Source organism: Gekko japonicus, unplaced genomic scaffold (assembly GCF_001447785.1).
Source record: "Gekko japonicus isolate JY-2015 unplaced genomic scaffold, Gekko_japonicus_V1.1 scaffold2543, whole genome shotgun sequence".
In the NCBI taxonomy this organism is placed as follows: domain Eukaryota; kingdom Metazoa; phylum Chordata; class Lepidosauria; order Squamata; family Gekkonidae; genus Gekko; species Gekko japonicus.
In genome coordinates this window covers 5,619-59,922 of record NW_015171578.1, presented here as the reverse complement: position 1 = coordinate 59,922, position 54,304 = coordinate 5,619, and the positions used below count along the sequence as shown (strand labels likewise).

Sequence of the window (54,304 nt, the reverse complement as noted above, 5' to 3'; positions counted from 1 at the left end):
TCATTAGACACTATAAGACCAATCGCCTCGACTCTGCTGATACGGCCTTTGGGCACAGAGTCCTTCGACATGTTTTGACAGATGCAGACGATGACCCACCCAAATACTGAGGACACTGCTATAGGAGGTCCTATCAAGATGTCCTCCTCTCAGAGGGAGAAAGGGCCATTGGTAATTACCGTGAAGGGTCCTTCTCCTCTGAGATAATGAGGACATCTTGGCCCTCCCATGTCATCGTCATCTTTTTCTGCCAGTTCTATATCTTCTTTATCTGTTTGGTCCTTCCTGTCCCTGTCTCACTCCTTGTCTATTAATAGTTTCAGTTTTTTGCAGTTCAGCCGAAGTTGGCTCAGTTATTAAGATGTTGTTCGATGCATTACTGCTGCTGGGAGTTACCAAACTGAATTGAGGGCGTGTCCTACCAAGAGGACAGGAAGTGAAGTTTTGGTTCCTGCCTCCCTAAGGTTAGGGTGGGAAACACCCATCAAGATGTCCTCCTTATCTCAGAGGAGAAGGACCCTTCATGGTAATTACCAATGGCCCTTTTTGACAAGAACTATTAGGAAAGATCCCCTTATTAAAGGGACATCAGTAAGAGGAAAGAAATATAAACTACAGGCCTTTGCTGATGATTTGGTATTTATTTTAGAAGACCTAATGGAGTCTGTACAACAACTGATTAATTTGATTAATGAATATGGAAAAATGGCAGGAATGAAAATAAACTATCAGAAGGCGAAAGTCAAGAGTCAAATTGAAAGCCTTGCAAGATGCGAAAGATTATGCTAGATTTGGAGTACAAGACTGGAAGAATTATTATAGAGGAGAAAGTTTGGTTTGGCTTAGAGAATGGATTCTACTTGAAGATCATAGGCTACTGGGATGGCACTCCTTTCTATGGTATGGGAAAGCTTCTGGACATAAATATTTTGAGAACCATATGATAAGAAGATCATTATTGACAACATGGGAAAAGATTCGTCTGCTGATACATACCAAAATTCCAAGATGGGTGTCTCCAGTGGAAGCCTTTTCTCAACCAACTTTGATTTCAAAACAAGCAGTTATTAGATACGCAGAATTATTAGACGATGAAAACAACTTAAAATCTCAGGAAGAAATAAAGAAAAATGAAATAAACTTAGACTGGTGGACTAGAATGCAAGTGGAATCTAGATATAGTAAACAGATGGATTCTATCAGAACAATGTACATTTGAAAAATTATTATGTACTTCAAGAAAGAAACTTATTAAGAAAATGTATGGTATGTTGATGCAATTGAAAATACAGGATGAAATAAATAATGTATGGTTAGATGGATGCAAAATGTGGGTCATAACATAGATCTGTTACAGTGGAGTAAAATATGGAAAGTAAATATTAGGTTGACTAAATCTGTTGCATTCAAAGAACTTATATAAAATGTTTTATAGATGGCATCTAACCCCAGATAGGTTAGCTAAAATGTATAAAAAATTGAGTAATATGTGTCGGAAATGTAATAACCATATTGGGTTGTATTATCGTATGTGGTGGACATGTAAAAAGGTACATAAATTCTGGATTGAAGTGCATACCTGTTTACAATCAATCTTGAATATCACAATACTTTTTAAGGTAGAAATATTTTTGTTTAATTTTCTACCAGATGAGTTAAATAAGAATCATAGATATTTATTTTACATGTTATAACAGCTTGCTAGAATCCTATTTGCGGTGACATGGAGGACACTGAAGATACCAACACTTCATGAGTAGATATTAAAGATTATGGAATGCGCTGAAATGGACAAGTTGACAAACATATTAAAAGGGAAAATGGAAGAAGAATTTATGACCCTGAAGGGCATTTTATGACTGGTTAAAATTCAAATTTTGAGAAAAAAAGATTAAGTGAAGTGTGAAATTGTAACAATAAGATATGCATGCAGAATACCACATTGGAATTTTGTATACTTTTATACTTCTCTCTCCCCCTCTTTTCCCCTTCCCCCTCTTCTTTATATAAACTAATAAAATCCTTAAAAAAATAATAAAGCACTGCACACTTGAGTCTGTCTTGTGGGATTTATGTTGCTTCAAGAACTCCTGTAGAAGCAGAGAGAGGGGGAAATGTTGGATTAAATGGGCTGGAGAATAATTTGCAGAGCGTGTTTAAGGGAGTACAATCAGCGAAATGTCTGTTCAGTCCCAATCTCCTTTTTAGTAACGATTGATAAGTCTTGTGGCAGTTTCCTAAGGTCAAGAATGCCACTACTTACTTCATGATGGTGTCCTTTGTTACCAAGGGTAAGAGGAAAGACCGTTTCCCACCCCGGGCCCTACAGTTGGCAGGGGAGACCTAGCAGCAAAGCAAAGCTTCCAATATGGTGCCATTTGAGTTGGTATTCATACAAGTGTTACATGGCTTTTCTTCTTGGATTTTCCCCCCCACTGTGGAAAATCGCCTGGAACTTCTGGCCACCTGCTGCCTCGTTTTAGAGGTGTTTGTCAAGAAGTATCAGCCTGCTGCCTACTTAGCATTACAGCCCTCTCACAAGCAGGCATTTTTTTTAAAAAAAAACAGTTGCTGATACTATACCTTATTTCAGGTTTAATGGCTTTTAAAACACATAATTGTAGGCTGACCACAGTGTTCTGGGGTGGGGGGGAAGCACAGTACTATTCAATGAATCATTCGAAGCCTTACATAGTGTTGCTAAAAGTTGTTATAATTCACTACATTTAAAAAAAAACCTTCAATTTTTTTCACAAGAAGAGCCTGCTATTTCTGCACCAGTTCCAGCTGCTGCCAGGATGAAATGTGGGTGTGGATGCACCCTGAATTTGAGGCTACATTGCGGGCAAGTATGAAGTGCACAGTGGCAGAGGTGGGAGTTGAGATGCCAATGTCCTGGTGAGACTTGGGGGTCCCTTGGACTTACAGTTCATCTCCAGGCTACAGAGATCAGTTCCCCTGGAGAAAATGGCTGCTTTGTAAGGTGGACTCAACAGAACTGTACCCCACTGAGGTCCCTTGTCCTCCCCAGACTTCACCCCCAAATCTTCTGGTGTTTCCCAGCCTGGAGCTGCCAACCCTGCCCACCCCCCACCAGTGGCCAGGGAGGACCTGGCAACCGTAGGTGGGGGGATGAGCCATCCAGTCGTAGAAGTATATGTCTTTCATCTTATCATCTTCCTTCCTTGCGTTCTACCACCCCAGTGTTTTGCAAAATGTGTTTAGATTCTGCAGGGCATCCCAGTTTTGCATATTAGCCTGATTTGTGCCACAGTGGCCTAGACTTGGATGATGCCTAGTTTTGTCCCAATCTTGCATGTTTTACAATATCTCCCCCCCCCCCAACAGATGCCATCTTTAAGTTCACTCATTACCTCACACACTGTCTTTTTGGAGAGCAAGTTTGTTGTAGTGGCTAAGAGCGCAGACTCTAATCTGGGAGAACTGGGTTTGATTCCCCACTCCTCCACATGCAGCTGCTGGTGTGACTTTGGATCAGTTATAAGTTATTTCAGAGCTGTTCTCTCAAGGGCTCTCTCAGCCCCACCTACCTCACAGGGTGTCTGTTGTGGGGAGGGAAAGGGAAGGAGATTGTAAGCCACTCTGAGACTCCTTCAGGTAGTGAAGGATGGGGTATAAATCCAATCTCCTCCTCCTGCTGCTGAAGGGGTGAGAAGGTGGGTGCAGTGAATGACAAAATGATCCATACTTTATGGTGAACGACAAAATAATCCACACTTTACACAGTAAGGAAACTGGAGGGAAGCTAGTGAATTCCAGAGAGGTATCTGTGTTAGTTTACTGGTGTAAAAATAAAAACGAGTCTTGTGGCGCCTTAGAGACTAAATGATTTATTGTGGCAGAGGCTGTTGTAGATCCCTTCATACTTCCGCAAGCGTTGCTGCTCACAATTTGGTAGCAAGCTACTTCCACAGAATGCCAGGTCAAGAGGATGGAGAAGATCTGTGGTATTATAAGCTCTTCACATCAAAAATACTACCAGCTGTTTGGAACTCCTGCTTTTCTCTTCTCTGGCTCATAACTGGAACAGGCTGAGGGAAGCACCATTCTGTTTTCTGTTATTAGGGTTGGCTGGGAAATGACAGCAGATGCTTTTGCCTGAAACATAAAATGGGAGTGGCACCTTAAAGATGAACAAAACTTATCCCATTGAATTGCATTGAAGTATACATCTTTTGGGTCTCTGTTTTTATGTTTGTAACAGAAAGGCAGTGGCGGGGTGAACAAGGTTATGGAGAGGCCGGTTTTAAAAAAAATCTGAGTTTTTAAAAAAACCATCTTGTACCAAATATGATGGACCCCTGCTTCTTCTTTACTGTGAGGCAGATTTTCTCACCAAAATGCTGTTCCCCCACTCTGACTGAGCAGCCCCTTAGCAGTGTATTTAGTAATAGAATTACAACTTTCTTCGTGTCACACCGTGTGAGAGAGAGGTCTTTTGGCTTTTGCCCAGGCCAGGGATTTATTATAGTTAAGCAGAAGCCCTTTTAAAAAATCACATTATTCAGTTAATTCAGAGTTGATGAGAAGCAGGCAAATCAGGTTTAATTAGAATTTAATGCAAGATAAGCCATTACAGTAGGAAGTCACAGTAGACTATCCAAGATATGAGCACCTGTACTGAGTAAGCAACCCATTATCCCTCTGAAGACCTGGTGGGTAAATAGTCTTTAATGTGCTCATTAATCCTTCTTCAAAAGGGAGAATCCAGCACAAGGTAGCTGAAAGTTTTTATTGTTAGAGTAGCTTTTACATCAACACAGAGGGTCCTGGACAATGAAAAATGTTCACTCACTAGTTTCTGAAAATTGTGGGATTTGGGTTTCTTTTGCTTAAGGGCTGACCTGTTTGCCCAGCCTATATAGCACAAAGGCATTGTTGACACTTGATGGCCTATATTACATCAGAAGATAAGTGAGTGGACAAGCCCCAGATGGCATACCTGATATTAGGAGGTACTGCAGTGATCTTGCTCAAGTATGTACAAGAACAAAATTGGCATCTAGGTTTGTTGCGGGGGCCTGGTTCCTGAATTTGTGCCTCCATTGTGTGGTTTGCCGCTGTAGATGAGAAATGTTGTGTCAGGTGGCTGCCTGTGAGCAAGAAGGTTCTTCCACCCAGGGCCAGGAAGACAAACACCACTGTCCAGGATGGCCTGCTGGCCATTAATGCTTTGGGCTGGCTTGAGGGGCAAGCTGTAGGTGAGGCCAGGTGGCAATCTGTTGTTATGTCCTTTGGGTCTGTCCTTTAGACTCTTTCTGGGTACTGTTATGGCTTCCTTGATCTGTTTCTTTGCTCCATTGGGTGTTTATTGTAATCCCAAGAGTGTTTGTTGTAAATCATCCAGGTGAAGGGTCCCTGACAGAGGGTTTGGAATAAAGGCACTAGTAATGTGGTACTTGATAGATTGTCGCTTTGCCTAGAAGCTGGAACCATGCAGCTGTGTCTTGTGGTCAGTAGGTTTCCAGTATAAGACAGTGCTTGTGCACCCATCATGTAGTAGTACAGTAGTGTCCAGAATATATACCTTTTACATGGATTTGATGGTGGGGAGAGAGTCTCTTTCATGAGAGCTTACTTCCCTGTGCCCAGATGACACAAATGTAATTAAAAAAACTGCAAGTACAGGAGAGGTGGTGGAGTTGAGGAAGTGTTGCTCTGAGTTATCCGTAAATATGTTTGTGTACTGCAGTGCCGTGTTGGATACCCACGGTACAAGATGCCACAGGATCTGAAGTGCATATAGGTGAGGGCAAAGTGTCAAATCTTGGTAGCAAGACCTGCTGTGTAGGAGTGGGCATGAACTGGGAAAATGGAAGTTCATTGGGGGTTTCGGGTTTTCACAAACCCCAAACCGCAAACTTCCAATGAACTCCTCCATTGTGCAAACCGGTTTGTGGTTTGTGGAGTTCATCCCACTCGGAAGTGAGCTCTGAAGGTATTTAAATGCCTTTGGAGCCCACTTCTGGATGGGCTGCCGGACCTGGAAGTAAGCCTAAGAATGTGTCTCCCACGAACCTCACAAACCTCTATGAAAAACATGGAGGTTCATGGGGGGATCTTGGGAGATATGTTCTCCTGAACCCCTGGTTCGTGCTCCAACCAGGGTTCATTTGTGGGTTCGTGCCCATCCCTACTGCTGTGGTAATTACTAGAGAGACTGTTCCTCGTGGCTTGTAGACTATTTTTGTGGGGGGATGTTGGTATATGGACATGCCTCCATAATACCCTGAATGGCGTTTCCTAGGAAACTGTCAGTGGATTGGGAGGGGCCTGTGGCTCAGTAGCAGAGCATCTTTTCAGTATGCAGAAGGTCTCAGGTTCGCTCCCTGGCATCTCCAGTTAAAGGGACTGGGGAGTACGTGATGTGAAAGACCTCTGCTGACGACCTTGGAAAGCTGCTGCTGGTTTGAGTAGTCACAACTTATCCTAATGACCAAAGTTTTGATTCAGTATAAGGAAGTCAGTAGTACTGCACAAGTAACTGGGCATGGTGATGGCATAGGACTTGAGTACAGAGTGTCTATAACCAGATATCCCTACAGTGATTATGCCTGAGACAGTGGGGTATCCTGGGTTGCAAGGTTTATGTATCTTGCGTAGCAGAAAGGAAGTTCTTGACCGAGATTCCTGGGGAGTGGCTGCAGTGAGGAAGGGGGTGAAATTGTCTGTTTTCCCTCTTTCATCAGCAAAATTGCACTTCCAGAAAGGGGTGGAGTGGGTGTTCTTGCCCTCACTGTAGCTTGCCCCTGACAATCACAGCTGATAGTTCCTGCTTATAAAAGAGACAGATCTGTTTAATGGTTAGATAGCCAGACTAGGATCTGTGAGACCTAATTTCAAATCCCTGCTCTGCTGTGGAAACTTGCCAGGTGGCTTTGGGCCAGTCCCTCCTTCTCAACCAAGCGTCCCTCTTCAGGAGTGCTGTGTGGATGAAGTGGAGGCAGGGAGGACGAGTGAATGGCCCCCGGAGCTCCTTGGAGGCAGGACAGGAGAAAAACATACTAAATAAATCACCACCATCATAATAAAACATTAAAATGCTTTCTCTTCTCTTCCCCTGTTTCAGAGCTCGGTTGCACCAGCAGCAGCATCTCTTAGTGAGCAAGTGGAGAAGGGAAGGTTGCCAAGAGATTATTTAAAAGCCTGAGCCGAGGAAGAGGGGGAGGACACAGCTCCATGCCTCGCTGGATGCCGAGTGGACAAAGCTACTGAAGGGTCGAGTGGGAGCTGCATACACGACTGTGTGGCCCCTGTACACGGCAGGGAGTGAGAGAGCACGTGGGCCACCCAAGCTGCAGCTGCTCCCGGGCCTTGCTGCAGAGGTGCAGCCATCTCCTTGGCAACAGCAAGGAGACCTTCTTAGAGACGAGCCCCAGGATGGGAAGCAGCACCTTTCCGGATGCTGGCAAGGTAGTGAGGGCGTGTAGCTTCTTGCCTCCAAGGATGGCCTCGCTCTGATACAGGATCCTTTCACCTCCTCCTGACATAAAGCAGCCGAAGTTCACACCAAGGAGTAAAGGAGGGCATGATGTTCATGTTTTGCATCCCTTTCCTCTCCCCTCTTCCCCACCCTCTCTGAAGGGAAGCTACTACGGTGGAGATGACAGCCTAATTTCCTGTGGAAAAAGAAATTTGTGGGAACATCTGTCCTAACCTTAAACAGGGAGGGAGTCTCTACTCATAACAGCCATGGACTGCTTTTGTTCTACAGCCAAAGCTTTGGAGTTCCAAAAAAGCTGGGGTTTGGGGTTGTGGATGCAGGAAAAGCCTAAAGGAACTGGAAGTCCAATGCGGTACCACTATCTGTAATTGTTGAATTACCACAACAAAGCGAGTCTCTGCAATTTCCAGAGAACTCTTGACAGTGCCCTGTGGAAGCTTTGAGGAGCTGAACCTCTTGCCATCTGCGACCTCTTCACTTAGAGTGTGCTCTATGCTCTCTTTCTGCTGTTACAGAGACTGTGGACAGTGTACTGTCAGTACCAACCAGGCAGGTGGGCAGCCTCTCAAGGTGCAGCCGCCTTTGCCCCGGTGACCCTTCCCACCTCCCCTTTCCTCTCATGCCCACCATGAAGTTTTCCTTGCGCTTCTGGTTCCTGTCCACCGCTTTTCTGCTGGTTTTCATCATGTCCCTCCTCTTCACATACTCCCACCACAGCATCGCCTACCTGGACTCCAACGGGTTCAATGACATCCATCGGGTGAAGTTGGTGCCGGGCTATGCCGGCATGCAGCGCCTCAGCAAGGAGGGGCTCTTTATGAGGGGCTGCTCCTGCCACAGGTGCGTGGTAGAGCCAGCCAATTCAGAGTGGTTTGACAGCCGCTATGACAAGCGCATATCTCCGGTGTGGACCAAGGAGAACATGGACTTACCGCTGGATGTTCAGCAGTGGTGGATGGTGAGTCCTTAGATTTCTTCCGCTGACATTCTGACCAAGTTAAGGGGTGTTGAGTAGCAAGGAACCCAACAAGAGGCTGTGCTAGGCTAAATTAGCCAGTCTTTTGAACTTTCACGCTCCTCCAGGTAAGTGCTGTCAAGTTGCAGCCAACTTCTGGCAGCCTCTCATGTGGTTTTCAAGGCAAGAGATGAGCAGAGGTGGTTTGCCGTTGCCTTCCTCTGCATAGCAGCCCTGGACTTCCATAGTGGGCTCCCGTCCAAGTACTAACCATGGCCGACCCTGCTTAGCGTCCAAACTCTGCCAAGATTGGGCTAGGCTCAGTTATTCAGGCTACTGTGAGATACCTAATATTCGTTCCTGTAGGTACCAGCTTGCAAAGGTGTATATCCACAGTCATAAGAGTTTTTATTGTTTTGAAAGAAAAAACTAACCACCCTGTAATTCTGACAAATCTGACCTTGCTTACTCACATTCTTGATTGACGATTGAAGGCAAACATTTGAAACACAGCATTCTTTCTGACAGAAAGTCTTGGGTAGTATTTCACAATATACCCTTGCAAAAAATTCCGCTGGTGTGAGTTGAAGAGTGTATCTCACTGGAGATTGTAGATAGCCTGTTTCTGCTGTGGTTTATTCAACTTGTAAGGGCCAAACCAGACATCACTTTTTGAACTCGCTTTCCCCACAGTCATGCTGCAGCTGCATGAGAAGCCCAGTTGGGACTGCGGAAAGAGGTGCAGTGGGGGAAGGCAGGACCAACATGTCAAAAAACCCAAAATGTACAGTTTGGCCCTAAACTGACTATCCGCACAGACTTCCTTTTGGGACCCCTCAGCTGTTGTCTGTGCCAGGTTCCCCCTTCTTCAAGAAAACTGTCCCCCCTGCACCGTTAGTTTAGTTGTATATTTTGAAGTGATTGCCATTAAAAAAAACCCTTTAGCTGGAATGTTATGTATTCTGTTGGTTTATTCCTTTCCAGCTCCCCCAAGGAAACAGTCCTTCAAATTCTGCTCATAAAATGCGATCCAACTCTTGTCTGTCACATTTTGTGGTACCATCTGACAGTTCGAATAACAGTTCTGTTGCATTTGTGGTTGATGCCTCTCAAAAAGGATGTTCTGTTGTTGGAAAAGTTACACTGCAAGGGCAGCCAGAGCAATCAGGAGGTGGAGGTGTTCCTCCCCAAGGAAAGTGTGGGACATTTTAGGGCTTTTTGAGGGTGGGAGGCAAGGTAGAGAGGTCTGTAAGGAATGGTGTGGAGAAAGAAGGTAACACTAGGACATTTTTTTTTAACGTAGGATGTTGTGAACTAGAGTCCACTTCATCAGATGCATGTAGTGTGCATCCTTCAAATCTCCCTAGTTGTGTGAAGCCAGTATGGCATAGCAATTACAATGTTCGACTGGGACCTGGAGTCCCAGGTTCCAGTCCCCCACTCTTCATGAAAGTCAGGGCATAACTAGATGACGCACATTCCCTGGTACAAACTGGGGGTGGCTGCAGTTTTTTACCAGAGGAATTCTCTTGCCTTAAAATTCTCCTGCTGATCCTGCTCGTGATTGTGGTGTGTGTGAGTAAGTTCCTGTCTCTGCCCCATGCTCTTTTTCCAAAATGGTGCCGGGGGGAGGGACTTATTTGCTGACACATGGATTACAGTTCTGTTTCAGGTCAGAAAAATGGCATGTGGGAGAAGGCAGGTGCCCCCTTCTCCTCATACCACTGTGGTTACTACCAGAATCAGGTTCCCATGGCACTGTGCTCCCCAAAAGAATCCAGCACTCTTAAATGGCATTCCATGACTCTATACAATGGACGTGCATTCCCAGGGTGAACCTAGGGATGATGTCTTGTCTAGTTTGGTCTTTGTCTGCCTAACTTATGTCACAGGATGGTTGTGAGGATAAAACGGAGGAGGGGAGAGAATAATGTATGCTGCATTTCCTGAGGAAAGGCTGGGGTGGGAGGAAATGTATTAAATAAATAAAACAAGCAAATTAATATCTGTAATGGCTGAGGAGCTTTGGGTCCTTGTTAAGTCATTGGAAGAGATAGTATCACATTTCTTGATGAATTCTAAAGTAGTTTTGTGCTGGAGTCTCCCTTTGAAGCTCTTTTTGCTGGTCAGTGGTAACTTTTAAGTCAGCACGAGTGCATCCTGGTAGACCGAAATGTTCTCCCACTGGTTTCTGTGTATTGTCATTATTAATGTCAGATATGCAGGGCTATTTTTGGGCAGGAACGCACAGGAACGGACTCCGGCCACGCCCGGCAGGAACTCATTAGCATAATAGGCCACACCCAACAGCAAAACTCATTAGGATTGACTACAATAGGGGTGTGTGGCCTAACATGCAAAGGAGTTCCTGCTACAAAAAAAGCCCTGGGTTTTGACAACAGACAAGGTAAACAGAATAAGAAGCTGAAGGTGGGTGTGGCTGGATGACCAGACCTGATAACATGGGGGTGCGGCCTAATAGGCGAATGAGTTTCTGCTGTTGGGTGTGGTCTATTATGCTAATGAGTTCCTGCTGGGCTTTTTCTACAAAAAGAGCCCTGTGAGATATGTGTCCATTTATTCTTTTTTGTAATACCACTGACCGATTTGACCTGTGTGGCCAGAAGAGCATTTTTGATGCATGATGGCATAGGTTACACTGGAGGATGAGCACATGAATGTGCTATTACCCTGTAGGTATAGCTCAGGTTGCTAGGTCCTGTAGTCATAGCACTTTCTGAGTGGATATGGAGAGAAAAACGGCATATGGGTTTGTTGCAGGGTCTGGACCCTAGGGGTCAGGAGCCATCCGTAAGAAAGGAAAGGCCCAGTCAGGGGGTTTCCAGTGCACAGTGGTACTTATTTGTCTGTCATGTACCTTGAACTCTTAACAGTGTGGAGAATTTGTGTGGTGCAGCGGTTAGAGTGTTGGATTAGGACCTGGGACAACCAGGTTCATCTCCCCTCTTTGCCCTGGAAGAGTGCTCCATGACCTTTGGCCAGTCACAGTCCTCAGCCTAGCAACCACAGAAGATGAGATGGAAGAGGAAAGAACAGTGTAAGCTACTTTGGGTCCCCTTGGGGGGAAGGGCAGGGTATAAAATAAGTAAATAAGCAGAGTTAACCACTTTCTAAACCCATTCCCTTCTATGGACATGCATTGTCTTGGATTCTGCGTAGGATTGAATTTATAGTTGCCCAATTAAAAGGATTCATGGTAAGGCTGGGACAGTTGACAAGGAAGTGCTTCATAAAAAACGCCTTTGATAACTTATCGGATTTAATGCTCTGTGATATGGTAATAATGTAAGCTTGGGCAGTTTTTAAAAGGATTTGACAAAGTGATAAAAAGTAACACGTCTGTCAATGGGTTTTAGCCACAACAGCACAACAGAAACCCGGGCAGTAGAGGCAGTGTATTCCCATGAATCAGTTGCTCTGTATGCAGTAGAAGATTCTGTTACCTTCATGGGTTCTTTTGACATTTTCGGAGGCATCTGCTGGCTGCTTCCTTTTGGAAATAGGAGGTTGGGCAAGGGGGGGGGCAGTGTTCCCTCTAAGCTGAGTTAGTGTGAGTTAGCTCACAGTTTTTTAGCCCCCAGCTCACAATGTTTTGTCTTCGCTCACGAAGGATGGCTCCAGAGCAAATTTATGCAGTAGCCAAATCGCACGCTCACAACTTTAATGCCAGTAGCTGACAAAGTAGAATCTTTGCTCACAAGACTCCACAGCTTAGAGGGAGCATTGGGGGGACAAACCCTCTTTCTAATCCAGCAGGGCTTCTCTTGTATTCAGGGGTGTCCACATACCACACTAGGGTTACCAGATGTCCTTTTTTTTTTTAGAGGACACGTCCTCTTTATTTGATGTCCATCCTCTTTTGGGCTCTTTTTTTTAAGAGATGGAAATGTCCTCTTTTTGGGTTGGAAGGTTAGGAATATTCCTAGTTATTAGCAATTATTATGGCTTAAATAGTAGGGGTATTTAAATGAGATTTGTCATAGCGATCACTTGTTTGAAGTAGGCAGTCAGGAAATGTGTCCTCTTTTTTGCTTTTTGTCCCGCTGTGGGTTCCTCCGCGGCCTTACAGGCCGCTGCGGCAGGACTGGCACGGTCCGCGCCGGGCTCTTTCATGATGCCGGGAGGTGGACAGGCCGGGGAAGCGCATGTCCCCAACCCGCTCCTGCAGCGACAGCCCAGACGCAGGGAGCACCCAGGAGAGAGGGAGCGGTCCGGCGCAAACATCGCTCCTCGTACCAAAGAGGGGCGAGCCCAGGTGAAAGAAAGAGGAGGGCGGAGGGTCCTTGCCTTACCTCACACTCCTAGAATGGGAGAAGTCCAGGCACCGGCTACGACATACAGAGCGGAAGCGGGCACTCCCCCTTCCTGTACAACACCACGGGGATTTAAAAGGGGGTGGGATCAAAAGGGGGAAACCCTCAGGGATTGGGAAAACACGGGGACCACAGGGAGTGATAGCTGAAATAGCCTATGGGCTCTGAGGGGTGTGTATGGAAAGGTGGGGAGGAGGATAAAAGAGAGGAAACGGAAAGCACCGGGGAGTTCAGATAATCGCATAGCTAAGCCAGAGAGAAAGCGAAGAGGCGATTAATTTGAGAACGGGGTCTGGCGTGTGGAGCAACACCCAGCCCGTTCATATCTGAGGTGTTTGTTTCCTTGAAGATCCTCCTCCCAACACGGCGACAGGCTTTACAGGGCCAGGAGGCAACCCGGACCACGACACTTTTCAAAATACGCTAACCCATATCTTACAAACCAGTTTTATTCAAATATAATTACAGAAGTCAAAGTTTGATACTTCCTTAAGAATCTTATGCACAGAACCGCCACCACCCCGAACTTCTCAAGACAACGCATGTTCCAAAGCAGCTTCAATTTATGCTTCTGTAACTTCAGTGGACCCTGGTCTGTTGGGCCTCCCTATTTTTTGCTGGTGGAGGGCATGTATAGAAAGCGAGGGTACCACACCTCCTGCTTCTTTTGCCATGTGCTGAGATGAGCAGCAGGCCAGCAGTGTGAAATTGCTTGTGGATTCAGAGGATTCTTTTCTAACACAGACCTATTCAGAGGTTCTCCCCATTCCCCAGCAAAAAACTCTCCCATGTGTTCTTGCTCAAACCCCCACCGCTGCCAGTGCTGTGTGTGTGTGTGTGGGGGGGTCATAATCCTCCTGAGTCACATGAAGGTGATACCCCATGACTTCCTGTCCTGTACTTGCATATCATTCTATTGCCTGGATCCTAGATCTGGGAAAGTTGAATTCTTTTCTGAAACAAATGATGTACTGAAATTCCATAGAAACTTTGAGATGTTTGGGAATGCATTTGTGTCTTGAGATGGATGTTGAGATTGTCTGCTCATAATTTTTTTTTAGGACTGTATTGTGCTTGGTACAAAAATAAACTTTTTGTATGTAGTAATTTATGGGCAACAAGGTAATGTAGACTTTTTGTTCCTCTGTGCTGACGGCTTGTTATGATAAGCATAATGCCTCTCCAGTGGCATTTGAACCTTCACACTCAAAAGAGACAACAACATTGCTGTGTGCAGATTTAAATGCTAATTACACCTGGTGGTAAAAGTTCAAGTTCTTTTGTGTAAACTCTGGCAGAACTAGGGAGGCTGCCAATTACCACTGCAGTGAATTAACTCTTTCTTGATCTCATTTGAATTTTGCATAGTTACCTGTTCTTGCAGTTCATGATACCTTAAAACCACTGCCTGTTTTTTTTATACCCTTATACATAAAATGTCTGCCTAGTGAGCAAGGGCATAGACTTTCCAATTTCGGATGGGGGGGGGCTGGTGCTGGTGCTGGGCCAGAGACATTGCTAGGTCCTTAAAAGAACTGAGGCCAAGTGACATCATAGGGAGGAGCCAGTGACATCACAGGCCATTGTCACTATCTGTGGAGGCGGAGCCCTATGGGATTTAGGAAGGGGCTCCCCAGAAATTGGGGGGGGGGCTGGAAACCCTTGGGAACCCTCCTAGCCATGCCCCTGGGCTGGGCTAAACTCAGGAAAAGGTGAGAGTTGGCCAGTGGTTATAGTGGTATCTCAGTAGTCTCCTGCTGTGTCCTTTATTTAAATTCACTTTTAGAATCTAATTTAAGATCTGCAAATATACATACCATGTGCATAAGACAAACAAATGGTCACAAATTTGAAAGTAAGGAGGGCAACACAGAAAAGCCTGCAGGGGAACATTTTTAAAGTTTTCCTGGACATTCATTTACAGGAGTCTTATTTCTGCCTTATTCATAAGGGTGACTTTGTACTTAAATTTACTAAATTATGGCGTCACAGATGCCTTCGTTTGATAAATGCATGGCTGAAGTCTCTGAACCAGAATACCAAACAGTCGCTATGCATTCAATTTCTGAGCAATGTACAGAGTTCAGAGTAACAGCAATCTTCTTCTCACTTCAAACTCATATCCTACAAGTGAGTACAAGTACAAGTCCCAGAGCAGTGAGCCTATTCCCAGGGGCTGTCCTGACATTCCACTCTGTGACCTGTCATTCCAGTCCCACAGCACAGATTCTATTGCTAGGGACTGTTTTTCCTTTCTGTGGGATGTCATTCCAGTCCCCGGGTAGCCTATCTGGGCCCAAAAACCTTAGTGGAAAAACCATTCTGCATTTTCTTTGCAACTTTTTTTTTGGGCTGCAATGTATTTCAGCAGAACTCATGGCACATTCTCTTCCACTACTCTGAATGCAAAACACACACATGTGAAAACCCCTTCTCCCCGCCCCCAGCTAAGTTGAAGCAGAAACCACACTCTGGACATGCTGCAAGCCTATTCTGAAGTGATTATTTGCAACTGGTCTGCTTTATAAAGGATTAGTGCCTGAGAGAAACCCAGTTAACTGCAGAGTTTAACTGTTATTTATGCTCTGAAATCTCATCTTGTCTCCTGCCTCACCCCTCTTTGTGTGTATTCAACAAGCATGATGAAAAGTCCTGGGGAAACTTCCCTATTTTGCAGTATATTTTGGCTGATCATTAATTTTGGCTGATCATTAAAAAAGGATCCCAATCTCTGCCTGGTGAAAGAAAAGCTGTGCGAGCTGGCTGGGGGTGGGTGGAGAGAGAAATCAGTACACTATGGCAGGCTGGGGAGAACTGCAGGTAAAAGTTTGGGTCCCTCCACTTCTCTCCCTCCCTATCTCTGGCACTGGTTGCCGGGGGAGGCTGTCCCCCCTGGAAACATCTGGGTGCGGACTCAGGCCCCCGAGGGCCCCCCATAGATTATGTCTATGCTAGTGAGGTCCTGCTGCGTGCATCTGATGACATGGGCTCCAATCCACAAAAACTTCTTCATTAAATCTAGTTAGCCTTTCGGATGCTGCAAGACTCTTGTTTTCTTGTTTTGGATGAGTAATACTTCTACCCTTCTGGAATTCTTGCAGCCTCATTATCTTATGTTTCCACAGGAGGGTTAGACGTACTCTTTACTAATGGGATCACCCTAGTGGTCCCTGGGCTGAACTACCCTACCGACTGGAAGGAAGCTGAGCACCATTGGTCCTGAAAAGGGCCTCAAACAGGACACAGGCAGCATGGAAGGAGGGGGGTGAAAGTTGACACAAGGGCACCAGGGGTGGGGAGAGAGGCAAACTCCTGAAAAGGGCCTCAAACAGGACACAAGCGGCATGGAAGGAGGGGGGTGAAAGTTCACAAGGGCACCAGGGAGGGTGTAGAGCGGCAAAATCCTGAAAAGGGCCTCAAACAGGACAACAGCAGGATGGAAAGGGGTGTGTGTGTGAAAGTTGACACAAGGGCACCAGGGAGGGTGGAGGCCCTTACCATTGGTGGTAATACTTCTGCAGGGTCTTGTGTGTAAGGCCAAGAAAGGGACATTTAGATTGAGATAATGTGCTCCTGTGTGCCAAAGTGGGTAGTTGGGGAAGGGTGTCTAGTTTATTATCCATCCAGCAGCCATCTAGCCCTGCCTGCCCCGACTTGCTTTGATGTTTGCCTGTCTCAAAGGTTAGATTTTGTTCTGAGCCTTCCATTTCACAGCTTGTGATTTTTTTTAAAGACCAAAGATATCCCTGAATGGGTTATGTAATGTATGATGTTATATACCCATGTCCCCATCCATGCACAATTTTTTAACTTGTTTAAGACGTTTTACAGCCTGCCCTAGTGTAAGTTCGTAGGATGGGGGTTGTACGTGTATGGAAATTTAAACGTTTCCTGCTTCCTCTCTCCTAGCTTGTTATCAGTTAAGCCAAGGGCAAAACAGAGAGGAGGACAACACCACAAAGTCAAAAGATGACCTTTCGTTCCTGGCAACCCCACTTCCCTTCTTCCTCTGCTGTTCTGTCCCTTTCCCCCATTTGACAGACACACCTGCCAGAAGCCTTAGATTTCTCAGTCTTGCACAAATCAAGATCTCTTGGTGGGGGGTAAGGGGAATATTTTGGCATCCACCTTGTAATCCTGACGCTCTGAACTGCGGTAGTCCTCTGGATTGCAGAGAGAATGTACAGTTGTTTCTTCTTGGAACAGGGTTCAGCACTTTGATGGCGCTTCCACTAGATAAGTAGCTGATGCCTAACGACTAGCCCGGGGACAATTCACGATCAGAACAAGGGTCCTTTATTCCACTTCTTTTGTTTCCAGCAGTAGCCACAAGATACCGTTAGAATCTTGCCCTCCAGGCAAGAAGATGTCAGCTCGCCCCTGTTGTCTGTACCCAACCCTGGTATTCAGAGGCATACTGCCTCTGCTCATGGAGGTTCTACAGTCACATTTGGTCGAGAGATCCTCCAAGATTTTTTATTCCAATAGTTGCCCATGTTGCAGGTTGTTCACAAGAAACGGCATACTAAACAAGGAGAACAGAATTTCCCGTATCCTTCTCCTGATCCTTTTCAATGAGTATCTAACCTAGTGGCCATTACAATGTATTGTGGGAATAAAAGATTTGAGTCCCATAGAACCTTAGGGACCAGACAGATCTCTTGCTACTGGGCTCAAATCTTGCTTTTCTGCTACAAACCAACACGGTTACGCACCTGACGCTATCTTATGGAAATGATATGTATTATGTGTGCTGTTAACATTGATCGCTGTGGAAATTGCAGACTATCGGCAGTGGAACGTTTTATTGGCCACCACTGCTTCTAGAATAGATTACTATAACCCTCTGTGTGGAGCAGCCCTTGAAGAGTGTTCAGAAGCTCTGGCTGAAGGTCCAGAGACACAGCATCTGCAGACCGTTCTTGATGTGTTGGGCTGACTCTGGTCTTTCAGGCTCTCTTTAAGGCGCTGATTATTCTGTGAGGGCCAGGCATGTAAAGCTGGCTGTACATGTAATATAGTTGGAATCTGTGACCTCTTGGAGCAGAATTTTCCACAGCTGTGCAACAAATGTAGGTTTTAAAACTTTGGGAAGGCTTGCTGAGGCACAATTCCAAAGCTGTTTTGGTTTGCATTTTTCGCCATTGGAGGAATTCTTTGCTGAATCCAAAGGGAACAGAAGCAAGGAAGTCTGCCGACAATTCCAGTCCTTGCCTTCTGCTGCTAGATCTTTGTGGTTTTCCTGCATGGGGGCTCTTACCTCTGCCTAGGGTTGCCGACCTCGGGGTGGGACCAGGCAATTTCCCGGACTTACGACTGACCCCCAGGCTACAGAGGTCAGTTCCCCAGGAGAAAATGGCTGCTTTAGAGGGCAGACTCTATGGCAGAGGGGTCAAACATAAGGCCCGGGGGCCAGAACCAGCCCGTCCAGGTCTCTTATGCGGCCTGGGAGTAACTGATGCAAGGGAGGAAGTGCTGGGAGGGCGTGGGTGGAGCCACTCCATCGTGGCTTCTGCACAGCAGAACAGCCTCGTCTGCAGCAGTCAAGCATCATGGGAGCGTCTGCCCAGCACTGCACTGCTGCCTCTCCAGTACGCCTGTGTGGGTTTTCTTCTGCACCCCCCTCCCAACCCACGGGGCCTTGCAGTGAAGATACACCAACTCTGAGCTTACTAGCTGCTGTACTTTATACAGTTTCTATCTCCGGTACCTGGCATTGTGTTTTATGGTACACATGGGCCACTCCACGAAGTGACATTCATGTCAGATCTGGCCCTTGTAACAAATGAGTTTGACACCTCTGCTCTAGGGCATTTATACCCCACTGAGGTCTCTTCCTTCCCTAAACCCCACCCTCCCCATGCTCCACTCCCCAAATCTCCAGGAATTCCCCAAACCACAGATGGCAACCCTACCTCCGCCCATCTGCACGCAGGCTGATTGTGGCCTATTAAGCGCTGGGTTTCCAGATGTGCCCAGCTCGGACTGCGCTGCCTGAGAAACCGCTGCTAATTCCTACCAAAGACAGAAAAGGCTCTCTTTCCAGAAGCACCATCTGTTGCATAAAAGCTGCAGAGCTTTTCTGCAGAGCCAAAATGAGGTTGGATTTGCTGCAGGGCCTGAACTTATAACCTCTCTCGCAAGGCCCAGATTGGTGCTGCTATTAATGTGGCTGCTGACTCACCCCCACCCTGTCCACCACTGCCTTTGTGCCCAGGATACAAATGAAGGAGCAGCTTTCCATTTTTGCCCTATTTCTTCTCTTCCCGTCCCAGGAGTGTTGCTCAGGGCCGTGGACATATCACTGCACTGCTGTTGCACTTTCTGGGGAGTGGCTGAAGGCTAGGGGGATGTAATGCGCGATAACCAGGGCTTTTTTTGTAGAAAAAGCCCAGCAGGAACTCATTAGCATAATAGGCCACACCCAACATCAAGCACTCATTAGCATATTAGGCCACACCCTTGACAGCACAGCACATTAGCATACTAGGCCACACCCCATGTTACCAGAAGTGTGGTCATCCAGCCACACTCACCTTTTGCTTCTTATTCTGTTTACCTTGTCAAAACCGAGCGTTTTTTTTGTAGCAGGAACTCCTTTGCATGTTAGGCCACACACCCCTAATGTAGCCAATTCTAATGAGTTTCTGCTGTTGGGTGTGGCCTGTTATGCTAATGAGTTCCTCCTGGGTGTGGCCAACTCAGGAGCCAGCCGGAACTCCGTTCCTGTTCATTCCTGCCCAAAAATAGCCCTGGCGATATCCATGGGGTTTGCTTTGTGTGAGAGCATCTTGGAACGGGGGTCCACTGCTTGTGCAGCAGAGGGTCTCTGGATGATCCAGTCCTGGCTTGAGAGTTAGTGGATGGCTGAGGGCCTCATTACACATTACAGGTCTCTCATGCCTGCCTAATCCATCTTAACGGTGTAACTGCTCCTGGGCCTGCATACGGCTTCCATAAGAACTGGATATGCAGTGACCAAATATAGCCAACCTGTGTGTCTCTGCTACAGCAACTGAATGTTAACTGCAAAGGGGTATCGGTGTTAGCCTGCTTTACTAAAATACAACAGGAGTCCCGTAGTACCTTTAAAGACTGTTGTTGGAATAAATGTTGTTAGTCTTTAAAGTACCAATGCTCCCTCTAGGCTGTGGGGTCTCATGAGCAAAAATTCTACTTTGTGAGCTACTGGCATTAAAATTGTGAGCAAGCGATTTGGCTACTGCATAAATTAGTTTGCTCTGGAGCCATCCTTCCTGAGCAAAGACAAAAAATGTGTGAGCCGGAGACTAAAAAGCTGGGAGCTAGCTCACCTTAGAGGGAACGCTGCACTGGACTTGTGTTTTATTTACCTCAATGTCAGCCAGGTGGTGGTGCCATCATTTTAACTGCCTCTAAGCAGCCTGATAACCCAGCCTAGTAGGGTTGCCAGCTCCAGGTTGGGAAATGCCTGGAGATTTTAGGGGTGGAGCCTGAGGAGGGCAGTGTTTGTGGAGGGGAGGGACTTCAGCAGGGGTCATTTCATAGAAAAAGAGGTGCAGGAGCTCATTAGCATAACTTATTTGCATATGCCACACCCCCGACATCACCGGAAGTGTGTCAGAAGGCAACACCCACTGCTCAGGTTCCACTGGACTGTTTTGGATTGCTAGCTATTGGGGGAGGGGGGGGACGTGCAGATCTGTCCTCACAGAGGGAGAGCTTGTACCTGAATAAAACTTGGTCTTAAAGGTGTCACTGGACTGTTTTGGGCCGAGGGGGCTCTGCAACTTACCTGGCTGCTTCTTGCTGTCACTGAGGGCTGCTGGGAGCGGGGGGTGGGGCTTGTTGCATGTGCCCGCCCCCTGGGCTCTTTACTGCTGGAGCTCTGCTCCTGTGTGCTCCTGCAGGAAATGACCCCTGGACTTCAGTGGGGTAGAATGCCATAGAGTCCACCTTCCAAAGCGGCCATTTTCTTCCAGTGAACTGATCTCTGTTGCCTGGAGATCAGCTGTAGGAGTGGGAGAGCTCCAGCCACCACGTGGAGGCTGGCAATCCTGCAGCCTAGTCTGACTGCATCAGAGCTTGGAAGCAAAGCAGGGCCAGCAGGGCTCCCAAGTACTTACCTTAATTCAGCGGGGGATGTATAGTTCTTCGCGGAACCATTCCTGCGGGGAAAACACAGGTGCTGCACTATTCCGTCACCCAGACGTGACGTTGGCACGTAGCTGGGCGATGCTCTAGCAATGGGGCTGGAAACTTGATGGTACCATCGAGTTTCCAGTCCCATTACCAGAGCGTCGCCCAGCTACGTGCCTACGTCACGTCTGGGCAACGGAATAGTGCAGCGCCTGTGTTCCAAGCAAGAATCTTCCGGCGGGGAAGCATGTGTCCACCGCCGGATCGTAGGTAAGTACTTGGAAACCCTAAGGGCCAGCCATGGTTAGTATTTGGATGGAAGACCATGAAGGAAACCCAGGGTCGCTGTGCAAAGGAAGGCACTGGCAAGCCCTTGCTCCTTATCACTTGCCTTGAAAACCCCCTCGTCCTGGGGTCCTCATGAGTCAGTTGCTGACTTGAAAGCACAGAAGTATTATTAATTACTAGTGGTTTATATGGTAATTAAAGACATTCAGGGGACTGGTTGCTATGGAGTTTAATTGCCTGGACTTTGTTTGCCTCCCAGTGGTCTTACTTGTGGGGTTCAAAACATCATCTTCCATTAAAGAAGAAGAAGAAGAATGGCCTTTTAAAAATACGTTGACATGATTATTAAAAACCTAAAACAAATGCATTTCTCTTTTATAAGTTACTCTTCTGAAGCCAGTTTGGCAAGCAGTTTGCTTATCAGTTGGAGTAAACAATAGGGACAATCCCTGTTGTTATCGAACTCAGTGTGATTCTTCTCCACCTATCTCTTCCTAAAAGAGACACAAGTCAACAGAAACCACAGTCACATGGATTGTGGTCAGCGGGGGCGGAGGTCAGAAGAGCCTCCTTCCTTCTGCTTTGCAAGAATATGCAAACACTTGCAAGAGGCCATACATCTGATTGTCTGCATGCTAGACATTTACTGTGAAAGCGAATCATAGTATGAGGATTGTGTGTGAAAGAATGAGGAATTTCAGACAGACGATATAATCCAGAAGAGGACCAGTTCCCAAACCGTTTCTGGTCTGTCATTTCAGACAGAACCGTTTTAGAACCGGTTCCCTACCGGAATATATTTGGAATTTCAGACACAAACGCTTCTGTTCCATTTAGGAAACGGGGCTGAAGCGTTTTACCTGTCAACCGCTTCCAAGTAGTCTTCAGTTTCCTCTCCTGGTTCCGATGCCCTTTTTCCCACCGTTTTTCGCCCGCACGGGCAATCTCCAGCTTTTTTTTTTAACGTTCGCTTTATAGCGCCATAGCACTATAACGGAACAGCAGTATATCAACGCCATTGGAATGCATAGAGTGTTTTGTTATAGTGCTATAAAGTGAACATTCCAAAAAATAAAAAAGCCAGAGATCGCCCACGCGGGCGAAAAACGGCGGGGAAAAAGCGATGCAGTCTGAAATGGCAAACCACTTCAGATCCAGCTCTTTACCGGAAGGTGAAAGCCATGTGTGAAATGGCAGCCCTATACCGGTTTACTCTATGATGGATCAAAAATGGCTTCAAAACGGGTTAAAAAGGGTAATGTGAAATTCCTCCATGAATCAGAAAACCTTTGAACAACAGTGCTGGACTATATGCTGGACTATATGCACCACTGGTTTGATCTGAACAGTTTCAGGGAATTTAAGCTCTGGGGGGGAAAGTGAAGTATATGCAACAGTTACCTATCAAACTTATCCCCGTTTTGTTGCTCTAACATTAAAGGCATATAAGTATACTAATTTGTATATTTATTGGATTTAAAAGTACAAATGCCTTAGTTTGCAGAATTGCAGCTATACGCAATACTAAAGCAAGAGAGCTGCAAATTGCTGCACTCTGTTACCTTAGCCTGTTTTACTCATTCCAAAATTAATAGAGGAGGTGTTTTTAGCGGCCTCCAATTTTCTCTCACTATTCCTCTCACAATATTCACTTTTCCCCTCACACTAAACATACTTATTCATGAAATCTTGAAAAGCATTTTGCTCCTTTCAAAGAAATTTATTTCATAGGAGTCGTTTTGGTTTTCGGAGGGTAATATTCGCCCCAAATCCCAGTGGATAAATTGAAAAAGCCCATCTCCCCCCCCCCCAAGGCTCTTTGTACATTCCCTTCCTCTCCATTTCTGTTGTTCAAGGTCAGCAGTCCATCTTCCTTACCCAGGCAGGTCTACATGAAATGTTGGACTTAGTGGTCTCTCCCACCGCAAGGAACATGTGGATGATGTGCATGTGATACTTGCACACTTTTATGTGCTTGCTGTAAGGCATAATGTTGCCATGCTGGTATTCCGTGACCGCCCTGTGCTTTGATGCTTCTTGAATCCTGGGTTGGTCGATGAGCTTCTCTCTCATTGCTGCTCTCCATCTGACTTCTCAGTCCGCCTCTTAATTGTCGTTGCCCCCCCCCGTTTTGTTTCTTCCAGATGTTACAGCCCCAGTTCAAGTCCCACAACCTTAATGAAGTCTTGAACAAGCTTTTTCAGATTGTCCCTGGAGAGAACCCATACGGCTTCCGAGACTCCCAGAAGTGCCGACGTTGCGCCGTGGTGGGCAACTCTGGCAACTTGAGAGGCTCTGGCTACGGCAGGGAAATCAATGGCCATGACTTCATCATGAGGTAAGTGGGCGGCGGTGGGGGGGGGGACAGCCTGTGAATCCCAGGGCATTGGGCTGCATTCCAGCCTCCCCACCACTAGGCCAGCTCTTGCATCCAAGCATTGCTAGCTGGACAAATAATTGTGAACGCATTCCTGATTATATAATTAAATTGGGTTTCTGGCCTCCCAGTAGAAAGGGGTTGACTCCCAGCTCCTCTTCCACTGCCAAGTGATTGGCTGTTTTGGATCATCTAGCCATCGCCTGAAGAATTATTGAGTTCTAGACTAATTCTTCTCTTAGCATAAGGCACTTCTGTCATCAGAATGGAACTTTTCTACCTCTCCCTCTTTTTTTTTGATGTTGGTCTTCTTGAAATGTTGCTCTGAGAAAACCAAGGACTCTCTAGAACTGCATGAAGTTGAGTCAAAAAGGTGAACCTGTCTGACAAACTTTTAGTCAGACTTTTCAGATATCCACTCCTTTAGCTGAGTTTTTACTTTACTGGACAGTAACTGCTGCTGAGCTCTGATTCTGCTGCATTAGGAAAACAGCATTTATAATGTAGTCTGTCACAGCTGCATTTACCCATTCTTTGCAAAGAAAATCAGAATTCTGCAGTCTGGCTAAATCTTGAGACTTCTTGGTTTGCATAACTTCTTCTGGTGCAGTGACAGGGTAAAGGCTTCAGATTAGATTGTGGAAGCAAGGAGGTATCCTGCTCTGTTAGCCATCTAAACACTATGAGCACATAAAGCACAAGTAGGCCTGCTTGGATCTCTTTACTCCGTAGCATTCTTGCAAGATTCTGTGTTGACTTCTGCTCTCTAGTGGCAGTTCTCATAAAGCACAGCTTGAATGGAAGCACTCGGAGCAAGGCTCCTTTCTTCAGAGCTAGAGAACAACTGTTCCACCAAAAGACCTGGATGGTCCAAGCTAGCCCAGTTTTGTCAGATAATGGAAGCTAAGCAGGGTCATGACCTGCAAAAATACCCAGCTTCCCATCTACATGGTATCCAAAGGCACTTTGACTGCAGTCTTTCCAAAAAGACCATAGCAGAATAGGACTGGGAAAAGATCTCAGCAAACTACGGTAAACAGGATTAGTCGTTGTACCGCCTGCTTTGAACACTCACTCCATCCATATGCTCTGCTTTGTGTATTTATAACTAAACAGGTATTATGCTAACACTGTAAATCCTTACCACATGGTCTCATCACAAGGCAATAAATCCTGGAACATCCTACTGGTTGGGCTGTCAGGGTGAACCACAAGCAGTCCACTGTAGCAGTGAAATGATCTAGGTAGCATTGTCTCGACACACATCCTTTCTTCCCTGCAGAATGAACCAGGCCCCCACGGTGGGCTTTGAAGCAGATGTTGGGAGCAGGACAACACATCACTTCATGTACCCAGAGAGCGCCAAAAACTTGCCAGCCAATGTCAGCTTTGTTCTCGTGCCCTTCAAAGCTCTGGACCTGCTGTGGATTGCAAGTGCCCTGTCGACGGGCCAGATCCGATTGTATGTATTCAAAAGGAAGATCCTTCCCCATGTTACCCTTTGGAGGTGTTCAAAGTCCTTTACTGGACTTTCCTGTTTAGAGCCATTTTAGACATCCTGGCCCTAACAGTCCCATGACATAATAATCCACAGCTTTCTTATGAGAAAAAGAGGGGAGGGGTTAGAACTGTTTCATAGTCTAATGCTTATATACGAAACCAGAGGGATGCAGCATGTATGGAAAAGCACATGTATGTATATCACAAATTTTGAAACGGGCCCCTGCTAGATGGTACCAACTTTATGAAAGAGCACGAACACTGCGAGGCATGGGACTAGCTTTCGTGAAGAAAATTGACCTTCTGGAGCCATGTCCATCTGTGGAGAATACAGCGGTCTCCAAGAACATAGAGTCCTCCTGGCTATCCCTGAGCTAGTGGATTTGTTATCAGTAGAGGTGAAGTTGAAGGGGCTGGAGCTGTGGCTCAGTGCTGGAGCTTCTGTTTTGCATGCAGAAGGTCCCAGGTTCAATCCCTGCCATATCCAGTTAAAAAGGTCATATGATGAGAAAGACCTCTCTACCTGAGACTATGCACAGACACCACCATAGACAATACCAGCGATCCCATTTCAGGAGAAAGCAGCTGACTGCAAACCGGATTTGAATTTTCACATCATCCTGTACCCACCCCAAGGGGTCTACTTTTCTGACATGATGATTTAAGCTGCTCCGTCTGCTTTTTCAGGGGAAAGGTGGGACAGAAGAATTTTAAATAAATAAATTCACGTACAGTTGCCACAATTTATCCAGTCAGTTTGGTATAGTGGTTAAGTGTGCGGACTCTAATCTGGGAGAACCGGGTTTAATTCCCCACTCCTCCACTTGCACCTGCTGGATGACCTTGGGCAAGCCGTAGTTCTGATAAGAGCTGTTCTGGAAAAAGAGCAGTTTCTGTCAAGAGCTCTCTCAGCCCCACCTACCTCACAGGGTGTCTGTTGTGGGGAGGGGAAGGGAAAGGAGTTTCTAAGCTGCTCTGAGACTCCTTTGGGTAGTGAAGGGCGGGGTATAAATCCAATATTATCATCTTCTTCTTTGTTGGCTGGATCAAGTCGCAGGTTCCACCAGGTTGGGATTTTTCAGATCTTATTTAGGAGGCTGCCTGGCAGGGGGTTTCCCAGGTAACCTTGTTCATCCCACAGAGGTTGTTAGAGGAGGCAGGGAATATGCCATCTAGGCTAAGAGGCACTTGCCCCTCAGAATCCGCTTGTTGGTTTGCAGCCCCGTTGAGATCTTCCTGAGAGCTTACAAGGAGGCAGAAGATACAGTCTGGCTCTTGTTTGTTTATTTCATTTTGACCCTGCCTTTCTCCCCTGCAGGGGCCCAAAGTGACTTACATAATTCTCCTGTCCTCCATTTTGTCCTCACACACAAAAAAAACTTGTGAGGTAGGTGAGGCTGCGAGAGTGTGCTTGGCCCAAGGTCATCCAGTGAGCTTCCATGGCAAAGTGGGGGTTTGAACCTGGGTCTCCCAGATCCTAGTCCAGCCCTTTAACCACCACACCGGCTCTCCACTGCCCCTTGTGGTTGCTGCTTCCCCGTCTTCCTTTTCCTGAAATTGTTCCCCTGTAGTCTCTCTGTCAGGTCAAGTCAAAATAGTTACTATCTGAAGAAGAGAAGAGATTGGATTTATACCCCGCCCTTCACTACCCGAAGGAGTCTCAGAGCATTCCCTTCCTTTTCCCTCCCCACAATAGACACCCTGTGAGGTAGGTGGGGCTGAGAGAGCTCTTTCGAGGACTGCCCTTGAGAGAACAGCTCTGAAAGAACTTATGACTGACCCAGGGTCACACCAGCAGCTGCATGTGGAGGAGTGGGGAATCAAACCCAGTTCTCCCAGATAAGAGACGCACTCTTAACCACTACACCAGTCTGAAGGAACGGTACACAGTAATAGTGAATAATTGGTCAACGGGACTTAAGGATCCTCAGTAGGGATTCCAGGATTGGGGGGGGGGGTTGGTTTACGTTCCGTTCTGGACATTGTTTAAAGGGCTTTTTTGTAGAAGGAGGCGAAAGTGGACCTATTTCCTCTGTCTTATACACATAATGACTGCCGTGCCACTTGCTTCAATTCTGGGCACGGGCCAGCTGTCGCCAGGTTTCTCTGTACTGATGGCTGCCAGCACCGCGGTCCCCCTTCCTCTTTTGTAGGTCAGGCTCATGGAGGGGAAGAAGGAAGCCCAGGAAAAAAGGTTGAGCAAGCTCATTGTATCCTGTGGGGGTCCCTCTGGAGGAGATTCCCTTGTGAGAGTGGAAGGCAAACCTCTCTCCCCTTTCTTTTTATAGCACCTACGCACCTGTGAAGCCCTTCCTTCGGGTGGACAAAGAGAAGGTAAGGCCGCCTTCCTTGCCACTGATCTATGAAACTTTATATTTTTCAGTGATTAAGGAATTGTTTGCCATTTATATATTTGCTGTAAGCTGGTTTAAACGTTCTTCAGGTTCCGTCCCTGGCAGCTCCAGCTAAAAGGGCCAGGTAGTAGGTGATGTGAAAGACCCCAGACCATGAAGAACCATGGGCCAGTCTGAGTAGACAATATTGACCCTGACGGACTAAGGGTCTGACTCAGAATGAAGGCTCATGTGTTCAGTATTATAAGGGGCGAGGCCGTGGCTCAGTGGTAGAGCATCTGCTTGGCATGCAGAAGGTTCAAGATTGAGTCCCCAGCATCTCTAGTTAAAAGGATCAAGCAATATGTATTGTGAAATAACCTTGGCCTGAGACCCTGGAGAGCCACCGCCAGTCAGAGTTGATAGCATTGGCCTTGATAAACCAATGGACTGACTCAGTACATGGCTGTGTATGGGAGTGTCCGTGGGGTCAGCCATGGCACCCACCAGCCCCTTTCTTGATGACCACCACATGTTTTTAGAAAGTGGGGGGAGCCAACTGTCATCGCCATTCCTGTTTCTCAGATCAGAACTGTTAGATGGTGAGAAAGTCACTTGCCCAGACCCAAATTCTAGTGAGCCTCACAGTCCAGTGCCCAGCTTGTTCTTTGTCACAACAGTTCATAAACAATCTGTTTACTGATATTTGACAGCAGCGCATTCCACTGATAGTTTCATCACACACACACACACAGGTCAACCACTGTGTTAAAAGAGTTCTGTCTGTCTCATGTCTTTAGGTTCAAATCTACAATCCAGCTTTCTTCAAATACATCCATGACCGATGGACAGAACACCATGGACGCTACCCGTCCACGGGAATGCTGGTGCTTTTCTTTGCTTTACACGTTTGCGACGAGGTAGGTGTTGAAATACCCCCAAGAAATTGCTTGAGAGAGCATTTTTCTTTGATTCTGAGGCCCTTAAGACGTTTCTTTTCTAGGTACTCCCCAAGGGAAGGTGGCGGAGGGTAGATGTGTCTCCTGTTTGACGGATTCACCAATTAGTGTGGTATATTTAACAAAACAGGCTAGAGGCAGCTGTGTGGCTTAAAATTATTATTTTCTTACTTAGCCTTTCCTGTGGCTTTACATCTAAGGGAACAGTCAGGAATGCTGCTCCTTAGCTGTAGTTTGGGGTACATCAGAGGCTGCAATCAGCAACATCCGTTTGAGAGGCTTGCTGTTCAGAGAAGAACTTCTTATCTCTCTGCCTGGCTAATCTACTTAAAGTTCCTGTTAGGGAATAATTTAAGAGGAGAAACCATCAACTGTTGCTTTCATAGCTTTCCCCCAACTTCTGTGCTTCAGAATTGGTCAGGATCCAACATGGCAGAGAATCATTGTTTACATTTGGTGACTTCTGTCTTCTTCCTTGTGGGGTGGGGGGGATGCAGGTTTTCGGCAATGCGAGGTGTCTGAATGGGAACCCCACTTAAGCCACCCTGAGCAACTTGGTAGAAGAGTGGGGATGGGTAAGGGGTCAGTAATCACGGCAATACTTAATTAAGAAATAGCCACTGTTGGTGAGTATAGGTAAAACCTTGCAAACTGGGAAGTATGTTTTCCTTCAGCAGTAAAATTTCAGCCTTCAAGACGATAGATGTGTATCATTACATCTCTTATGTTAAACTGAGGGATTCAGTGGCAGAAGACATAGTGATGGCCATGAGGGGGGTTAGACAGATTCATGGAGGGAGATGTCCATCAAGGATTACTAGTTATGGTGAGTAAAGGAAACTTCATATTCAGAGGCATTAAACCTCAGAAATCCCAGTAGCTCTGGGAATAATTTCTATGCCATTGTTGGCCCTCCGGGGCAACTGGTTTGGGCGCTGTGTGGAACAGGACGCTGGACTAAGTGGTCTGCTTGAGGAGGGATCATCTGATGTTCTTACAGAATTGTTCTCTGTCACTGGCTACAGGTGAATGTCTTTGGATTTGGGGCAGACAGCCGTGGCAACTGGCATCATTACTGGGAGAACAATCGCTATGCCGGGGAGTTTCGGAAAACTGGTGTGCATGATGCCGATTTTGAGGCCGGTATCATTGACATGCTGGAGAAGACAAACAAGATTGATGTCTATCGCGGCAACTGACCCCACCCCCCCAGGCGACATCTTCCAGCTTAGCTTTGGGGTTGGCCTTCAGCGGATGGGCCAGTTGTGATAGCTTGCTTTCTCGGGGGGGAGGGGTGAGTTGGCTGCCGGATCTCCTCCTCCCCCCCAGCCCAATGAGATGAACCCTGGGTTGTCTGCACCCGAAGAAGAAGACCCCGAGGAGCAAACTGGGATATTTTGTTCCTGAAAGCAATCATAGTGAGGGAGCTTATCTTTAAAGAGAATGAAAAATGGAATTTTTCTTTTTCCAAATCTGATGGATTTACAAATGAATTGAGTTTTGCAATCAAGCTGCGAGCTTCCAGCTCTCCCCCCCCCAAATCATGAATTAAAACCAAATGCTGCACTTTTTTGGTCTTTGAATGAGGATAAAAAGCAGGAACACACGAAGCAGCCAAAGAGGCGGGAGAGGAAGATTAACCAGCTGTCAATCAGGTTTTTCTCCTCTTTTCCCAAAGTCTCCAAGGGCTGCCATTCATTCTCCCTTTGCTGGCATGCTTGAGCACAGACTAATCACCAAGAGTGAGGCTTTTCTTTCTTTGGCCTTCTTGGAAGCTTCAACTAGGACTGCTAGAAGAAGCACTTAAAATCTTGACAGACTTTTTTTTTTTTTTTAAAAAACACACACACAATCAGCGTTCCTTTGATAAAACGACAATGGCTTCCCACTTTTGCCCAGGGAATTTCTTTTGTAACAATCAGGTTTAAAATACAGAACAGATTTGATCATATCTGTGGTTAACAGTCGTGTGAACTTTCAGAAGAAACTTGCTTGCAAGAGTCAAGTATTCTGCTCATGGGAAGACTTTTTATTTGGCTGTAGGGGAGAGATGGGAGCGGAAGGACTCTGTCCTGGATGAGCTGAGTGGCCATATGCGGGTAGCAAAGCTGGCCACCGGCAATGAGGAAGAAGAGGGTGTCCAGCCTGGGACTGAAGAGGACACCACGCCAAAGGCACTGAAATTGGTAGATCCTGTGACTTTTGAACCCTTCTTCCATTCCCACCCACTTTCAAGATTGCCACCTTTCTGGGTTTGAGCGAGTGGGGGATCCTTCTGTCTTGGCAAATAATTTCTTTGTGTTTAACCCATAATCAAAGCAGGGTTTATTTTCCTCCTCTACCTCTACCTTCTTTTGCCCTGCGCTTTTGCTCAGATTGTCCCTGGGCTGGTGATAGGCATGTAATAAGGAAGGTGGGCTGGAGTAAGCTGCCTTCCAGTCGCTCAAAAGCCCCAATTTGTGCCCAGCTGAAGAGCTAATTCCCTCCTCAGAGACTTCGTGCAGTGGCGTGTCGGCTGATAGGCACTAGCGATTCTTCTTTGAACCACGTCATGGCATTTCTATTTTGGCCCCTTCTTCCCTTTGCATCGACAGCAGTCTCCAGCTCATCTGCATTTATTTGGGGGGAGGGGGAGATGAATTTGTGGGTGAAGCTCCTTATTTTCTACCCAGAGAAGAAAAGAGAGGAACACAGTTTGACTTAAGAATGGGGGGAGGGCTTTGCTGTCCAGTGTGGACACATGGTGGAACCCGAAAAATAGAAAAAGGTTGGGTTAGGTGTGCTCTCTTCTTCCAGTTGCTGTTTTGTTTTTGTTTTTAATTGAAGGGTAAGAGCCTGAAGAATTCAATGAATCTTTTGAAGTGCAATCATGCCAAACAGTATTAAATAAGTATTCCTTTTGTAAGAAATGTAGCTGAATTGAGAAGGCCTGGAGAAGCACATCATTGATCCAGGAGGAAGCCCATTGGCTTCCTGTTCCAATAGGGACTCAAACCTCCTTTTTAAGAGTGTGTGTGCTAACCTTATCCCCAATTTTTATCTTAGACCTCATATTTTGGGGCTTCTTTGGCAGCACTGAACTCTTCAGAGATTAGGACCATCCTGGTGGTTGGGCAAAGTCCTCCCACCTTGTTTTTTGGCCTCACCATTAAGGCCAGAGCAAGATGATCCAGATCTGTAAGAATGTTTAATTTTAATGGAAAAAAATGGAAATATTCTGCTAATGCCTTTAAGGCAGTCTTGCAAAAAGGTTGCCAAGAAGCCATCTGGGGAGGTTCAAGGTTGACCAGAGTAACCTTCCAGGCGGTCACACTGACACCCGGCATCTCAGTTGCAGCTTCTTGTTGTATTTACAGAACAACCAAGCCCTTCCTCGAGTTGCATGAACAGGAATGTTCTCATGCTTCCTTTCCATAAATCAGGCAAAGAGACAGGCGCCTCTTTTCCTTACCTTTTTTTGCCAATAAATTTCCAAAATGGGCTGTTTTGGGGCGTGGTAGGTGTTCAGGGGGCAAGCCAATCCCAAGCAACAAAGAGTGCCTTGACTTGCGCTGTCTGCTACATTCAGTTCTTGCACCGGACCTCGGAGTTGTTTGCTGCACAGGTGTCTCTGTGAGTTCCCCACACATACACACACCTTGACTATTTCGGCAGCTGCTCCTTTCTTGTTTTCTATGTTGGGGGCATTGGGGGTTTCTCTTTGTAAACGCAGGAGGTACTTGGGGTTGGCTGGCCAAGGTCTCCTGTACTGCCTTGTGATAGTTTTAAGTTTACAGTCCTCAGAAGGAGAGAGGAGCTTCTGTTAAGCAGTCCCTGCCTGGCTTCTCAATAGCAGAAGGGACAGGACAGTCAGGGAGTGAGCCACAGGAGACGTTCCAGACCATTCAGTGTTGAGGCCATGTGCACAGCGCAAGATTCTCATCTCTCGGTGTCTCCTGGAGCTGAAAACTCCCCCCCCCATCTGCTCTCTTATGCAAACGGTTTGTAATTTCTCCTGTTGCACAGAGAGCCAGGCTCTGCCCTGCCACTTAATCCTTGCTTGGAGCATGCAGAAACAAAGGGCCGGTGGAGACAAGATTGTGGGGAACGGGTGGGCGTATTCACAATAACTGCTGGATTGTACTTGAGGAAACTTGTCTGCAGAGGCAACAGGCAAGAATTGTGTAGGGGAGTTGATTTGCTCCCCACCCCGTTCCAACACAGAGAAGAACCTGGATTGCCAAGAAGAGAGCATAAAAGGCTAGGGAGTCCTGTGGGCATGCTTAGTTTGATGTACCTGAGTGGTGCTTGGAATCCCCCTGAACTAGTGTGGAGAGGTGAGGGGGTGGGGTGGGGACAAGCACAGCATAGCAACCTCACCTGGGTGCTTTGAAGAGCAGGGAAGGCGGGGAAGTTAACTCTTCCATCTCGTGCTTATTGTCTCGATGGGAATTCCCTCCTATTTGTATCACTTCATGGGGAGAGGGAGGCAATATACCCTTTTCCCCTCTGTGAAGCTGATTGCACCTTGGAGCCAGACTTACATCGACACAACAGCATGAGCCTTAAAGGCTAACCTCTCTCCCCAACCTTCAAGACATCCACGTGGGGCTACTCATTCGTGTTGAGGATTCCACAAGGAATCCTAAGTGTGGCTCTCCTAGATCCCGTCTTGATTTAGCCATCAGCTGCTTCCTGCTTACTGTGTGACACTTCCCCCCCCCTGCCACCACCCCTCCTCCCGAGAAATGACATGATCCTGGTGATGTCTGCACACTCCTGACACGGGGTGGGGGTGGGGTTGTACCACTGGAAACTTAAACTAGGCAACTCCTCCACTAACTGAGTAGGTCTTACCCAGCTTGCTTTGCTTCAGTGTTGTACGGAGAACATCACTCATCAGAGAAACAAAACGTAGGACCTAGGGAGGGATAGCAGAAGGCGAGCTGCAGCCTCAAAGCATAGCCAACATGCCTGTAGGTCAGGATGGAGTTGCATCCCAGGCAAAGTACTGCAGTGTTTCCTGCCAGGCAAACCCCCACTGAGACCCCTTTTTCTCTTAGCTCTGATTCTGTCTCCAGTCGGCCATTCTGCTGGTTACAAGAGTTGTTTAGGACCTGCGGGATGCGTCCTTCAGCTCTCTTTGGGCCTTGGGGCTGTAGCTAGGATGAAAGAGCCCCTGGCGCTTGCCGGTAAACCCCAGTATGGTTTTTCACGGCAATCCAAATGGCTGGCTGTGAATTGAATTGAGCTTGCCACTGTTGAGAGGTTTGGGTGTGACCATGGTGTGGCCCAAGAAGAGTGAAGGCAGGCTCATCTGGAGAGGGTAATATCCCGACTAACTGGCACCAGCTCTGGCATTCTGGAAGAACTCCCTGCTGAATGGTTGCAGCTGCTGTGTAGGCACCAGACATTTGGGGTGGGGCGTTTAAAGGCTTTTGGAGCCTTATAAAACCTGTGCAAGAGCTTGTCTCCCTGCCGCAGCTTGTCTGAATGAAAGCCTTGCCCGTTGCCACTGCATCTTGTTACTTCCATATTCAAATCTCTTCTAAATCAACAGTTTTATAAGCTAAGGAAACCATGGCTCCAAACTTTAAAAAAAATCACTTTTATTTTCCCTCGTCCTATTTGCTTACTCTTCAGTACCAATATTACATGCAACTGTGCTGCCTTCCATTTTTGCATTTTTTTTAAAGGAAAAAAAATCACATTACAGTTGGAAGAGACTGGATTTATTTTGTCTTCTGTTGTACAAAATAAAAATCTGTACCCGATCTCTCTCGCTGATTTCTGTTGTTTCTTTAACAGAGGTTCAAGGTGTCAGTTGTCCTGAAAACAAGCTTGTCAGGAGGGGATGGTGTGTCTGCGTAGGCCACTAAAAATCCAGTATAGCTAGTTATTGGCACTGACATAAATACTGCGTAGATGTATGCGTAGTACAAACTCGGGGGGGGGGGGGCTTCACGCCCTGCTGGATTCCCCAGTGATGGCTTCCAGACCAGATCAAGCAGGTTCACTGTGATGGACCCAGTGGCTCAGCCTGCCTCATTTGCCTCCTGGTTTACATGCAAATAGGAGCATGCACAGGCTAGCCTGATCTCAGCAGACCTCAAAAGCTAAGCAGGGTCAGCCCTGTGGATGGGAGACCACTGAGGAATACCAGGGTCATGGCACAGAGGCAGGCAGTGGCAAACCACCTCTGAACATCTTGCCTTGAAAACCTCGTGGGGTTTCCATAAGTCAGCTGTGACTTGACTGCAAAAAAATAAATAAAAATAGTAGTATAACCAGGATGCTGCAGGTGGTGGATTCATGCATGTGGCCCTAGTCTTGCAGGCGTGCCAACCTCAGTTGAAATAAATAATTCAATACGTTTCTCCTGCAATGTGACAATTGGCTTAGGAATGTGGCTCAAGATGGGTCCCATTAATTGTTGTCTTTTGTCACACTGTTACTCTAGTACAGAACCTTTTCTCAACCCCATCTGTACTGAAGGATAGAATGGTTTCCCAACAATATACCAGGAGGCGCCTCCCCCCCTTTTTGTTGAATGCCCTTGTTCAATAACCTGAACAAGACTTTGCAGGGCCGAACTTCTCTACTGCATACCTCCTAGGACTCCCTTGGTTTGGCAGATTTAGCTTCTTACCCGTAGCTCATCACTCCCTCTTTTCCAGTTCCCTTTTCCTGTTCTCCCATCAGTCATGTCTGTGTCTGTCCAGCCATTTGAACACCTCGTGCATGTCTTTTTGTTTGTTTGCTTGTTTTTGCATTGTGTGTGTGTGTGCGCCTGTGCCTGGAAGTCATGGCGACCTCTGGCGACTCCTACTGGGGCACGGAGGACATTCAGAGAAGTGGCTTGATAGCCTCCCTCTGGCCTCCTGGCCCTGGTATTCTCTGGAGGTCTCCCATCCAAATACTTGCCAGGGTCAGCCCCGCTTAGCTTCTGAGATCTGACAAGATTGGGTTTGCCTGGGATATACAGGTCAGGGCATGAATGTCTTTTTTAAAAAAGCCAAAGTTTGAAAGAAGTTCCAGCCGAACGTCTTGCTAAGGAGAGAACAAAGCAGCTGTCAAAGGGCACCATAACAGCAAAGATTTAACCATTCTTTCTGAGTGCTGAAAAGCCTCCACAGCAGTTTGATGCTGGGGGCCAAAGTACAGAATACAATTTATAACGAGTCAGGTCTGGACCCAACCTGCTTTTTCCACAGCTGCACAACAGCAGAAGGGAATGGCTTTTTAAAAACTGGTAGGGGCCTGATTTGGCTTTGAGCCACAGCATCAGGTAGGGAAGGGCACCTGCCTCCCCCCCCCCGCTGTTTTTCCTAGCTGAAACGGTCCCCACTGAAACTCCCATTTCAAAGCTGCATATGCAGTATTTACACCTACTGTTACAAAAAGACAATAAATTAAATGGTAGATCTATGAAGAGTGCCATGCAGGCTTCTTTGGCCCAGTGTTTGTCCTACCATTTTGTTGTGTCTGACTACACCCGTCTCCCTAGACTCATAGGAAGCAAATAGGGGGAGAGGGGTGTTCAGGAAAGGATCTCTCTCGGCAGATCAGGGGGCATCCTTTTGTGGAAAGAACGTCAGACTGCTGTGGCTAGGTCTCCTTCCACACACGTTCTCTGCCTTGGCAACCAAACTGGAACCCTCTGAAGCGTTCACATTTTACTTGTGATTGTCCTTTTCTCATGCCTTGCTGTGATCTTTCCCAAATCTGTTTTGCTACAGTCTTTCCAAAAAGATTGCAGTCAAAGTGGGTTTGCACTCCTTGTGGGTGGGAAGCTGGTGGATATTCAAACCTGCCCATGTTGGCACCATATTGTAGCTGTCATTCCTTTGCAGCCATCATTGCCTCCAAAGCCACCGGGGGGGCTTTTTGTTGCCTTTTTCCCCTGACATTGGTACATGCTCTATTCCTATAATGTTATAATAGTACAGCAACTAGCAACTTTTGTTTTTTAAGTGGCAGAATTCCTTCTGGTGGTGGGGAATGGCAGCCACAAGGGGTGATTGAGGAAAAGGCAGCATAAAGTCCCATATGGATTCTCCAGTTTATCAATTCAGTGTGCACAGGGTTGTTGTTTTTTAACATGTGTGTTTATGTTTTTCTCCAAGCAGGGACTGCAGCTCAATGTTTCCATGCCCCCCTCCCCTGCTTCCTACTGCCCGTTCTTCTGGTAAATGAAACTCCAGAGTGAAAAAATACATAAGCCTGGGGATGAGACCAAATAAATGTGAGAGAACTGGTCGCATGCTGGCCTTGAGAATCTATTAACAAGTTCACCGAAGCTCCTAAGCAATTAACAACTGGAGAAATCTGGTCTTGTTCAAGACAAGCATCTATTTTTAATTTCTTCAAATATAGCCCCGAAGGCCTCGGCCTCTGGAGCCTCCTGCTTCTTGCTGTCCTAAATGCATTTTTTTTTGGGGGGAACGCACACAGGATTTAAGCAGGGTGGTTTTTTTTACTTCTGGCCTCCTCACCAAGGAACTGTTTGTCCTCTCCAGTCTAAAAAGGCCCCATTGTCCTTAGCAGAGAGTCTGGAAAGCAGCTCCAGGATTCCTCTTGTGCTGGAGTCCACAGTCAATACTCCCTAGGGGGGAAAGAGGGTGACAGTGTATGTATCAGGTGGTGACCAGCTAAATTCTGATTGGCCATTACAGAGCTACGTGGAAGAACAGAATCAAGACTGGTGATATACAGCCTCAAAGAATGCTGAGACAGGAGAAGGCAAGGTCAGGTGAAGTTGCATTGGGTGAGGGTAGGAAAGGAAGACCAGTGGGTCACAGAAGTACAGCAGCAGGAGAGCTGCTGCTTGATTTATTTAAAAGTCAACAGGGATTCAACTAGATCTCGAATGATGCCCATGGGAGAGGACGGCACTGGTAGGTTAGTTCTTAGAGTGAGACACCTAATCCCAAGTCTGTTCAAGACTGAGCTGTAGCAAAGTGAGTGAGGAAGAATGTTGAATAGCCCAGTAACTTTGCAAGAAAGGGTGCACAGGGAGAGGAGAAAGCAAGTGGGACAGGACCTGCAGTGTGTATGTTGTATCCTCTGCAGCACAGAAGCATGGGAAACGTAACCAAAGCAGGTTTGATGGAGAAAGCAGGATTAGAGAGATCTGCTGAAGCATTCTTCAGTAAACGTAATTTTCCCCCTCCCCTTAAATTCCAACTTTGTAATCCAAAACATGAGCCTTATCAAATTTCAGCATTTGTTTTTCCACTTGGGACAGTAAACTGTATTAAGAATTGAGACTTAATTTGGCCTGGCTAGCAGCAGCTCTGTCGCGCCAGGGGTCAGTGGCAGAGTGCATGTTTTGCATAGATGAGGTCTCCCAAGTTTTGTCCACGGTGCACCCATTTGTGTTCAAGGAATGCAAGGAGCAGAATGCAAGGAGCAGGACTGCGAGTAATCCATACCTCGAAGAGCTGCTGCTAGTCCTGGGTTAACAATATCAAAACAGCCCTGCTGGGTTAGACCAGTGGTCCATCTAGCCCAGCATCCTGTCTCACACAGAGCGACAACAGGGCATAGAGGCCGAGGCCTTCCCTTGATGTTGCCTCCTGTCCTGGCTCTGGGATACAGAGAATTCGTGCTTCTGAATGTGGAAGTTCCCTTCAGTCACCATGGCTTTTTCAGCCTTTTTCACTGCTGCATCACACGAGGTGGTCCAGTGACGGGCATTGCCAGATGCCAGCCACAATCCAGCGTCTAAATAAGCACTGTATCAAGAGTGCACAATTCAGCATATAGCAAAGTTCATTTCAGTCCCTTGAAAAATAGTCCCACAAGGCTGAAATGTACCGTCTTGAAAGACTTGCTGAAGAGCTTGTGCCCCACCTTGCTGGGTTTTGGTAGGGCTCAGCAAAGTACTTCAGCCTCAGTGGACTTCAAAAGGATTTGACTGTGTGACCAGCTACTCCGGGATTTTGTTTGGTCATCTCTGCTGCCCCCAGGGCTAGAAGCATGCTTCTCCCCCCCCTCCTTCAACTCAGGAGTCTCTTTCTGTTCAACCAGACACCTTGCTTCTAGGACACATTGCTTTTCCTTTACCCTGCTTGGTCCTCATACTGCCATTGGAACCTCTGCCTTTAGACATGACGTAGCTACCATTCTGGTTGGATGGCAACTTACAGCCAGTCTGCAGTGATATATCGATAGCTGTTCCAAAGAGCTGGAACTGGTGTGTCCGGATTGCTTCCTGCCCCATCCTATCAGAATGCTGTTGTTTTCTCCTTGGGAATTCGGCCAGAAAGCAGAGAGTTTGGTATGGTAGCTAGCACAGGCAGAGCAACCCTCGTCCCTGGGATTTGCACTCAGCAACCCACAGTGATTTGTCCTGGGCTGGTTATGTACTGACCTCCATTCCAAGAGTGTCCAACAGCAAGTCCTTTGAGGCTTTTCAGGCCATGAGGCAGAGATTGCAATAGTCTTTCATTAAAGATGATCTCCTGCCAGCTTTCATGCAATGCAGGATGACATGGGAGTATTTATCACATAAATAAGCAGTGTGTTGTCAGCCTTTTGAAAAAACACTCCAGCGCTTGCATACACCAACAAAAACCTGTGTCTTCCTGCCACTGATAACATAGGGATTTAAGTTATCAAAACTTGCTTAGAATTAATTTTTGAATGAGTGCAATAACTCCTGAAGCCCCCAGTTATTTACCTGCCCTTCTGTGACATCAGATTGGCTAAGCCAATGGAAGCAAATTGATACTCATTGGGTGCGTTCAGACGGGGCATTTGCAACGGTATAGGTGCCAGTTGGAATCTGTGTACTCACTGGCGTTCACACGGCGAACATCTGCCTTCTGTCCCTAACCATTGCAAAGAGCTTTAAACCGTTGTATTCTGCCACTAGGTCCCCAAGTGGTGGTATCCTGAGTGCAACGGTTGTAATCGCTTTACCCCCCCCCCCCCCCCCGCCACATCCCCCCCCGTCGGAGCCAGTTCCGTTTGGAAGCCCGAGGCTTCCGATTTTCACCCACCATTTTTTTTAGGTTGGCGATATGCGCTTGGGTGAAGCTTCGCCCTAGCGTTTGTTTAAAAAAAAAAGAAAATGTCCTTAGTTTAACGTTTCAGAGGAGTCTGGGACCTCAGGGAGGCCAGTTTGCTCTTTAAACTTTAAAGGTAAGTCCTCTCTTCAGGGCATGCTTTTCGGGATGGGGTGTTTTGCGCATGCGCAAAGTTCGCCATTCTGTGGATTATGCCATTCTGTGCCTATGTGCATGCGCAAACTGAGTTTAAAAAAAACTGCCGACACCCGTTGTGTGTGAACGGGCATACAGCAATGGGCTCCGCAGACAGGAGGTAAGTGTGATCGCGTTTCAGCTGGCATAAACTGCAACAGTTCCAACCGGTACAGTTTATGCCGGCTGAAACACCCCGTCTGAACGCACCCATAGTGATGTATCTCAATCAATTGTCTTTACGTTCAAAGGGTGAATTACTCAAATAAGGGCTTCCAAGATGATTCCTTAGAGCTGGGCAATCTGAAATCAATGTCACAAGCGCACCTCACCGCAGCTAGTGCTTGATCAAGCCCTAGCTTGAAAATTGTCGGCGTCTACTTTTCATAGTTGCGCAGATTCATAGTGGAAGCATGACAGAAAACAAAAGGTGGTGCTCCCAGACACCTTCATTCCTGGTTCCCAGTGTTTTGTACACTTACCTTTTCTGCTTCCAAGTGGGTTTTCACATCCCCCGGGTGGAGGGAAACACACAGGATCCCACAGATGCCATAACTCCGGGACTGACACCTGGTGAGCATATTTAAAGCAGCCTGCAGGAGAAGCACAGAGGGAAGATCCAACATTTCTGCAACTCGGAATTAAGATCTGGTGAGAAACTTGGCAAACTGTGCCTGGAGCAGGCTTGTTCAGTAGTACTGGGCACTGTCAGGGTCCAGCCCTGATCTGCAGGTATAGTGGCTGACCATTGATTTGCTAGTCCTGAATTCCATTCATAGTTACTGGACTGAATGGTTAAGCCAGGAGTCCCCAACCTTTTTGAGCCTGTGAGCACCTTTGGAATTCTGGCACCACATGGTGGGCACAGCCACAAAATGGCTGCCACAATATAGGTGCCATAGGAGATAGAGCCAGTCACAAAATGGCTGCCATAGGAGGCAGAGCCAGTCACAACAAAACAGCTGCCATAGCTTACCTTTAGTCACACAATGAAGATCCTTTTGCTGTGGTGTCAGCTGCTGCCAAAGCAATGTTTTTTTAAAAAATCTGCTCAGCCAATCTAATCTCCAATGGCCCATCATAAACCTTGCAAAAGCCCCACCTGGTCCTGCCCTCTTCCTACAAACACGGTGAGTGCCAGAAAAGGTGCTGGTAGGCATCATGGCACCCATGGGCACCACACTGGGGACCCCTGGGTAGGCAGATCAGACTCACATTGTCAGAGGGCCATGGCCTCTCCTGCCTTCTTCCTGTCACCATCTTATTATATGATCTACAGGCCAACTCCTTGTCCCAAGATACGATCCTGGACATCAGCCCTACACATATCAGCAGTGAACAGCCCCGCGACCAGTAACTCCCTAATGAGCAGTGGGAAAGTGACTCCATGTGACTCAGCTTAAAGGAGCCAACCTTCATCTCCCATAAATCCAACAGTACAATTTATTTGTAGCCCACCTTTCTTGCTGAAGCTCAACTTAGAATTATAGTATTATAAACAATACAGCTAAACAGCACAAGATTATCCACTAAACTGCAATAGAACCAGGAGTACAGAATTAGAAAACAGTGCGAACAAAAACTAAGAACAAACTGAAATTCGTCTCTGGTTCCCACTTTACAGGCAAGGCAAGTTGCTACCTGAAACTGGAAGGGGCTAATGTGCCAAATGTTCAGTGGCTGAATGGGAATTGCCTGTTGGGGTTCCCAGGTCCTGCTGCTGCGACCTACCCTGCTCCACTTCTTGATTTCTTTAGGGTTGGCTCATGGGTCAGGTAGGCAAGTCACGCAACTGCCTGAGCCAGCAAAGAGCACCCACCAGTAGGTGAGTCCAACCTGTCCTGCCCGTTTGGGAGAGATGGTGCAAATCTCTTAGTGCTAACCTATAACACTCTCTTAGTGTATTTGTTAATCTCAAAGGTGGTACAAGACTCTTTATTTTTGCAGCAGTAGAATTACACGGTTACTCTAGGTCCCAGTACCCTCTGTGCCAGGAGGTTCGGGGGTACCTTCTGCCTGGAAACACCTTCCTTCTGTCCTCATCCTACCAAGGGCAGATTATAGTTTCACTCTGGCCCTGGCTTCTGCAATAGAGGGCCATCCCAGCTCCTGTACCTTGCTACAGCGGTAGCTGATATCTTGGTGCCATTCCCACTCATCAACAGTAGCGATAGAGCCATAGCTGCTGGACATATTCACAATAGCCGCCTTGCTGCAGCACATCTCCAGGCAGATGTTCCTGAGGGCAGCTCTTTTCAGCAAAGGCAGGAATGCCTGGCAAGAGAGAGGGAAAACAGCACCCATTCTGTAAAAAGTCTGCTTTGATTCAGTCCACTCTGAAGCCAACAAATTCCCCTCACCCCCCTGCTGTTCTGGTCTTGTTCCCGATGGTAGTTACCTCTGTCCCAAGCAAGCACTGGCCCTGGTCCTCTGCGAACCCCTCCTCCCTTAGAGAGGTTTTTGGTGGCTCTCAAATGGCTGAGGCATTTTCCAAGAATGTCAGCCAGCCTGTCTGCTGTGCCCGTACCTGGCAGACTTGCATGGGCCCGATGGTGTTGGTGGCATACACAGCTGCCATGCTCTGAGCCGTCTCTGAGGCCAGAGTGGTTGCACAAGCAATGCCGGCATTGTTGATCAGCAAGTTGAGTCCACGTCCTGCAAGATACTTTTCTACTTCCTCAGCAGCTGCTCTGATACTGTGAGGATCTGTGACATCTAGGCAGAGAGAAACAGAAGGATTTAAGAAGGTCCTGTCCAAGGACAGGACTAAAAATGGTGTTGGTGGAAAAGTACCATCAAGTCACAGCCAATTTATGGCAATCCTGTAAGGTTTTCAAGGCAAGAGGCGTACAGTGATGGCGTGCCATTTTCTCCTGCCTCTGCGTGGCAGCCCTGGATTTCTTTGGTCTCCCATCCAAGTACTAACCAGGGCTGACCCTGCTTAGCTTCCGAGATCTCAGGCTTGTCTGGGCCATCCAAGTCAGGACCCAAAATAAGCACCATGATGGGCTTAGCCTACAGCAGTGCCTTGGGGGAGCCAGAGTCTGTTTCTTAATTACTGTAGCTGTCTCTTGAAATGGGCCTACAGAGTCAATAAATAAGTCTATCCAAGTAGGCAACAAGGCTGCCCTCCTCAAGGACAGGGGCAGAGCTGTGTGTGTGTGTGTGTGTGTGTGGAGTGAGAAAGAAAATAAAATGCAACTTGAGATTATGGAAGAAACAGAGAAGCAGTCAGTACTTGAGTTGCCTAAAGCACTTTAGGAGTGCAGGGTTTCTCTTGATATCTCATGTGGGGAAGTGACTGTGTTGCCTCGGGGCCTCCATATCTGTAAAGCAACTGATGCAAAATGTCACAAGTCTCAAGTACTCGGTCCTCCAAAAGGGAAACAATCAAGCTGCAATCTATCCCCGGAACTTCTCCCCGTTTAGAGAAGTGGGGAATCACATAATAGTGTGTTAAAATCTTAATTCTGCAGTAGTGGAGAGTTGTTGGTATAGAACTGGACAGAGTTATTGGATGTAGGCTGGAGACACCTGGGTTCAAATCCACACTGTGGCTTTGCCTCATCTAGCTCTCAGGGTCACTGTGAAGACAAAAATGGTGGGGGAGCTGCATGGAACCTGAGTTTTCCTTCTTTAAAATTTTGTTTGCCATCAAGTCAAGCTGGCTTCTGGTGACCCCTAGTGGGGCTTGAAGACAAGGGACTTTCAGAGGTGGTTTGCCATCGCCTGCCTCCATGTCACAACCCTGGTATTTCCTGAAGGTCTTCCATCCATCCAAATACTAGCCAGGGCCAGCCCTGCTTAGCTTCTGAGATCTGACAAGATGGGGCTTACCTGGGCTATCCAGGTCAGGGCAAACCTTTTTCTTGAAGGGAGGGTGGATTAAAATATAACAGGTGATTTCCTATTGTAAATAGTGAGGCAAGTGCTGGGTTGCCAACTATTGTGTAGTGGGTTAGCCGCATGGACGAAGGACAAAGACTGGCATAGTCCATAGCGCGCTTTATTGGTACACAACACGAACTGTCGCTAACAGCCGGCAGGCAAACTATATACACTCTTGGGGACGCACCCCTGGGCCCGTTGGTGGGTTTGAATCTCCCGCCACGGTGCCCATTGGTTTCCCAGTGGAGGGACTAGGAGCCTAGTCCCTATTGTTATCCCAGAGTCAAGCTCTGGGATATTCGCTGGCCCCTGGTGGCGGTCAGCAGACACAACATCCCTCCCCCCATAGTTCGGAACCACCCTAAGTCACATAGTCCTTTAAATAAGACGGGGACCGCCGTTCTCTCGTGGACCGTCGGGGAGCCAGTACTGGGACCTCTGGGCCCCCATCCGCTGCGTCGGGGTGTGCTGCTGGTGGGGGTCCCTCTGGGCCTTCAGCACCGGTAACCGTGGTCTATTCTGCGGCCGCCGGAGGCCCTGGGATACTGATCGGATGCTCTTCCGGGGAAGAGTCCTGCTCGGTGGAGTCCTGTGCGCCCCTCTTGAGGGCTGACCGTAGTTCCGGACCCTCCTCGCTTGGGTGTTCAGGGAGCATGCGCCGCCGGAGCTGATCAATGTGCCTCTGCAGTACCTCATACATGATGGTGCCCATTGGACGAATGATGCAGCCCGCTAGCCATGCTAGGCCCCTGCCATAGTTCCTGGCAAAGACAGGGTCCTCTGGGAAGAACCCACGAGGCGCTTACCGCTGATCGGGCATGTTCCGGGGCTCTGGAGCCTGATCTGGGTGCAGGCGGTCCAGTAGGGTTCTTGGTCTCCGGCCCATGAGGAGCTCCGCTGGGCAGCAGCCACTTACAGGATTAGGCGTGATTCGCTGCACTAAGAGGAACTGAGCGATTTGCCATTCCCAGTTTCCCTCCGACAGGCGGCTCAGCGCTTCCTTCATCGTCCGGACCATTCGTTCTGCTTGGCCATTGGTTGCGGGGTGGAAGGGCACTGACCTGATGTGCTTGATCAGGTTGCCGCTGAGGGACTGCTGGAACTCCTCCGACGTGAACGTCGTCCCATTGTCCGAGACGATGGTGTCTGGCAGGCCGTGTGTGGCGAAGATCTGTCGGAGGGCGTGGATGGTGGCCTTCGTGGATGTTGCAGAGACGGGGCTTACCTCCAGCCACTTGGTGTAGGAATCCACAGTCACCAGGAATAGCAGTCCATGGAATGGTCCGGCAAAGTCAATGTGGAGCCGGGACCACGGGGTGCGTGTGGATTCCCAGGACTGGGACGGTGCACCCGGCGGGCTGGGTCGCACAGCTTGGCAGGTAGGGCAACGTTTTACCCACGCCTCCACCTCAGCGTCGATGCCTGGCCACCAAACGTAGCTCTGGGCGAGGCCTCTCATCCGCACGATGCCTGGGTGTGCTTCGTGAAGGGCCTGTAGAACCTTTTGTCTAAGGGTGCTGGGGACCACAACCCTGTCTCCCCACAGCAGGCAGCCTTTGTGCACCAACAACTCATCTCTGCGAGCTGTGAACGCCGTGAACTCTGCCCCCTCCCCCTTCGTAGGCCACCCCCTCACCACCCAGCCCAGCACACGGGATAAGATGGGGTCCTGGGTCGAGCGGCAGGCAATGTCGGTGGCCTGGATCGGTGCGTCCAGGAGGTCCTCCACCTGGAGGACCCGGTGCACTGGGGCTGGGTCTTCCACGACATCTGGCAGGGGAAGGCGGCTAAGGTAGTCGGCGTGGCCCATGGCTTTACCTGGATGGTGCTCAATCTGGTAGTCGTAGCCCGCCAGGAAAATGGTCCACCACAAGACTCGCGGGGAGAGAACTTGCGGCGTTCTGCGATCGGGCTCGAACAGGCCAAGGAGTGGGCGGTGGTCTGTGGCGATGGTGAAGGGCTGGCTGTAAACGAAGTCATGAAATTTCTTTACCCCGGCTACAATTGCAAGTCCTTCGCGATCTATCTGGGCGTAGTTCCGCTCAGCCGCTGATAGAGTATGCGAGTAATACGCGACCGGGACCTCCCGCCCATCAGGTAGGCGATGCGCCAGCACAGCCCCGATGCCGTAGGGCGAGGCGTCGCATGCCAAAACTACCGGTAGTGACTCGTCGAAGTGGGCCAGGACCGCGTTGGAAATTAAAAGACCCTTGACGTTCCGAAACGCGGCGGCCTGCTGGGGGCCCCACACCCAAGGGGCCTGCTTGTCCAACAAGCGATGGAGGGGTTCCGCCACCGCCGCCTTGTGGGGAAGAAAGGCGTGGTAAAAGTTCAGGATCCCTAAGAACGCCTGCAGTTCTACCTTGGACTTCGGCGGCGGCACCTCCACGATGGCCTTCACTTTCTCACGGGTTGGGTGGAGACCCTCCGCGTCCACCGTGAACCCCAGAAAATCCACTGACGGCACTCCCAGCCGGCACTTCTCCAGCTTAACTTTAAGTCCGGCGTCCTGGAAATGGCTGAGCACTGCGCGGAGGTGGTCCGCGAAGTCGGCCGGCGTGGCGGCGGCGATCATCACATCATCAAAGAACGGGGTGACGCGAGGGATTCCTTTAAGAAGGGAGTCCATCAGTTGCTGAAATAGCTCCGGTGCCACGCTCACCCCGAATTGCAGCCTCTTCACCCTGAATGCCCCCCAGTGTGTCACTATTGTTTGCGCCTCAGCAGTGGCCTCATCCACCGGTAACTGCTGGTAGGCTTGGGCGAGATCCAGCTTGCCGAAGATCTTCGCCCCTCCCAAGGTGGCCAATACGTGGCTAACCACAGGGACCGGATATGTGTGGTCCTGTAGCGCCTTATTTAACGTGCATTTATAGTACACGCAAATGCGGACTTTCCCATTCGGCTTGTTAACTACGACTATCGGGGTCTCCCACACCGCGTGGGAGACCGGTTCCAGGACGCCTTGAGCTACAAGGTGGTCCAGTTTCGCATCAATCTTAGGCTTGACCAACAACGGAACCGTCCTGGCGCACTTTCTGATGGGGGCCACCTTTGGGTCGAGACGCAGGGACACCGGGGGGCCCGTATACCGGCCCAGGGAGTCGTCGAAAACTGTGGGAAACTCCTGGCAAATTCCCTTGAAGTCCTGGATGGTGCACATCTGGACTCCCTCGACTGAGATTCCTAGGGGCTCGAACCATTCCCGCCCCAGCAAGCTGACCAGATCACCTTCGACCACGATTAAGTCCAGCTTCCTCTTCATTTTCTTGTACTGCACCCGGAAACTCCCGACCCCCTTAATCGGCACCCTGTTCTGCTGAAAGTCCATGAGCGTCAACGGGGCTGGGCGCAAGTGGGGTCCCCCCTTTGGGCACAGGCGTTTGAGGGTGGCTTCCGAGATTATTGAGGCCGTGGAGCCGGAGTCTATTTCCATAAGGCATGGGGACCCCTCTATCGTTACTGTGGCTAGAATTTTGGGGGTGGGGGATTTCCCGGGGAGTTGCAGTACCTTATCTGTCGTATGCATGAGGTGGTAGAGGTCCTCAGCACCCGTGTTGTCCTCAAAGTGTGCTTCCGCCCTCGGACACGGTGGTTGGTTCCGGCTCGATGCTTTGGAGCGGCATGCCCTTGCGATGTGGCCAGTGCGCCCACAGGTCCGGCAAGCGGTGTTTGGGAACCGGCAGGTCTTCCGATCATGCGGATCCCCGCAACTGGCACACACGGGAGCGCCGGAATGCTGGCAGGCGGCGCTCGTGTTCATGGCTGGAGTGCGGTGCGGTGCTTGAGAGTGCTGCCTGGGCCCTACATAGACCCGGTGGACGTCCTGCTCCTCAGGATCCTCCGGTTCGACCTGCATGGCCGCAGCTGAGGCAATGTGTGATCGTTCCCAGGCGATGGCAGTGGAGAGGGCTGAGGTGAGGGTGACGGCCTCCTTTTCCATGATCCGCCGTTGGAGCTTCTCCTCGCGCAGGCCCACGACGAAGCGGTCTCAAAGGGCCTCATCCAAATGTGCCACGAACTTGCAGTCAGTGGCGAGATGGCGCAGCTCCGCCAGGACCTCTGCGGCTGTCTCCTTGGCCAGCTGGTTGCGATTGTAGAACGCTACCCGGCAGGTCAGTTCCGACGGCTTCGGCGCGTAGTGGTTCTGCACCATCGTAATGATCTGTTCGAAGGTGCAGGCATCGAGGTCCGTCGGAGATAGCAAGCGTTCGACCAGGGACACGATGGCAGGAGGCCAGGAGGAAACCTCGCTTTTTATTCTCGTCCGTGACTTTGTAGAACGCCAGAGCAGACTTGACGCCTCTGACCCACACGGTCCAGTCTTGCGGACGGGCTGTGTCGAAGGGTGGCAGCAGGCCGAGCCCTGAGACGGTCGCCATTGTGCACGTCGGAGTTGGTGGAGGAGAAGCAGCCTCTCCGGCTATATCGCTCATCGGTCAGCTGCAGAGCGCATTCTCTCGTTCCTCCTCGATGGCCCGGGTTACTTGTGGCTGAATCCCATCCTCGTCGCCATTATTGTGTAGTGGGTTAGCCGCATGGACGAAGGACAAAGACTGGCATAGTGCATAGCACGCTTTATTGGTACACAACACGAACTGCCTCTAACGGCCGGCAGGCAAACTATATACACTCTTGGGGACACACCCCTGGGCCCCGTTGGTGGGTTTGAATCTCTCGCCACGGTGCCCATTGGTTCCCCAGTGGAGCTCTGGGATATTCGCTGGCCCCTGGTGGTGGTCAGCAGACACAACACCAACGGTAGGCTGAGAAATACTTGGAGATTTCGGGGTTGAGCCTGGGGAGAATGGGATTTGGGGAAGGATCTCAGCAGGGCATAATGCCATAGAGTCTACCCTCCAAAGCAGCCATTTTCTCCAGGACAGTCTGGAGATCAGTTTAATCCTAGAAAATCGCACCTTTAGCTTGACACTCCCAGTCAAGAGTGGTGGGGGGGGGGTGAGCAGAACTGCTCATATAAAATACTTACCCAGCTGCAGTACAACCAGACGTGAGATGTTTGAACATCTGGTAGCCATTTCCTTTAACACCTAAAGATACAAACACTCAGTTTGAAAAGGTAGTATTATGGTCTCTAATAAAATGGTTGTTAAAAAAAAAAAAGCAACGGAACACCAAGGTTCTGGGCTTGCCAGTGGAGTGGAAAGCATTGACTTTCTCTGTCTGTACATTGGCAGGTGGCCTGTGAGCTTGGCACCAGGAACCAGTATAACACTGTCTGTGTCACTGTCCTCCTGGTACTTGAATTGCATGTTGAAATTGAAGTTTTGTTTATTATGGTCGAAGACCAGCAGAATCAGATATGCAAAATCAAACAAAAATGACATACCAACAAGACAGGTCTGAAACTTCTAAATGTGTGTGTACACACATACACAATGGATAATACAATAAAAATGCAAAACCAGAAAATATGGCGCACTAAATCAGCAGTGTACCTCAGTAGACTCTGGCAGCTGCACACTGTGCCTGAGGTTCCAGGCTCAAGGACAGCTAGAAGAAAAGAGGTATACTATCCCTCTGATCTTCCTGGAATTTTATGGTGGATCAGCTGAATAAAAGCATATCTGAGGTCATCGTAAAATGGGCAACACAAAAATGCAAGTCCAACCTTTTCAACTTCCTCAGTAGCACAGGGGCATAAATGCTTGTGAAACAGAATATTAAGGTACTTCCTTTCTAATAAGGCAGATGGGAGAGGATTAAAACAGGCCAAAGCTAGCCAAATAATTTGACAGCTCCAGTTTCTTGTTCCTAAGGTGACAGTATTTTGCAGTGGACTTAAGTGGTGGTGGAGTTTGATATCCCAGATTCTTTGCTTAATTTCTGATTTAGCTTTTGAGTAGCCCAAGGTTATTAAATTGCTGGGAGATGTCCAATGGACGGTAATTTCTCTGAGAGGGACCGTTTCCATTTTGACTGAAAGGTGACTATTAACGTCAGAGGTGCAGACCTATAGGAGGGAAAAAAAGCTTTAACCAGTAATCAGTCCTGTGAATCCAGTCATAAACTTCTAGAGAGATTCAACCTGCATCTAGACACAAAACTGTGTTAGGAACACAGCGAGAGACTGCTAGTCTGGCTATCAGGAATTTAGTCAGGATGACTTCAAGAGCACTGTAATTAGCATACGTGCGTAGCTGAGAGCCATACAACAACTGAGGAATAACTTTGGCCACAAAGATACATATAGCTGAGAGAACATACTGTCTGTCTCTATTATTTAAAAAAATTCTCTATTATTTTAAAAAAGTTGGGATTAAAAAGAGGCAAAAAGAAAACAAAAGCTCACAATCCATCCATCCCCAAACACACACCATAACCCATCAGGCTGCCCCCCCCCAAAAAAAACCCCAGGAAAACTTAAAATAATAGTTAAAAAAAATTAAAACAAAGTCCAACCAAAGCAGATCTTCATGCAGACAGGCAGAAGTGATCCACATTCCAGAATCTGAGGCACACAGAGCAGACCAGAGCACCCAAAAGCACACCAGCCACTCCAAAAAATCTTGCACTGTAATGGAGTCAAGCCACAGCCCAGGTCTGTTTTTATCCTCTTTGCTCATGGTCAGAAAAAATTTGAAAAAAGCTATTGTGAGAGAATGACCATGATTGGGCAGACAAAACTCCCCTTAAGGTTTAATTTATTTGGCCTGTGAGAGCTGCCTCCTTTACTCCTCTCTCCTGTTGCCCAGGAAACCTACAAGCACCCCCACACACACACACACACATACAAAACCATGTTGGTGCTTAAACAACCAGCCCTGGATATTCTGGGTATGGATACCAATATTGTTGAGATTCTCATGTATCTATCCAGATCCCAAATGCATTAAAAAAATACCAATAAATTTTTTTTTGGGGGGGGGATATATATTTGATGCGGATATATCCAAGCATACATCCTCTAAACCCTAATCTATATATCTAATAGCCAAGTTGCCCCCTCCATGCGGATATCTAAATCCGCACATCGGGGGCACTTGGGGGGGGTACCAGTGCAGGGGGGGCAGGGGCGAAGGATTGGCTGGCCTGGCGGCTGGGAGCCACATGGGCCTCCCCATCGGTGCCGGGGGGGTTGGGGGGGAGGATTGTTGAGCTTGGGCCTCGCCATCGATGCGGAGGAGCAGGGGAGAAGGCTCACCTGCAGCTGCTTCTCCTCCACGTGGAGCTCCTTCTCCTCCCCCGCGAGTATCGCAGGTCTCCGCTTCTTGTCCTTACTAGTTCTCCAAAAAGGCCTTGTTCTCTATTCAAGTTTAAGTCTCTATGACCTGTGGGTATTTCTGTGATGTATTTTGAGTGAGAGTAATGACACCATCACAAAATGGCTGTTATGCCATGTAGGTTGCCAGGTCTGGGTTGGAAAATACCTGGAGACTTTGGGGGTCAATCCAGGAGAGTGTGGGGTTTGGAGAGGGGAGGGGCCTCAGCACGGCACTATTCCATAGAGTCCACCCTTCAAAGCAGCCATTTTCTCCAGGGGAGTGGATCTCTGTCAGCTGGAGATCAGTTGTGAAAGTGGGAGATCCCCAGGCCCCACCTGGAGGCTTGCAACCCTAATACCATTTAGGGTAATCACAAAAAAGATGGCTGTATGGGGATAATTACAAATTAGCAGATATCAAGCCAAGCTATTTCCTGAAAGGAGTTCCCTGTAGACCCTAAGGAGACGTTTCCTGCTTCAGTGAAGTGGAGGAAAACTAGAATCAGCATTTCAGCAATTCTCATGGTTCCCATGAGCGCTGCATTGGTGAATCACTGCTGTACTATTTAAGACAGAGGCTGGACCAGTGTTCCCTCGAAGCTGTGGAGTCCTGTAAGCAACAATTCTATTTCTGTGAGCTACCGGCATTAAAGTCGTGAGCAAGCGATTCGGCTGCTGCATAAATTAGTTTGCTCTGGAGCCCTCCTTCCTGAGCTAAGGCAAAAATGTGTGAACTAGCTCACACTAACTCAGCTTAGAGGGAACACTGGGCTGGACACAATTTTCTTTTCTATTTATCAAGTTTTGGGCACAGGAGAATTTTCTTGCCCAACACTTTCAGCCTATACAAGTACCTGTGTCTGTCAGCACATTTTTGTTCAGCCTAAACCCAAGAAGTTTCCTTCTGTGAGTTACTATTAAAGAGAGGAAAAGGGAGGCAACCTGGTCAAACTAGACTGAATTCATTATTCTTGGGCCTATGCTGTATTCTGTTTTGTTTTTAGGTATCCAGGATGGACTTCCCATAGTCTTGCCTCTGGAGAGGAAATTTATACTGCTGTGGTGGGTTCTGATCAGAGTTATAGCACAGGGTTGCCAGCAGTGCTCCCTCTAAGCTGCGGACTCTTGTGAGCAAAAATTCTTAGTTTGTGAGCTACTGGCATTAAAGTTGTGAGCGAGCAATTTGGCTCCTGCGCGAAGACAAAAAGGTGTGAGCCAGAGGCTAGAAAACTGTGAGCTAGCTCACACTAACTCACCTTAGAGAGAACACTGGTTGCCAGTCCTGGGTTGGGAGATTTCTGGAGATTTGAAGATGGAACCTGGGGAGGACAGGGCTTGGAGACGGCAGATAAGGCAGCTACTTTCATCAGAGGAACTGATCTCTGTAGTCTAGAGATCAGTTGTAATCCCAGGAGATTTCCAGATTACAGAGATCAGTTCACCCAGACAAAATTGATGCTTTGGAGAGTGCCCTGTATAGCATTGTACCCCACTGAGGTCCCTGTCCCCCACCCCCAGTCTCCTTCCCCAGATCTCCAGGAGTTTCCCAACCTGGATCTGACAACCGTACTACCTGATCCCATGCCAGGGGCCAGCAGGACCTGGCAGCACTAGAAGCAAGCCAAACCACAGCAGCAGTCCCATGGAGTGACAGCTGAACCAGTGCTGTCAACCCAGTAAGGCCCAGTCACTGCACCCTGCTCCTGGACTGTTTCAACTTTCCAGTCTGTCCCAGGAGAGATGTGGACTGGTCCACAAACCTAGGAGAACCTTCAACTGTTTTAGCCTGTGTCTCCTCACCTGTCCTTCGGGGCCCTCAGGATGCCTGCAGGTTGCGAAGAGGAGCTGAGGAGGATGCGGCAGCTCCACAAACCGCTGCACCAGACCCAAGCCAATCCCTCGATCACTTCCAGTCACCAGCACACTCTCAATCTTGAAACCTTCCATGGTCTTTGTGCAAGCTCTTGCTCTTGTGTCTCAGTGAGGATGAAGTTATCTGGGCCACTGGAGGCTTGGCCAGACTTTAATGAACATCAGTCAGTGATGCAAGTATGCATAATCAAAGGACAAACTAGTTGAGTCTGTCTCAGCTGGAGTGCAAAGAAAAGGAAAAAAAGCTTTCGTTCCCAAGAACAAACCCATTTAAAATTATGCTTCATGGTAAACTCCCTAGAAAAGGTTGCTTGTGAATAAGGATGACTCTAATATGCCCTGTTGTTAGCTTGAGGCATTTGTAAAGTGTCTGTGATTCATGTCATCTTTACTGGGAAGTCTCCTGCTGATTAGAAATGGGACTCATTTTTCTCCCTCTCATCACAGTGTCTATATCTTGTGTGCCTGATTCTTTGTACACCAAACTCCAGGTCAGAGCACTTTGAGAAACTACCAAAGTGTGCCTGCCCAAAGAATGCGTTCTGAAGGAGGTTGCTGTTGACACATGTCATTTCCTTGTTTTGGCAATGTTTTTAAGAAGACAGTGGAGGTGATCACATCACGCGTCCCTGAAACTGGCAATCCCTCATGAAGCAGCATGGGCATATGGAGCGTGATGAATTCATTGCCTTTTAAGAAAAGCTGCTGGGGAGATGCGTATATGCCTCAGGATGTATGATTTGGCCTGATCCACCTTCATGAACAGTCAGGAGTGGGCTGCTTAATTAGTTAGACCTGAACAATTAGGAGCAGCTCAGCCCTCACAGGAGACTGCTCGGAGATATTTTATTTCTTCATTCAGTGACGTGGAATGAATGGCAATGGTGGCCTGGATTGTAAAAGATAGATTGTAAAAGATAGATGCGGCTTCATATCCTTCTAACTTCTAATTTCTGAGAGGCCAGCTCCACTCGGTTAGGGGTCATCCAGCCTGTAGGAGCTTGTTATAAAGTGGTTTTACTTTGCCTTATAGTGGGCAAACTCATTAGTCAAGAGAGCCAAATAGCAACAGTACAACGATTGAAATTTATTTTGAGAGCCAAATTTTTAAAACTTAAACTATATAGGTAGGTACATTGTTATTAACTTAATTAGGGTACTCTTAAACTGGCCTTTGCTAAAAATGTCCTCAATCTGATTGAGGTACGTTCGCTGAGGTCGACCCCTTCCAACTCTCCCATCCACACTCGTCTTGTATACTTGTTTCATCTCCTTTCGTTCATCCTCTCTATATGTCCATAAAATTTCATTCATCCTCTCTATATATCCATAAAATTAAATCATGACAAAATAAATAATGACAAACACTAATGTGAACAATGGCCTTGCATCTCCTTGGAAAGTTTGGGTAAGTCAGGTTTGTATGTTGTTGTTTTTAATTTTAGGCACGCACTAGAGAGCATCAATATGTTTGGACTCGCTGGACCAGATTCAAGGTTCTTAGCTAGCAGCTAGTATTCTGTTCCCAACTGCAGCCTTCCAGAGGCCTCTGGAAGCTCAAAGAGCTGTTTGCCCTCCCCCATTCTCTCAACAGCATTTAATATTAAGAGGTTCAGTGTCCCTGAATGCAAGCTTGATTAAGTTCACAATATATTTCATCTCTACGCCCCCCCTAAACTTCCCACCCACATCTTGTGGCAGTGGCTTTCACAAGTTAATTGGGGGGGGCAGTTTTCAGAGGCCCTCAACAGTCATCCTTCCTACCCAGCTCAGCTGTTTCAAGCACGCAACACCAAAAGCAGAG

The 54,304-nt window shown here is 47.8% G+C and overlaps 2 protein-coding genes across 2 annotated transcripts; one reads left to right on the top strand and one right to left on the bottom strand.

The window, feature by feature from the left end:
- The first annotated feature begins 7,094 nt into the window (after positions 1 to 7,094).
- On the top strand, positions 7,095 to 34,076 carry ST3GAL2 (ST3 beta-galactoside alpha-2,3-sialyltransferase 2). The gene is made up of 6 exons (XM_015419816.1): positions 7,095 to 8,423; positions 23,305 to 23,498; positions 24,820 to 24,999; positions 27,326 to 27,371; positions 28,171 to 28,290; positions 29,355 to 34,076. The coding sequence occupies exons 1-6, from the start codon at positions 8,085 to 8,087 to the stop codon at positions 29,526 to 29,528; spliced, it is 1,053 nt and encodes a 350-aa protein (XP_015275302.1). The 5' UTR covers positions 7,095 to 8,084; the 3' UTR covers positions 29,529 to 34,076.
- Positions 34,077 to 36,751: 2,675 nt separating this feature from the next.
- On the bottom strand, positions 36,752 to 52,619 carry LOC107117658 (C-factor-like). The gene is made up of 6 exons (XM_015419815.1): positions 52,429 to 52,619; positions 48,394 to 48,454; positions 42,043 to 42,230; positions 41,631 to 41,789; positions 39,998 to 40,108; positions 36,752 to 36,913 (listed from the first exon to the last, which is right to left on the bottom strand). The coding sequence occupies exons 1-6, from the start codon at positions 52,573 to 52,575 to the stop codon at positions 36,800 to 36,802; spliced, it is 780 nt and encodes a 259-aa protein (XP_015275301.1). The 5' UTR covers positions 52,576 to 52,619; the 3' UTR covers positions 36,752 to 36,799.
- Positions 52,620 to 54,304: the final 1,685 nt, after the last annotated feature.

Coding starts and splice junctions, on each gene's coding strand:
- ST3GAL2 (XM_015419816.1), top strand. CDS start 8,085: ATGCCCACCATGAAGTTTTCCTTGCGCTTCTGGTTCCTGTCCACCGCT. Junction 8,424..23,304: donor ATGTTCAGCAGTGGTGGATG/GTGAGTCCTTAG, acceptor TGTTTCTTCCAG/ATGTTACAGCCCCAGTTCAA. Junction 23,499..24,819: donor GGCCATGACTTCATCATGAG/GTAAGTGGGCGG, acceptor TCTTCCCTGCAG/AATGAACCAGGCCCCCACGG.
- LOC107117658 (XM_015419815.1), bottom strand. CDS start 52,575: ATGGAAGGTTTCAAGATTGAGAGTGTGCTGGTGACTGGAAGTGATCGA. Junction 48,455..52,428: donor CTGAGGGCCCCGAAGGACAG/GTGAGGAGACAC, acceptor TTGTATCTTTAG/GTGTTAAAGGAAATGGCTAC. Junction 36,914..39,997: donor CCCACTTGGAAGCAGAAAAG/GTAAGTGTACAA, acceptor TTTCCCCCCTAG/GGAGTATTGACTGTGGACTC.